The sequence below is a fragment of the Zingiber officinale genome, chromosome 3B (assembly GCF_018446385.1).
Source record: "Zingiber officinale cultivar Zhangliang chromosome 3B, Zo_v1.1, whole genome shotgun sequence".
In the NCBI taxonomy this organism is placed as follows: Eukaryota; Viridiplantae; Streptophyta; class Magnoliopsida; order Zingiberales; family Zingiberaceae; genus Zingiber; species Zingiber officinale.
Genome location: NC_055991.1, coordinates 133,151,790 through 133,223,426, shown reverse-complemented (window position 1 = coordinate 133,223,426; position 71,637 = coordinate 133,151,790). Strand labels below are relative to the sequence as shown.

The 71,637-nt window shown below is 40.5% G+C and overlaps 4 protein-coding genes and 1 long non-coding RNA gene across 7 annotated transcripts; 2 read left to right on the top strand and 3 right to left on the bottom strand.

Annotated features, from left to right (window-relative positions):
* Nucleotides 1-6,981: 6,981 nt before the first annotated feature.
* On the bottom strand, nucleotides 6,982-8,041 carry LOC121968651 (putative germin-like protein 2-1). Its single transcript, XM_042518957.1, has 2 exons — nucleotides 7,609-8,041; nucleotides 6,982-7,536 (listed from the first exon to the last, which is right to left on the bottom strand). Exons 1-2 carry the CDS (start codon nucleotides 7,994-7,996, stop codon nucleotides 7,001-7,003), a joined length of 924 nt encoding a protein of 307 aa, XP_042374891.1. The 5' UTR covers nucleotides 7,997-8,041; the 3' UTR covers nucleotides 6,982-7,000.
* Nucleotides 8,042-30,215: 22,174 nt separating this feature from the next.
* On the top strand, nucleotides 30,216-36,749 carry LOC121967871 (WD repeat-containing protein 26 homolog). 3 transcript variants are annotated; one of them, XM_042518363.1, is made up of 5 exons: nucleotides 30,216-30,592; nucleotides 31,701-32,604; nucleotides 32,880-32,981; nucleotides 34,834-35,463; nucleotides 36,323-36,749. In XM_042518363.1, the coding sequence occupies exons 2-5, from the start codon at nucleotides 31,810-31,812 to the stop codon at nucleotides 36,542-36,544; spliced, it is 1,749 nt and encodes a 582-aa protein (XP_042374297.1). In that variant the 5' UTR covers nucleotides 30,216-30,592; nucleotides 31,701-31,809; the 3' UTR covers nucleotides 36,545-36,749. The 3 variants fall into 3 exon arrangements, with proteins under 3 accessions (XP_042374297.1, XP_042374299.1, XP_042374298.1); XM_042518365.1 differs by having other exon boundaries at nucleotides 30,216-30,659; XM_042518364.1 differs by lacking the exon at nucleotides 30,216-30,592 and adding an exon at nucleotides 30,603-30,737.
* A 571-nt stretch (nucleotides 36,750-37,320) lies between these two features.
* LOC121967870 (3-isopropylmalate dehydrogenase, chloroplastic-like) lies at nucleotides 37,321-41,549 on the top strand. Its single transcript, XM_042518361.1, has 11 exons — nucleotides 37,321-37,561; nucleotides 37,655-37,784; nucleotides 37,888-37,999; nucleotides 39,266-39,341; nucleotides 39,449-39,537; nucleotides 39,848-39,934; nucleotides 40,241-40,357; nucleotides 40,428-40,535; nucleotides 40,621-40,674; nucleotides 40,769-40,921; nucleotides 41,259-41,549. The coding sequence occupies exons 1-11, from the start codon at nucleotides 37,345-37,347 to the stop codon at nucleotides 41,337-41,339; spliced, it is 1,224 nt and encodes a 407-aa protein (XP_042374295.1). The 5' UTR covers nucleotides 37,321-37,344; the 3' UTR covers nucleotides 41,340-41,549.
* A 1,110-nt stretch (nucleotides 41,550-42,659) lies between these two features.
* On the bottom strand, nucleotides 42,660-43,723 carry LOC121968650. Its single transcript, XR_006108254.1, has 2 exons — nucleotides 43,592-43,723; nucleotides 42,660-43,082 (listed from the first exon to the last, which is right to left on the bottom strand). It is a non-coding gene; the product is annotated as an uncharacterized LOC121968650 (long non-coding RNA).
* A 20,253-nt stretch (nucleotides 43,724-63,976) lies between these two features.
* LOC122055268 lies at nucleotides 63,977-65,134 on the bottom strand. Its single transcript, XM_042616635.1, has one exon. The coding sequence runs from the start codon at nucleotides 65,132-65,134 to the stop codon at nucleotides 63,977-63,979; it is 1,158 nt and encodes a 385-aa protein (XP_042472569.1).
* Nucleotides 65,135-71,637: the final 6,503 nt, after the last annotated feature.

Here is a 71,637-nt window from a genome sequence, read left to right as displayed (position 1 = left end):
GCTGTGCTTCGAGGCTTACTCGGGTAGTTTGTTTCCTAGGATACAACGGTTTGACTGTGAACCCCCACCAAGCACTGGTGGTCACGACGAACTGAGTGGCACCCGATCGCTATCACGGGCACTCTGTTGAGCAGGAAAAGGTTAATGTTCGCCCGTCTACTACTGGTGGTCACAGCGAACTGAGTGGCACCCGATCGTTATCACGGGCACTCTGCCGAGCAGGAAAAGGTTAATGTTCGCCCATCTACTGTTTCACTCATTATTACTCGAACGTTTAGAGATCTGCATTAATCTCAAACTTAATGCATCTGTTACACAGTAACAAAAGGTTTACGTGGCAAAACGTTGGTTGTTCCACTTAGGTAAATTTTGTCCCGATCGATCCGGTATTCGGCGAGTCAAGTCGTGCCCGTACACAAGTCAACATGGTTCAGTGTCGAGCAGGAAAAGGTTAATGTTCGCCAGTCTACTACTGGTGGTCACAGCGAACTGAGTGGCACCCGATCGTTATCACGGGCACTCTGCCGAGCAGGAAAAGGTTAATGTTCGCCCATCTACTGTTTCACTCATTATTACTCGAACGTTTAGAGATTCTGCATTAATCTCAAACTTAATGCATCCGTTACACAGTAGCAAAAAGTTTACGTGGAAAAACGTTGGTTGTTCCACTTAGGCAAATTTTGCCCCGATCGGTCCGGTATTCGGCGTGTCAAGTGTTGGTGCAGCGGAGACCGGCAAGAGGGGGGGTGAATTGCTGAAAACAAAAAGTAACTATACCCTCCTCGTACTTTCAACTCAGTTAGTGCAATAGTTAACAAAAATAATAAAACAGTAAAAGAAAGACACAGAAGAATTAACCTGGTTACAACCAAGGAGGTTGTTAATCCAGGGCAATAGAAGCGCACTAAAAGAAACTCTCCTTTGCTGAAGGCGGAGAAGCCTTTTACACTTTCAAAAGCTCAGAACTATTGCTAGGAAACACTACAGATTGAATGCTTGAGTTGTTATCAAATTCCTAGCTCTAGGGGCCTTTATATAGGCCCTGGAAATCCTATCCCGAGGCTCCAAGGCGCCTCCAACGAGGGTCCAAGGTGCCTCCATGGGAGTCAGCGGATAAAACTTTATCCGCGCGCAGACCTGTTGAAGGCGCCTTCAACAGGGTTGAAGGCGCCTTCATGATGGAGGCGCCTCCAAGCTGGCAGCCTACTTTTCAGCCTAGTTTCTTCAGCTTCCGACGCTCCGTTCTTTTGAGTGATTGCGGCCAACCGGAATAGGACTCACCCGAACCCAATTCCCGGCCTTCTCCTCGAGCAGCCTTCCGTCCCGGCTTAACGTCCCTCGAACGCCGCGCACGCTCTTCACGCCCACCGGAGTACTCTTCCGCAGCTCTCTCGTCCTTCGGACGCACCGAGCCCGTCAGCTCCCTTCCCGTACCGTCCTTCTCGCTAGCTGCGTCTTCCGCTCGTCTTCCTGCGCTCCTAAGCTCCTGCACACTTAGACACAGGGATCAAATACAACGCAGGACCTAACCAACTTGGTTGATCACATCAAAACTACCATGGGGTCCAACAATCTTCCCCTTTTTGATGTGCATCAACCCAAGTTCAAGTTAGGGACAACATAGACATAAATAGTAATTTTAAAGGTAAATTACTAAACTGACAAGTTAAACATAATTTTTGCAATTAGTAAAATTGCAACACTTTTTATAAAAATAATAACAGAAATTTTAAATTTTTTTCTAACTCCCCCTAAACTTGTATTTCTGTCTCCCCCTTTGATCATAGCAAAAATGGGGTTTTAAGAATTTTCAAGTAAGATTGAAGTTTTTGAAAATTTTCTAAGTTAAAAATGAATTTTTGAAAAAATTGCTAAGTTAACATAAATTTTCCAAAAAAATTTCTAAGAAAAAAAATCCTAAGTAAATGTTCAAAAAAAAATTTCTAAGTTAAGTGAAATGAACTTTTAGAATTTTAAAAAAAATTCTAACCCAAAAAAAATTAGAAAAAAAATTTCTTAGGAATTTTTGTTTATTTTAACAAATATTTGATAAACTTTCAAAGCATTATTTAATATTTGTTTAATGCTTTTTCAGAAAGTTAATTAAACATTTTCTTTCAATATTTTAGCTTCCAGGTCGTGGCGAGGCACTAGGCCTTCTTGGTTATTGGAGCAACAACCACTTCCTTAGACAAAGCTTCCATAAAGAATTTCAATGTTTAATTTTCTCACTGTAAGCTTTTTAATTTTTGAAAAATTAATTAAGCACATATTTTGGAACCCAATAGAGGTTCCTTCCTACAGGATTATTCAAAAATCTAGGGGGTACATAGTTTCTTGGTATTTTTCTAAGTTGACCTTGATGCTTCCTTATATACCAATTAAATTTACCATAAATTCTTAATTTTGAATTTGGAAATTGATTTAAGCATGCAACATATTTCAGTTTTTCAATTTCTAATTTCAAATTTTCATTTTTTGATTTTAGATGATCATACATTTCTAACGGGCATGCTCTTGCTAGGTTCAACTTTTAGTTCAGCATTCTCTTTTTCTAATTGATCTAACTCTTTAGAAAGAGACTTGATAAATTTAAAAGATTGAGTTGGGGTTAGATTGCGTACCTTACTTACCTGGTCTGGTGACGCTCCCCCTTCACTGCTGCTTTCTTCTTCTGAGGTTTCTCCCCCTTCATCGATGCTCATCTCTGAGCTTGAGTCTTCTTCCGGTTGATGGTTCGCCAATAGCGCTAACCCTGAGAATTCTTCGATGTCCGACTCAGAGGTTGACGAATCTGACCAAGTAGCCTTCAGATTCTTGTGTTTGGAGGGTTCTGGCTTCTTGTATTTTGGCTTTTCCCTTTTTTTCTCCTTTCTCTTTAGCTTTGGGCAGTCATCTTTGATGTGCCCCTCTTCGTTGCAGTTATAGCAGCGAACCGTCCTCTTCTTTCGATGATGCCTCTGCGGTTTAAATTTATTAGTACTTAAAAACTTATTGAAGCGTCTTACCAGTAGTGCCGCTTCGGATTCGTCGACTGAGGCTTCGGAGTCAGAACTGTTCATCTTTGCCTTTAAGGCAATATTCTGACTTGTCTTCTCTGCTCCGTTGGGTTCTGAAACTCGAGACTCGTGAAGTTCGAAAGTGGAAAATAATTGTTCTAACGTACTTACCTCGAGGTCCTTAGAGATGTAATACGCATCTACTAAGGAGGCCCACTCTGGAGTTCTCGGGAAGGCATTGAGCGCGTATCGGATAGAATTCCGGTTGGTTACCTCTTCTCCAAGGTTCGTTAGTTGCGTTATCAGCTCTTTGATTCTCGCTTGGAGTTGCGCTACCTTCTCGCCTTGGTTCATCCGGAGGTTCGTTAACTGGTTCCGGAGGATGTCGCACTTTGCTAGCTTCGCTTCGGAAGTACCTTCGTGAAGCTCCAGGAATTTCTCCCAGAGATCTTTCGCTGAGTCGTAGCTTCTGATCCGATTTACCTCCTGCGGCGGCAGCACACTGAGTAGGTGGAACTCTGCCTTTCCGTTGGCGACGAAATCGGCTTGCTCCTTCTTACTCCATGTGTTTTCTTCTTTGTCTTTCGGCGCTGCAAAACCATATTTCATTGTAATAAGAATATCAAAATTCATTTTAAAAAATACCTCCATTTTGCGCTTCCATGTGGCGAAGTCTTCGTCGAACTTGGGGGGATGGATGTTCGCTCCGGCCATCGTCTTGATTGTAGTGCTTCAGTTGGCGGTTAGTTCTTCTGAGACGATCAGGCTCTGATACCACTTGTTGGTGCAGCGGAGACAGGCAAGAGGGGGTGAATTGCTGAAAATAAAAAGTAACTATACCCTCCTCGTACTTTCAACTCAGTTAGTGCAATAGTTAACAAAAATAATAAAACAGTAAAAGAAAGACACAGAAGAATTAACCTGGTTACAACCAAGGAGGTTGTTAATCCAGGGCAATAGAAGCGCACTAAAAGAAACTCTCCTTTGCTGAAGGCGGAGAAGTCTTTTACACTTTCAAAAACTCAGAACTATTGCTAGGAAACACTACAGATTGAATGCTTGAGTTGTTATCAAATTCCTAGCTCCAGGGGCCTTTATATAGGCCCTGAAAATCCTATCCCGAGGCTCCAAGGCGCATCCAACTAGGGTCCAAGGCGCTTCCATGGGAGTCAGCGGATAAAACTTTATCCGCGCGCAGAACGGTCACTTTGACCGTCACTTTGACCTGTTGAAGGCGCCTTCAACAGGGTTGAAGGCGCCTTCATGATGGAGGCGCCTCCAAGCGGCGCCTCCAAGCTGGCAGCCTACTTTTCAGCCTGGTTTCTTCAGCTTCCGACGCTCCGTTCTTTTGGGTGATTGCGGCCAACCGGAATAGGACTCACCCGAACCCAATTCCCGGCCTTCTCCTCGAGCAGCCTTCCGTCCCGGCTTAACGTCCCTCGAACGCCGCGCACGCTCTTCACGCCCACCGGAGTACTCTTCCGCAACTCTCTCATCCTTCGGATGCACTGAGCCCGTCAGCTCCTTTCCCGTGCCGTCCTTCTCGCTAGCTGCGTCTTCCGCTCGACTTCCTGCGCTCTTAAGCTCCTGCACACTTAGACACAGGGATCAAATACAACGCAGGACCTAACCAACTTGGTTGATCACATCAAAACTACCATGAGGTCCAACAGTCGTGCTCGTACACAAGTCAACATAGTTCAGTGTAATCCAGACCCTGAATTTGCACCCCCCTTGCGCACCCACGCATGATAGAGAGCCTCTACCCATGCATTTATTTACATCCTCAATGTATGTGAATCAATATAAATCAACCATCATGCCATGAAATTCCCAATGTGGGACTAAAGTCTCATTCACAATGAAATCTCTTTTCTCTTCCATCTCTTCTCTATTCACTTATATTCAACAATAGGCGGGGGTGCTGGGGGCGAGCGTATTCACCTTTTGCAATAACTTATATTCAACAATAGGATATGGCTAGAGTATGCTCATTCTTTCAACTTCACGTTTTAAGGCTTTTTACTCTATTTTTACGTTGAAAACATGTCCTGTCAATGATGATATAAAATAGGGCGTGATGACATAAATTATGATCATAAAGTACAAGCAAATATACATCAAACAATATATAAAAATATATATAATCTATGCACATTACTGACACTCTTGCACAGTCATCTCAATTATACCGATTCGATGCCATTTCACTACACATCAACCTCTCTGTCACAGCTAAACGTAGACTGACATACCATGTGAGATAATACGTGAAATAACTTGATCGACATAGCAAACCCACATAGTTGATATGACCCTGAGACACGAAGACGTAACATCTTTACCGAATATCCCATCAATCAAATCTAAAAAAAAAAGGTACCATTTCACTATTTCAGCAGCAATAATATAAAAAAAGCCCGCCACTCAGGTAAAAATACACGCATTCATAATTATATACATTTACCCTTTTATACTGTTCATCTTCTTATTTTCTCCCTCGCATAGATTAATTTAAACGTTGGAGTGATTGATCAGTGAGGATACCCTTAGCCTCCATTTTAATCCTATCCCTCTCGTTGTCTCTCTTTCCAGTTCTGCCAAGTCTCGGTGCTCGACAACTATGTTAACATCAAAGACAACTCATGGCTTGTCCTCTGGTGAACTCAAGCCAAAACAATTGGTATGAAAATTTAAAATTTTTAACTTGTAGATTATATAACATAATTCTGATTTGGTGGCAGTGAACATGGACCCTGCGCATCCCTTATTTTTTTTTCAAAAATATTTTTAAAATAATAATAATTTTGAATTATCATGGACCGTACGTAATCGAACCGTGAATCGAACCGTGAACCGTGAACCATGAACCGTGAACTCGTGAACCGTAATCGAAGTTGAGTGACGACGTTCCATGATCATCCAACCGGCGACTGCAAACCGTCGAATCCCGAACGGTGATGGTAATAGACCAAGGGCGATGAACTTTCCGGGATTGCTGACTTTGAATATTTACTTCGCCTGCTACATGCAAACCCAAAGACGGTTCATTTTGTTCATTTGTGTCGACTAAAATGAAGGACGCAGACTTTGACCTCTAAACTGATTGCCTTCAGGTTCATTCTAGTTCATCGCCACGGAAACTGACTCAGAAAATCAATAGTTTCTAAAAATTAAAATAAAAAATCTCTTTAACCATCGGATTAACTTCTCCAGCTAGTTCATCTCCAACTTGAACAGACCTCGATGCCCTTGTGGCTTGTAGACTTGCTGCGGTTTACAAAAAGTCTTCCATTGACTCTATCGTTGACTTGGAAATTAGACATATAGTCGTCGGATGAAGTCAACGAAGGAATGAATGTTCGCACTCTCCTCCATAGTCTAAACATCTTACAAATTTCCGAGGTACTAATTAGGTTTCGGCCGACTTGTGCCAATTTCTGTAATTATAAATAGACGCACCGAAAGAAGGTAATTCCACAATGTTTTGGTGGAGAAAGGAGATGGCAGCAGTGTACTGTGAGCTGTGCATGGAGGAGGAGACTCTCAGTAATAACAGTAGTGGTAGTAGCAGTAGTCGAAGGAAGAAGACGAGGAAAGGGTACGTACCGGTTCTTGTGGGAGAGGACGTGGATAAAGGATCAGAATGGCTGCAGAGGTTTGAAGTGCAGGTGAAGGCGTTCAGAGAGCCGTCCATGGTTGCTCTGCTTGCCATGGCGGAGGGGAAACTGGGGCATCGCCATCAGGGGGTGATCAGGATCCCATGCAACGCCGAACACTTCCGACAGACCATGTCTATGTTCGTCTTTAAATCTAGATGAGTAAATTAAAGCGTTGTACTTTGTTTGTCTTCCATTGCAATGAATGGTGAATTGTTGAATTTTTTTTAGACGCAAGGAATTTTTTTCTTGCTCTGTTTCCATACGCCCAAACCCACACAACAGTACATCGTTTCTGAATCAAACTAAGAGAAACAATGGACAAACTCTTCGATGCGTTTCTCAGAACTTGGCCCGGATTGCGTCGACTGTCTCCTTGCTCACATGGAAGGCCTTCGCGAGCACATCGTCGGAGATGGGCGGCGTCGATCCAAAGATAGCATTGCCGACAGTGATAACGCCAGGGTTCTGGCTGCTGAGGCCGGCAATGGCTACAGAGTTGGCGGTCCAGTTGTTGTATTGGTAGTGGATCAGACCTTGAGGGAACACAAACACGTCGCCCTTGTTAAGAACCTTGGTGTGGTGGTTGTTCTCAGGGTTGGAGGTCACAAAGCCAACGAGAAGGGCGCCTTTCAGCACGACGAGGACCTCGGTGGCGCGCGGGTGGGTGTGTGGTGGGTTAAGGCCAAAGGGAGCGTAGTCGATGCGAACCAAGGAGATGCCCAGTGTGTTCAGCCCAGGAATCTGAGCCACACTGACAGGGGTCACCTTGGAGCCGACGGCATTCGAAGTGTTACCAGGCTTGTCGAGGCAACTGAAGAAGAAGTCGTCGACGGTGACCATCTGTGCGTCCTTACAGGCCAGGCCATTGACCAAAGCTGCAAGGGTAGAGATACATCAGTGGCACAACAAGGAATTAAGGGTTTGAATTCAACAAACGCAATGATGACCTGCTGAGTTCTCATCGGCGACACAGAAATCTTGGAGCTGGTTGGGATCAGAAGCCATGGCAGGACTGGTGGAAGCTAAGGCGACGAGGGCGAGGAAGATGATACGACTTGCCATCTCCATGCTCTTCGTTTGAACCAAATGCTGCTTGATGGAATAAATTGGATTGGAGGAGTTCGAGTATTTATAGAACATTTTGAGATCACGAAGCGTGTTCATTTGGACTGCACAAGGTGTTGAATCAGTCCATGGAAGCAGCAAATATATTAAAGAGAGAACAAGTGGATAAGCCATTAGCTTCCATTTGTATATAACAGATCCTGATTGGATTATTGTTACATAGGAAAGGGGAAAAAAACATCTTTGTTGAAAGACCTGTTCCTTCGACATAATTCCATCTACTAAGTGAAACAGGGAAGCAAACAAGCCACTTTCAGCCACTAAGTTGACCTCACAAGAAGAACCCTTCAAAGGAAACAATTAGAAAGCTAAATCTTAATAATCATCAAATAGAAATCGATGTGGAGGATTATACATGTAAGAAAGGAATGGAAAACTGAGACATAGACAAGTGAATGTGAACCACAGAGGTATTGTTGGGCGCGAGAGATGTTGAGTTTATTGTCTGCCTTTATTTTTTCTCTGTCAAAAAGTAAAATAATAAACCATTTCATTTCTTATCGTGAGGGTGACGTTTTTCAAAAGCTAGTAGTCATCCGTAATTTACCTCTTCCGTGTTGACCTTAAGATGAATTGACGGGAGCGCTAAGGGCGAGTGTAGATCACCTTTTACCACCGTGAGGGTGACATTTTTTTTTAATCACTTTTGTGATGAAGACGGGAATAACTTAGGTAACCCTTAATCTATTTGTTGGACAATCTCTAATCGGTAATAGAAGAGAAGTTTAACTGGATTAAAATTATATAAAATCAATTCCAACTTATCTGTCGAGATGAACTGAGAAGATAATCTCATGTTGGTGGCCTTGAAATTCAGGCTGAGCTATTAGGTTGTTTGGAAAATTGTTGTCTACTACCTAGTCTGAGTGCAGAGTGGAGACTCTCGATTGTAGGTTGTCGAATGCAGACTCTTAAGTGGACGTTGAGTCGGGAGATACCGAGCGGAGTTGGGAAGCCGAGTCACTGAGTTGGGAGATGCCGAGAGGAGTCGGGAAGCCGAGTCCCCGAGTCAGAAGATGGAGTTGCTGATCGGAAGATGTCGAGGTATGCTTTCAAGTAGCTTCCTTAAAACAAATTCGTCCCACCTCTGGCTGTGTTTCGAGGTTCTCTTGGGTCGTCTGTTTCCCGGGATACAATGGCAGAACCACATATACAACCAAGCACTAGTTGTTCATGGCGAATTGAGAATGCACCCGAGTGCTATCAGGAGTAGTTCAGCTAAGCGAATACACGACTAAGAGGAAAGAATCGAAGAACGAAAGTGGAAGAATTCTTTTACTATTGCTTCTTTGTTTGCTTAAGATATAACCTCCTTATATAGGAGGGCTCACCCTTGGCTGCAATGAATGGCAAGGTTATGACCATTCAATGCTGAGTTCGTTTAATGTCAGTCATTATTGCCGAGATGTTATGGAATCACCATTAATAAATTTAATGTCAACGGTTATTGTTGAGACATTACAAAATCACCATTAATAGATTTATTATCAGCCATTATTGTTGAGATGTTACAGTGGGTTTAATGTTTCCGTTATACTATTGAGAAGGTAGCAAAAAGAGATTCAAGTGAAAAAACGTTAGTTCATTCACTTGGGCAAAATTTACCTTAACTAGTCCAACATTCGATGCATACAGGTCGTGCTTACACACAAGTCAACTTGATTCAATGCAAATTCATGCCCTAGATTTGCACCCCTTGCACACCCATGCGTGAGAGAGAGTCTCTCCCCATTCATATATTTACAGCATCAATGTATGTACTATAATCTAAACCAACAATAAAGCTAAGAGACTCCTAATGTGGGACTATAAATCCATGTATTGTCCACCTCTTTATTTCATTCACATTTCCAACAATCCCTCACATGAATGAAAAATAGGGTATGTGATAGTATTCAACTGAGTCCAGTATAGAACATGTAGGTTTTACCTTTTGAACCTTTTCTTGTAAAGATCTATTTGTTTATTGGTTGACAGTAAACACAATATCCTTGAACTGTTCTGTCGTTTGTGTAAGCATTGACATATCTCACTCAGGACTCACCTTGATACAACTCAATTCTCATGAGTGTGTTCGTTCTTGGCTATAAACACGCATGATTCTGTGAGAAGCTCTAAGAATTGTGTCTCCAATTCTCTTCAAAGCGATCCCACTTCATTCTCACATAAGCGATCTCTTAAAATATTCCACTTACTCTACTAGATTATTAAAAGTCGTGTGCTTAACCTTCATCCTTCATTGAACTATTGGGTTGTTCCCCCCACGATAATCAACTTTGTCGATGCAGTTAGGTTGTCCCTTTAAACCTAGTTCTTGGAATCTCTAGTCTGCATATGTTGGGTTTCCTTTGCACCAACATTTCTCATAGGCATCAAACTCATCCCTCACGATAAACTTGCAACTAATTCTCTATTTAACCTTTGGTTAATAGATCTGCTAGGTTATCCTTGTAGGATCGATGCACACGTGAGGGGGGAGGGTGAATCACATGTTTTAAAAACTTTCTTTTTCGAAAATAGTACGCAATAGAAAAGATAAATAAAAAGAAAGAAGCAAACCCGAACATGAGTGGTTTACTTAGTTTGGAGCCTTCTATGACTCCTATTTTAAGATTCATAATCCCTCAGGTCGTATCGATGGACAATCCATTATAAACCTCTTTTGAAATTTTTGAAATAGAGAATCGAATACAAGTATGTAAAATGTGAAAGTGTAACAGTCTACACTTTCCTTTTAGACAATAAAGTAAATGACTTTAATTAAAATTACTAACATAAAAGATGTAGAGATGAGAGTGCTCGTGTGTTAGTGATGGTCGGCTTACAGTGGTCGGATGTCGCAGCATGGTCGGAGCAGCAGAAGGATCGTTAAAGCTTTAGAAAATGAGTTGACACTTGTTGTTGGTTGAACATTGCTTTTATTGAGCATTGAGGGGGCTTCCAATCTCATCTAAGGCACCTCCAAGTGCAAAAGTTATCCCTTGATCTTCGAACTCGATAAGCCCCACAACTTGCGGTCTTTATCCGTGTGAGGACGCCTTCTAAGCGCTCCCAAGCACCTCCGACCCATGCTCCAGGGTGCCTCCAACCACATGGGAGGCGCCTTTATTCCTTTCTGCTTGGGTCTTCAGCCAAGATAGCCGAGGTGCCTCCAACAGCATAGGAAGCGCCTCGAGCACTGTTCACCCGAGCTTATCTTGTGCATCTTAGCTTATGCAAAGCTTGCTAGTCTAACAAAAAAAATATCTAACTTGAAAAATAGAGTTACACAAATTAGAAATAGCATTATTAATTAGATTCTATCTTTTTAAAACCAGGATCTAGTCATGGTCTCAGTTTAGGTTTTCAAAATTTACCTAAATTGGATTAGCGCCTACAGTCCCATCGGGACTCATCCTCACTGAATCACTTTCTGCCAGTGACTTACCTCACATACCATTTGACGTCCTTGACTTACCTTTTGATCCACAAAGGTCTTTCCTGTTGGGATATGTCTAATACGGTGTGTGTTAAAACACGTTTAGTAAACATGCACAACAGAAAATAAAACAATAATAATTCTTAAATTATTACATTACACATACCACACACATACAAGGATACAACATGTCAAACATGATCACATAATTAAATTTTCATGGAAAGTAAATTTACGCTAGGTGTACCTTACAGATGACCTATATCAAGAAGGGCATCAACCGTAGCAACGTTGTCGAACCTCGCCTCTATTCATATCCACGTCGAGCTCCTCAATACAACTTCTTGAGTATAAGTCTTTCCTTCGGAAGTTACTAACCACGAGTGAAGAAGAGGGATCAAGAGGAAGATAAAAAGGAACAAAAGCACACAGGGAGAGTTTTCTCCCTTGTGGTGGTCACGACAACAAGAGGGAGCCCCACTTGTTGGCGGCGGGAAAGAGAGAGGGAAGAGGGAGAGTGAGAGGAGAAGAGAAATTGGGTTAAGGTTTTCTAAAAATCTTACAAGCCAATTAATGATCTTATGTGTATAATCTTCTCAACTATATCAATATATAATCCTCATTAATAAGTTGGATTAGAAAGCTAAAATCCAACCCATTATCCCTGAACCAAAAATTTGCTCATTAACCTCTTAGTTTGGTTCACAACTAAATCAAGTTGGTTCATGACTAATTCATGATTAACCAAATATGGTCCAACTCTTTCATAAGAGATGTGACCCATCCACGCTTCCATTGTGACAAATATTTTCATATTTGTCTAGGTATGGCCCAACCAAACATTTATCTTTTGATCTAAGAATCCTATTCTTTAACTTGTTTTACGTCTTTTAGAGACTCGTTAGTACATGTGGCCCAATAGGTTCCCGGTTTATCTTGGCTATCCATAATTAACTACTTAATTATAGAACGATCATGAGTGACACCTAGTAGTATATCATGATCCCCAATTAGTCAGAAAATCATAGTTGATCTTAGAATTAATTCTAAACTCTTCAGCAGTTACAGTGAGTTGTGCCTCGTTCATTTCACTCGTCTTATATCCACTTGGTTTAGGACATGGTCTATGTATCTTGTCCCCACTAGGCTGACTACGTCACACCTAGCCCAAGTAAGACTTCCTCGTTCTATGGATTGAAATTACTCGTATATGTGTACAAGAGTCTCTCACTCTTAACATGTGATGCTTTGGCCAAAGACTTTTGAGTAATAATTTTAACGAGTGGCCAAGGGTATACGCCTCCTCGCAAGGAGCAGTGAATCCTCTATCGGCTATCCAAGCACTTTCAAATACTTTAACTTATACTCAATCATCCCGGGTCCGCACATCAATGAGATGCTTGCTTAGATGTTAAAGTATAAGTCTCCATAACCAAGATGACTTGTATACCTCAAATCGAAGGAAACTTGCACTCGTGCTGTAGTAAGAACTTCACAGACATATCTATATATATGTAGAGAACCATATGAAGTTTTACAGTGAGTCACTCCAATGAACTAGTTACCATAACCAACATCCATGTTTAACTCTCGATATCCCAATATCTCCATCTAGTGAGAAAACAACTGCTTGGCCGAACCAAGGAGTATAACATGTGCTAGTCTTACAAAATTGATGGTGTTCGAATACATCAATTCGAAGACTAGGAAAATTCCAATATATTCATAATTGTACTTGGAGATAATCACTAGTTGTGATCCAATCACAAATTCTCTCATGCTATGAATTATATTGCAGACATTCAATAAATGAGTTTAAAACAATCAAACATATAATATACACTCAAATAGTGAATCTATATGTACAGTACGAAGCGCCTTCACTGCTTGAAGGCGCCTTCAGACACTGTTCATCCGAAGACAAATATGCTCCTTTTGTCCTGCAAAATAACGTTAGTCCAAATAACCTACAAAACAAATAGTAGGATAATAATAATTAATAATAAAGAGTAGTAACTAGTTCTTGTCCTCCTAGGACCAGAAACTAGTCAAGGTCTCAGTTTAGGATAGGGGTTTAAATGAATGGAATCGAGTCGAATATGCTGAAAAATTTAAGGCTCAAATTCGGCTCAAAATAGGTATATTCGAGTTTGAGCTCGATTCGAAGCTCGAAAAATTTAAAATTTTATGTTCGAGTTCGATTCGAGTTAGGGCTCGAGTTCGAGTTCAGCTCAAAAGATTTGAACATGTTCGCGAACTATTTAAATTATTGCTTGAAAATAGGTACTCAAAAGGCTCAAAATTTATTTATTTAATATATATTTAACTTATATTAATAAAATATTAAGGCTCGCGAGTGGCTCGCGAACTATCGAACAATATAATTTGGGTTCGAGTTTGGCTCGAAAAAAAATTTGAATATGTTCGAGTTTGGCTCGAATTCAATAAATTCGAATACGAATCGAATATTTTTTGAGTCGGCTCGAAAAGCTCACGAGCTAGCTCAATTCATTTGCAACCCTAGTTTAGGGATCTTAAATGGACCCAAACTGGACTGATGCCTACTGTCCCTCAGCCGGGATGTGCCCTCACAAGGTCACTCTCCTTTAGTGACTTACTTTAACTTACCAATTTACTAGACATTCGATCAGTCCGTCGACATGTCTGAACTTCACACCAGCTATCTGGTCAGCCTGTTGACCTAGCTGAATTTTTTGCCAGATATCTGGTCAGCCCGTCAACTTATCTGGACTTCTTCTGCATACTTAATCAAGTGGTTAGATCTCAACAAAATATAACTTAACTTACTTATTATTTATCAAAACCTGAGTTAGACCATCAGTGTAAATTGTACTAACAATCTCCCTATTTTTGATATAATGATAACCTGGGTTAAGTTAGGAAAAAAATGTAAGCATAAATAGACAAATGATATTTAAGTTATTCAAATTTCGGTGTTTGCTAACTTAATCCTAATCCACAACCCTTCCCCTTTGTCATTCATCAAAAACATGAATAGACAACTTAAGAAAAAATATGCTAAGTAAAAAAAAAAATTGATAACAGGATAAGTTCTAGGATTACTTGGGGGAGTTAAAAAAAACTTGTATAACCATAAAAGCTTTTCAAAGTATTTTCAAAAAGTATTGGTCAACATATTGTAGAATACACTCAAAATAGTTTCGAAAACTATTATTGTTACAAACAGTTTTAGAAAAGAATTTAGGTATAGAAACGATTTTTAAGAAACTTTGAAAATAATGAGGTTTTTACAAGACATCTTTCAAAGCAATTTTCAAAAACTTGAGATAGGTGTCAAATTGATTTTGGTTTTAAAAGACATCTTAAAACAAATGTTAAAACTAACCTCAAAAAAAACTTTAAAAGTTTCGAGCATGAAAAATCTTTTAAAATAGCCTGAAAATAAGTTTTCCAAAAGTAAAATTATGAAAATGGTAGGTCTTGCAACAATGAAACTTTTCCAAGAATAAAAGGCATTTTCCAAGAATTTAAGTAACACTTTTCAAAAATATTTTTTAAAAAAAATGGTTTAAAGTAGTTTACAAAAAAATTGAAATACTTGTCAAATTTATTTTTCAAAATTTATGAATTGAGAAATAACAGAATTTTCCAAAACATATTTTCAAAGGTGGATTTATGAAAAGTATAAGTGTGAATTTAAAATATATATATTTTTTAAAAAAAATCTAGAAATCAATTCTTCCCCTGAACCTGAGATTATTTTAAAATCATCTAATCAACTATAAATTGCCCTTAACTGTCTAACCGTTAGTTACTAATTAATTATTAGAAGATAGCAGCATTCAATTGGTTAGTTAGGTTAAGTCTTTTTATCCAGTTAATGTTTGACTAAACTGGATTACTTAACTTGATCACTATAAGTTTGGTTTTTAACGTCCAGACTTATGTTAATACACTGATATAAGCATATTAAGTTCAGACAATCTGCCTATGCATCTCACTCCTTTCTAAGTTTGGTAGTACACAAACAAGGTAACCCTAATGTGTTGGTGAGATGCTCAAATCTTAAATCTATAGGAATATGCTTTCTATGGATTTGATCTAGGCTAAGGCTAAAATTAATTTTTAAAATTCTAAAAATAAGGGAATTTTGAGAAAAATGTAAGAAAAATTTTACCTAGAATTTGCAAATTATTTGAAAAATAATTTTGAAAATAATGGTTCTAGTCTATGAAACACACTCCTAATTTAACAAACAGATTGAAAGAGAGAAAACTAACTGAACATAGTAAGTCAAAATATACAATGCATAATAGTGTATGTAACATTATCAGGTCTGATCATCGTCAGTAGGTGGTGGTGGTAGTAAGGGTCGCTCAGATGATCGTAGAGCCTGAAGAATCTGCTCAAATCTGGTGGTCATGTCATCTCGAAGAGAAGTATATCCAGTGGTCATCTCCCTCCGGAGTGTGCTCAATCCATCCAAGACTGACTGTCGAAGTTGTGCGAAGGACTCCTCAAGTTGAGCGAGTCGATCCTCGACGAATAGAGAAGTCGAGGGTTGGGTCGAGGGTTAGGTCAGAGTCGAAGGATGTCCAAATAGCTCCTCAGCTATAAACTCTGGTCACTCCTCTCCCTTGGCTAAAAAAAATGGATGGAAAATCATCCTCGGCCTCGACTGGCATGGCTGGCTGCGACCCACCTCTCCCGGCTAGAACCCCTTGAGCAGTAATGTCTATATGCACTAAAACTAGCTAACACTGACAAATTTGTCATATGCACTAAGGGAACTAAACGTACCCTTGGTCATATCTACTCCTATGGTCGAAAATATATATGTTAAGATGTGACAATAGGGCATATAAACCTGACGCCTAGTGATGAGACTGGATGCATGTATGACATTATGAAACATATGTAATGCAATGTCAATGTCAAGACGCTGACAAAGAGCATACAAAAAGAAAGAGTGGGAGGGTCACATCATCACAACGTCGTGAGATGTGATCGGAAAAATGCATATGGTTAAGACTCGATATAGGATAAAGTCCTGTACCCTAAGGGAGAATGACCTAAAGTCAGTCACTGTATGTAGTCTCTCCTCCCCAAAAAATACATATAGAAAGCATCTAATGTAATATGAGAGTAGGGCTCACCAAATGGTAGATCTCTACCAGGGTAGCATAAAATGTGCATGTAGATCTCCTAAGTCCTAAACTATCATATAATAAGGTGGGAAAAAGTGAAAATCCTTTCCACCAACTCTAGTGGAGTAGGTCAGGTCATATATCTTTTCTAAGTTGTTATAGAACTGAGCACACAAATCGAGATTTACTGCATGACTGCAGTAAACCAATTTATCTAACTGATAGTGCTCAATAATCTGTGTGATATGAGCACAATACTGAGCAAAAAAGGTTCTACTTAAATACCTAGATTTCAGGGCAACATATGTATGCTGTAAAAAAGACAACCTAAGTTACTTAGTAGAGAATCTGACATCAGTAGATGGAGTATTGCTAGGCCTAGGGGTAACATGTCATATTTTCCTAATTTTATAAAAGCATATAAGCACAAATAGACAAGAAAAGTACATATAAACTAAGTATTGAAGAGGTATATTGAGGTAAAGTATACCTGGGAGGCATTTTTGAGGTTTTGGGGATGAAAATGTTGAGAAATTGTGGTTGGAAGGCGCCTTGTCACGTTTGAGATCGCGAACAAAAAACCCTCTTTTCGCTAGAAAAATACTGCTTGAAGGCGCCTTCAAACTTAGTGGAAGGCGCCTTCCATAGGTTATGGAGGGCGCCTTCAAACGGATGAAGACGCCTTCCGCCGCTTGGGCAGAATTTTTCCCACCTCTCCTTAGGGTGCTTCCGATGGTGTTGGAGGCGCCTTCGGGAGTATTTTTTTTTCAATTTGAGATTTTAAATTTTAAATTTAATTTTAAATTTTAAGTTTGATTTGAAATTTTAAATTTCAAGTTTAATTTTAAATTTTAAGTTTAATTTTATTTTTATTTTTAAGTCCTTAGTCGTCTCACTCGATCTACGTTTTCAATCAGGGAATCCTATAATTTTATGAAATGAATTAAGTTTAATTTCAGGGTTTAGTTTTACTTTGTGTTAGATTCAGGTTTAGCTTTGGATTCAACAAATAGGCATTCTTTGGATAAACTTCTAGCTATGGCGAACCACCTGGACATCATTAAAGTAACCATGCCTTCGAGGTTTTCTAAATAATCTCATCTACTGAACTTAGTACAAAACTTTGGTCTAACTAGTTAGGATTCGTAAGGGGTAGCTTTAGTTAGTTTCACTAAGTCAACTGCACCAGGTCGAAGTCATATCTTCCTAGACATGCATAGACAGAGTTTCCCTAACTTACTATCATCCAAACTTCACCAGTACATTTGTCAAGTTAAACTATTGTCCTTATTTTGGCTAGTCCTAATTACCTAGCCGGGTAAGTTATTATTTTGGATGTGCCAACTAATTTGGAGCCTCCCCTTGAATTGCTGAGTTTGATTTTTAAGTTTTGGGTTTATGTCGATTACTTTTATAATTATAGTGGACTTGATGGTAATTTGATTTGTTTGATTTTATTTCATTTTTAAGTTTAGAATTTAGTTTTGAAGATTTGTTTTGGTTTGAATTTAAGGTTTTAGTTGGATTTGATTTTATATAATGGATCTCATTTTTAGGTACATAATATTGGTTGATTCCTGCTTACGTGGTTAGGCACGCTTTTGGAACCCAAGCTTTAGTTTGGGTCTTATTTTGATTAAACAAGGATATAAAAGATTTGTTAGTTAAGCTGAACTTGTATCTGAGTCCAGACTTGTTGTACATAGCTCTTTGTGACCTAAGTATCATGTCGAGATACTTGGATCTAGTTGTGAATTTTTGTAGTAATTCTTTTAGTTCAATTATTTTATTTTTCAATCTAAAATTATCCTTCTCAAGTTTTGCAACTTGAGTTGGGGTTTCAACTTGAATTGGTTCAGTTGTTGAACTTGATTTTAATTGTTCATCAAGTTTGTCATTTTCTTTTCTTAGTTCATTTATGCAATTTTCAAAGTTAGTTAATTACTTATTTAAACATGCAATAATTTTGAAAAATCTTTTGCTTAAAGTAAGGTACACCTCATCGAAACCTTCGGAAACAAGTGCAGACTCGTGGTTCAATTCAGGTTCAGTCCCGTCTTCTGATTCATTCTCCGATACTAATTCGTAAGCCATCAGTGTTGGTGCAACCTTAGGTCAAGGTTGACCTGGTTGACCTGACTCGAGTTGACCTGACTCGAGTTCTGTTTTGATGTTTGATGATGTTTGACGAGAAGAGAAGCTCTATTCTTGATGTTTGACAAGAATAGATGTTTGGGAGATTGTTGGTGCAACCGTAGGTTAAGGTTGACCTGGTTGACCTGATTCGGTGAAAAGTCCAAGTATGGAGACTTGGCACTGGAAAAGTCCAAGTATGGAGACTTAGCACGGGAAAAGTCCAAACAGGGAGTTTGGCGCAGGGAAAAGTCCTGGTGAGTGAAGTCAGGCAGTCGGGAAATCCTGGTGAGTGAAGCCAGGTGAAAATCCTAGTGAGTGAAGCTAGGTGAAGGTGAAAGTCCTGGTGAGTGAAGCCAGGCATTCGGGAAAGTCCTGGTGAGTGAAGCCAGGCATTCGGGAAAGTCCTGGTAAGTGAAGCCAGGCAAGGGAAAGTCCTGGTGAGTGAAGTCAGGCAGATTGAAAATCCTGGTGAGTGAAGCCAGGTGAAAACCCTAGTGAGTGAAGCTAGGTGAAAGTCCTGGTGAGTTAAGCCGGGCAAGGGAAAATCCAGATGGATCAAGGGTGATCGGACATCTGGTGTTGGGAAGTCCAAGTAGATCAAGGGAGTGATCGGATACTTGGCACGAAGAGGAAAGTCCAAGTGGGTCAAAGGGATTGACCGGACACTTGGTGGGGAGTCCTTGCAGGTCAAGGGAGTGACCGGATGCTAAGCATGATGTACCAATAGGTCAAGGTTGACCGGATATTGGTTTGGAAGGTTTGGGACTTGGTTTGGGTAAAAACCAAGCTCTAGATCGGTCTGCAGACCGATCCAGCGATACGTTTGTGTATCTGATCGGTCTGGTGACCGATCAGATGACAAACAAATCATGTGGGCTTACTGACCGATCAGGAGGTTCCCTGATCGGTCCATGGACCGATCAGAGACGGAACAGAAGCGAAGGCTAGGGAATGGATCGGTCGGTGGACCGATCCACATGGAGCCTGATCGGTCCACAGACTGATCCAGGCACTAGCCGTTGCGACGCAACGGCTAGATTTCTTCTGTGTTTCTTCGCTTTCTTCGCAGGTTATAAAAGGAGGGCTGCTGCTGCGAGCCTCTTCCTCCTTTTTCCTTCTTCCTGTCCCTAAGTGCTGCTGTGCTTGAGCTTTGTTGAGCTCCTCCAAAGCTTCGCGTGAGCTTCCGGCTGGATATCTGCTGTTGTAGGCGCTTGGAGCTGTTGCTTCTTTCAGTCGACGAGAAGGCAAGATTGTTTTTACACTTGTATTGTCTTCTGCTTTCTTGTATTTCTTGTACATTCATCTTGCTGTTGCAAGAGTATTGTGGCGAGGTTTCTCCACCCATAAGGAGTTATTTTTAGCCGGTTTTCCGGGGACTCATCCACCGACGGATTGACTGAACTCGTCCACCTTACGGACACGCCGAGGAGTAGGAGCCCTAATCTCCGAACCTCGTTACATCAGTTTGTTTGAGGTTTGTCTTCTTTTCCTTAGTTTCTACGTGTTATTTTCCGCTGCGCTAACCTAGTTTATAGAAACGCGACGATTTGGTGTCGGCTATTCACACCCCCCTCTCTAGCCTCCGTACGAAGGATCCTAACAATCAGCACAAGGTAGTTGGTATGCTGTGGTTCTCCACCATCTAATTCATCTCCGGATGATTCGTCTCACATCGCTTTGAGGGTCTTCTTTTTCTTCAGATTCAGACAGTCGGTCTTGTAGTGCCCCTTCTTGTTGCATCCAAAGTAGGTCACATTCTTGCTGTTAGAATTGGAGATGGAGTTGATCTTTTGCAGGTCCCTTTTACTAAAATTCTTCTTTCTCCTGGTGAACATCTTTCTTACCAGGTTCACCAGGTATTCTTCATCCTCTAAGTCTTGGTCAGACGCAATTTCAGGTTCAGATTTGGTTATGGACTTTTCTTTTGATGTCCCTGCAATAAGAACAATACTTTTCTTGGTTTTGGCGTTAGTTTGTTCATGCAGCTTTAATTCACAAAATAACTCATCTAATTTTAATTTAGACAAGCTCCTAGAAATCTTATAGGCATCCACGATGGATGCCCACAATGCATTTCGAGGAAACACGTTTAGAGCATACCTTATTAAATCTTAGTTTTCCATTTGATGGCCAATTGTATGAAGTCCGTTGAGGATATCTTTTATCCTTGCGTGCAGTTGACTCGCAGTCTCACCTTCCTATATTTTTATATTAAATATTTTATTTAAATAAAGATATCTTTTTGTTACCTTCGCATCGTCAGTTCCTTCGTGTAATTTGATGAGTTAATCCTATAGCTCATTCATATTTTCATATGGGCCAACGCAGTTCAATTCTTCCTTTGTTAGCCCGCACTGAATTGTATTGAGAGCCTTGAAGTCGATCTGAGCCTTTTTCTTCATTTCCGAATTTCAATGTTCCGGGTCTATTGGAATTTCGAAGTTATCGACGGGAGCCTTATAGCCTCTAGTAATGTTGAACCACTGGTCAAAGTTGGTCTTCAGGTATACGTCCATCCGCTTTTTTCAGTATGGGAAATCGCCACCATTGAAGAGGGAGGACGGGCGGTGCTATATCCTTCATTTTAGGTCATTTCGTAGTTGTAGATAGAAAAACTAAAAGGAGGTGCCAAGACTTGGTTTTGGATAAGTAGAGTTTGAGATATACAAAAAAAAAAAAATAGAAGAACTCGAGAGGTGTTGCACCAACTTCGAGTTAAATCGAACGAGCGGAAAAAGTTTGAATAGGTAAAGTTTTACCAATTCAAATAAAAAAACTAAAACTGTTTCTCTCTGCTTGATTGGCGATTGCACCAATTCAGAGCAGAACTTGCTCTGATACTACTTATTGGATCGATACGCACGTGAGAGGGGGGGGGGGGGAGGGGGGGTGAATTACGTGGTTTTAAAAAACCTTGTTTTCTCTTTTTAAAATCAAAGTGCATGTAGCAGAAAGTAAATAAGAAAGTAAACAAAACACCAGAAAACACGAGCGATTTTTACTTGGTTGGGAGTCTTCGGTGACTCCTATTCTAAGACCCAGGTCTCGCGGATATATCGATGGATACATCCACTAAAAACCTCTTCCGGTACCTTCGAAAGAGAGAATCGAGTACAAGAAAGATTAGGTCAAGTGCAACATGCTGCACTTGTCCTTTTGTAGTAATTAAATACAAAAAAACGTTACCAACACTTAAGGATTGAAATAAGAGCACTTGTGTTGACGTCGGTCTGCCGAGTGTGATCGGAACTCGTCGGAGCAGTCGTCGGGCACAACATCTTTGCCGTAGAGTTGTAGCAGAAACCAGGAGCAGTCGGAAGCTTAAATAGATGCGTAGTAACTCGTATATCGGTGTTTTTTTTGAATATCTTCTCGAGACTGTCTTATATAAGGCATGGAAGATGCCTTCCATAACCGCCAAAGGCGCCTCCAATGTGTTGAACTTGATCCCGAACAACCCGACACTTATCCGCGGTGAGGTCAAAATTTCATCCTACGGAAGGTGCCTTCCATAGCCATGGAAAACGCCTTCTATGAATAATACGAAGGCGCCTTCACTGCTTGAAGGTGCCTTCGGATACTATTCATCTGAAGGCAAATATGCTCCTTTTGTCCTGCAAAACAACGTTAGTCCAAATAACCTGCAAAACAAATATTAGGGCAATAATAATTAATAATAAAAAGTAGTAACTAGTTCATGTTCTCCTAGACCAGGAACTAGTCAAGGTCTCAAATTAGAGATCCTAAATGGACCTAAACTGGACCGACGTCTACTGTCCCTCAACTGGGATACACCCTCACAAGGTCACTCTCCTCTAGTGACTTACCTTAACTTACCAATTTGCCAGACATTCGGTCAGCCTGTTGACCTGTCTGAATTTCACACCAGCTATCTGGTCGGCCCGTTGACCTAGCTAGATTTCTTGCTGGATATCCGGTCAGCCCTTCGACCCATCTGGACTTCGTACCTGCTATCCGGTCGGCCCATTGACCTAGTTAGATTTCTTGCCAGATATCCGGTCAGCCCGTCGACCTATTTGAACTTTTTCTGCACACTTAAACAAGTGGTTAGATCACAACAAAATCTAACATAACTTATTTGTCATTCATCAAAACCTAAGTTAGACCGTTAGTGGAAACTGCACCCACAAGCCACTCTCCTCCAATGACTTAACTTATCAACTTGCCAGTTTTCCGGTCCGCAGACCCAACTGAACTTCCTGCCATATATCCAATCAACTCGTCGACCTATTTGGACTTTGCACCAGCTATCCGGTCGGCCCGTCGACCTAGTTAAATTTCGCCCCAGCTATCCGGTCGGCTCATCGACCTAGCTGGACTTCTTACTAGATATCTGATCGGTCCGTCGACCTATTTGGTTAACTCCTGCACACTTGGTAAAGTAGTTAAATCACAACAATATTTAACTTAACTCACTTGTCATTCATCAAAACCTGAGTTAGTCTGTTAGTGCAAACTGCACCAACACTCCTTAGCCGTTCTTTTTGTGCTATACACAATGTATAGTAAGTCGACAAGGCTGTTGAGGATATAGTTTTAGCATTCAGAATAACTCTATGCCTCCACTGCATTGATGGTCTGAACATCAACATCCTCAGCATGCTTGGGTGTGTTCTTGGTCAAGCACTGAGTCAAATTTAGTATAGTTAAGTAGAAGAGTATATTCTGCTGCCACATTTTGAAGTTCAATCCAGTAAATTGTTGGTGCATTTGGTGCCAATAATCAAACCTAAGTTTTGATGAATGACAAATGGATTAAAGTTAGATGTGTTGTTGATCTAAACTTGTTACCGAGTGTGCATAGTTGATTAACTTGACCGGTCAAGGGGACCTGACACCAGGCAGGAAGTTCAGTCGAGATGTTTGATTCCCGATTGGCGAAGTCCAAATATGGAATTTTGACAGAAGGTCAGGATGTTTGATTCCTAATGGGAGGAAGTCCGGATGCATAATTCCTACAGGAAGACCTGGTGGATCAGAATGGACATCGAGGAGTAACTCGACACTTGGTAAGTAAAGGTAAGTCACAGAAGAAGAGTGACTAAGTGAGGGCGCGTCCCAATCGAAGGGACAGTAGGCGTCGGTCCAATTTAGGTCAATTTTAAAAATCTAAATTGAGACTCTGACTAGATCCTAGTCTAGAGAACATAGTTTAAGTCATAAATTAATCATATTATTATTGTGCTAACCTTATTTTACAGGTTAAATATTTTTATATTGAACTAACACATTTTGCAGGGAAAAGGGAGCACATAAAGTCTCAGGTGAATAGTACCCAAAGCGCTTTCCAGACGACCGAAGGTGCCTTGAGTACTATTCATGGAAGGCGTCTTCCAACGGATAAAATCAGACTTTATCGACGATAAGGAGCAGGATTTTCAAGATAGATTTTTACTTATGGAAGGTGCCTTCAGAGCTATGGAAGGCGCCTTCCATACTCTATAAAAGACCATCATGACCAAGACTTTCACATCATCTCTCATATAAGATTCTATGCGTCTGATTGACATTTTGATCACTCTGGCTTCCTGCTGCTTCTCTACTACGACGCTACTGCACCCTACTACTGTTGAGGAGCCACCCAACACCAACCAATACGTTGTTGCGCCCTACTACTGCTGAGGAACTGCCTAACACCAAGCAAACCGATCATCTTCAAAAGTATTGGATAATAAAGTTAAATTCTGTACTTACATTTTACAAAAAAGGAAAAGTGTAGCATGTTACACTTGTTCCTATTCTCTTTGTATTCGATCACCTCTTCTGGTGGTTCTGGAAGAGGTATTTAGTGGATTACCTGTCGATAGGTTCGCATGACCTGGGTCTTGAAGTAGGAGTCACCGAAGGCTCCTAACCAAGTAAAACCAACTGAGTTGTGGTTTCTTGTTTTATGTTTTTGTGTTTAAATTTTTTGCTGCGCATGCTTTGTTTTCAAAACGGAAAAAAAATCAGATTTTAAAAACCATGTGATTCACCCCCCCTCTCACATGTATCTCAATCTAACATGAACTTCTCTGGCCTTTTCTCGTGGTTGATTGGAACATTTCCAATCGGGGTGGGGGGCCTTCATGCGTTAGGCCTATTACATCTCAATCATTTTCGTGGCCATCTCAACATAATAGAATTTGTTTCAAGATATTTGAACAATCTGTTATCGGAGATAGAGAGAAAGATTAGCTGAATTAAAATTACATAAAATTAATTTCAACTTATTTGTCAAGATGACTTGAGCAGATAATCTCAGGCTGTCGATTTAGCTGAGTTGCTAGGTTGTCTATAAGATGGTTGTCTACTGCCCAATTCGAGTGCGGAGTGGAGACTCTTGAGTGCAGACTCCCAAGTGGGCGCCGAGTCAGGAGATGTCAAGAGGAGTCGGGAAATGTCGAGAGGAGTTGGGAAGCCGAGCCACTATTGGGAGATGTCGAGAGGAGTTGGTAAGCCGAGTCACTGAGTCGGAAGATGGAGTTGTCGATCAAAAGATGTTAAGGTTTGCTTTCAAGTAGTTTCTTTGAAATAGACTCACCCCACCTCCGACTGTACTTCGAGGTTCTCTTGGGTCATCTATTTCTAGGATACAACAGTAGAACCACATATACAACCAAGCACTAGTTGTTCATAGTGAATTGAGAATGCACCCGAGTGCTATCACGAGTAGTTCAGCCAAGCAGATGCATGACCGAGAGGAAAGAATCGAGATCTAGCCTCCTTTTGCTATTGTTTTCACTTCTTTGTTTACTCAAGATCTAGCCTCCTTACTCCTTATCTAGGGGGCTTATCCTTGGTCGCAATGAATGACCGAGTTATGACCATTCAATACTAGGTTTAATGTCGATCATTATTACCGAGATGTTATGGAATCATCATTAATAGATTTAATGTTAACCATTATTACTGAGACATTATAGAATCGCCATTAATGGATTTAACGTGAGTCATTATTACCGATATGTTACAGAAATGTCATTAATGTGTTTAATGTTTCCGTTATATTCTTGAGAGATAGCAAAATGATATTCAGCTGGCAAAACATTGGTTCATTCACTTGAGCAAATTTTACCTTTATCGATCAACATTCGACGCGTGCAAGTCGTGCTTGCACACAAGTCAACTTGATTCAGTATAAATCTGAATTCTAGATTTGCACCCCCTGCGTACCCACGTGTGAGAGACAACCTCTCCCCTTCCATATATTCACAATATCAATGTATGTATCATAATCTAAACCAACAATAAAATCATGAAACTTCTTATATGAGATTAAAAAATCATATACAATAGAGTTTCTTCTTCTCCACCTCCTTATTTCATTCACATTTCAACACTCATCCTTTTACCATCTACAATAATTAACTCATATCCAGAGTTGTGAGGATCTCTAAAAGTGTGCACCGAATAGATATGTAGGGTAACAAATCTTTTATATATATATATATATATATATATATATATATAGATATATATATATATATATATATATATATATATATATATATATATATATATATATATATATATATATGCATGAATATTTATTTCAATAGATCTTACGATCAATTTCTTACGCTAGGGTAAAATGTTCCTCCACGATTTACTTGTCTGCATTTAACCAATGATATTGACTGCTTGGAATGAGTAATATCATCTTTTCTGTCAATTTACCAAAAGACACATTCAGATTTGTGAATTGACCAAAAGACGCACTATACTTTGATATTTACTAAATGGCGTACTCAATTTTTCATTCTTCCCGTTCTACCCCTCAATCATCTGTCTCTTCTCTTTCCTCTTTCTCATGTATGCAATTTCTTTAATCTTTCCTCTCTATAATGTATGCATCCTCTCTTCTCTTTCCTGTCTCTTTAGGATACATGCATGTATGCAAGTATAATATGGGTTTGATACATATCAGACCCAATGTAGGCCTGATATAGAATCATATCATATCCATAGGGTTAGAGTTTAACATATTTCTTTCGATAATATTTTAACACCTCTAGAGTAGCCAAAATATACAATGGAGACCTCAGATTGGACTCATTTCAGGTCCTGTGGATTTCTGAGGCTGCAAGGAGTCCAACAGTATCGTCTATTATAAATTTTGACTTCTCCGAAAGTGTTAAAATATTATCATAAGAATCCGCTAAAATAGCCCAATGTAGGCCTGATATGAACCATAGACCTGATATGGTTCATATCAAGCCCACGTTGGGCCTGATATAGTTTCATAGCATGCCCACGTTGGGCCTGATTTATCTCATGATAGAGGTTGTCTTTTAGATAATTCTTGGTTTCTTTTGAGTTTAGTTAAGATTATTATACCATATTTTATCAACTTTAGTAGATGTGATATAATAGAGGTTTAATGGAGAGCAACAAAACAAGAGAGAGAGTCAGAAGGACAAGAAACAAGATCAAAGCACGCTCACTATGCCCTTCTATAAATTGTTCTCCTTCGCAGACTCCACAAATTACGTCTTGATGTTGTTGGGTTTTCTTGGTGCCGCAGGGAATGAAGTTTCTCTACCACTTATGATGGTGCTCTTCGAAAATTTGATCCAGTCCTTTAGAGGAGCTTCAAACGGATATGATATGCTTCATCAAGTCTCCAAGGTATGTGCATTATGATCACCTTTTTAGCATTCTACTCTATGATTGGTTCCTCAAAATACTTAACAGTTAAAGAATAAAATTTATTGGAAAAAGAATGTCTGATATCATGTATCTAATTGCATACAGGTAGCAATGGATTTTTTTTCTACCTAGCAATTGGACCAGACATTACATCTTTTCTTGGTACGAATATTTACTTGACTCCCTATTAAACTTTTGTTACATCATATCCACTAAAGTTGACAAAATATGGTTAACAATCTCAACCAATCTCAAAAGAAAACAAGAATTATTAAACGACAATCTCCACAATGAGATAAATCAAACCTAATGTAGGCTTGATATAGAACCATATCAGGCTCAACGTAGGCCTGATATGAATCATATCAGGCCCACGGTTCATATTAGGATTATGTTGGATTATTTTTATTTATTTTTTCTATAACATTTTAACACATTAGGACAAGTCAAAATATGCAATGGACGATACCGTTGGGCTCTTTGCAGCCTTAGAAATCTATAGGATTTGAAATGAGTTCAATCTGAGGTCTATAGGTCCATCAGTAGATTTTAATCAAAATCCACTGATAGACCTAGAGACCTCAGATTGTATCCATTTCAGTTCATGTGGATTTGTGAAGTTACAAGAAGTTCAAATATGTTATTTGTTATTTATTTTGACTTCTCAAAGGTATTAAAATATAATAAGGAAGAATTGATAAAAATCTCGATATTAGAATTCTCCTAGCACGATCCTTTGTATAGAGGGGTCAGAGACTCCATTTTACACCTATTAAAAATTGACATCAACACCTATTAAACTTATTAAAGTAATCATCCATTTAATTATTAACTGTATCAATATGTATACACTATATTATACCAATTATGAATTCGGTTACGATACATTATTATTATTATTATTATTATTATTATTATTATTATTATTATTATTATTATTATTATTAGAGTTGAAATTTACATATATTGTAATCCATGACTACGATACTGCACTAAAAGTAAGGATAATTTTGAAAATAAAACTGTATTAATGTCGAAATTTTGGCATTAAAATAAAAAGGGGAACTTTTTAAATTTTTATCTAAAATTATTTTACCATTTTAACTGCAACCATAGCCCATTTAGTGTATAATAAATGTGATATAGTACAATGATTAAATCCCATTATCAGTTTGCCTAATTTTAAACAGCTATTCTATAAAAGAACCCACAAAATAAAAAAGCAAAACACTAATCAACTTTCTGAACCGTCTCAGCCATGTCCATTTAATGAGTACTCGACAGTTGGGTCTAATACCTTAAAGATTTTTATCCATTTTTTCTTATTAAATTTTAATATTTCTGAAAAAATTTAAATAAATAATGAATAGTATATTTGAATGCCTTACAATCTTACAAATTCACAGGAACTGAAATAGGTGTAATATGAAATCTTTAGGTCCATCAGTGAGTTTCGGTCAAAACCCACTAATGGTTCTAGAAATTTTAAATTAGACTCATTTCAAGTTCTATGGATTTCTAAGACTGTAAAGAGTCTAACGATGTCGTCCATTGTATATTTTGGTTTGTCCGGAGGTGTTAAAATGTTATAGAAAAAATCATCTAAAATAACTCAATCCACTAATGGACCTAGAGATCTCAGATTGGACTCATTTCAAGTTTTATGGATTTATGAGGCTGCAAAGAGTCCAATGGTGTTGTTTATTACATATTTTGGCTTATCCGAAGGTGTTAAAATGTGATAGAAAAAATCAACTAAGACAACCTAACATTTCCCTAATATGAACCGTGAGCCTAATATAGTTCCATATCAGGCCTATATTAGGTTTAATTTATCTCATTGTGAAAATTGTCTTTTAATAATTCTTGTTTTCTTTTGAGTTTGGTTGAGATTGTTATACCATATTTTGTCAACTTTAGAAGATATGATATACCAAAGGTTTAATAGGGAGTCAAGTAAATATTCGTACTAAGAAAAGATGTAATGTCTACTCCAATTACTAGGTAGAAAAAAATCTAGTGCTGCCAATATGCAATCAGATACATGGATATCAAACATTCTTTTCCAATAAACTTCATTCTTTAATTGGTAAGTATTTTTAGGACCCAATTGTAGAATAGAATGCTAAAAAGGTGATTGCAATGCATATACCTTGGAGACTTGATAAAGCACATCGTGTCCATTTGAAGCTCCTTCAAAAGATAGGATCAAATTTTCGAATAGCACTATCATAAATGGTAGAGAAAGTGAGCGTGCTCTGCTCTTATTTCTTGTCCTTCCAACTTTCTCGCTTGTTTTGTTGCTCCCCATTAAACTTCTATTACATCATATCCACTAAAGTTGATAAAATATGGTATAACAATATCAACTAAACTTAAAAGAAAACAAAAATTATCTTGAAGACAACCTCCACCATGAGATAAATTAGGCCCAACGTGGGCCTGATATGAACCATATAAGGTCGATGGTTCATATCAGGCTCACGTTAGGCTATTTTAGTTAATTTTTACGATAATATTCTAACACCTTCGGAGAAGTCAAAATTTATAATGGACGACACTGTTGGACTCCTTGCAGCCTTAGAAATTCACAAGATTTGAAATGAGTCAAATATAAGGTCTCTAGATCCATCAGTGTGTTTTGGTCAAAACTTCACTGATGGACTTAGAGATATCATATTGGACTTATTTTAAGTTCTGTAGATTTCTGAGGGTGTAAGGAGTCCAATGGTACTGTCTACTGTATATTTTAGATAAGTACATTATAGAGAGAAAAAATTAAAGAAATTACATGCGTGTGAAAGAAAAAAAAGAACAGACAAATGATTGATGAATAGAAAAGAAGAATAGAAAAATAAATATACTATTTGATCAATTCATCTGATCAAAATATAATACATCTGATCAATTCATAGATCCGAATGTTCCATCTGATAAATTATCGCATCTTTTCCTTCTAATAGAATATTTGTTTTTCCTAAAGAAACAGAAAATGTTTTGTAGAGGGTGAATATGTGAAAGTAATAAAATAATTATTCGGAGTTATTTGATTTTGGTTTGTAATCCACCAAGATTAGATCGTGGAGAGGAAGAAGAAAACAAGTTAACGAAAGAAGCCACTCGTCGCCCATTGCCCTCAATTTCATGCCCTTCCCTTCCCTACCCTATAAATACCATTCTTTTCTTCTCATCCTCAGCTCTCTTCCCCCATTCCATTCTGCTTGCTTCCATGGTTGGTTTAACCGCCGACCACTTTAGGCCCAATTCTGTGCCAATATCGCCGCACGCGCACGAAGAAGCCACCTCCTTTTGATCTTCCCGAGGTTTTTTGTTCGGTATTCGAGGAATTTAGGGCGGCAATCGAGCCTGACAGTCCGATCCCAGTCTGGATTGAGGGTTTCCGCCTCTTTCGACCGCTGAGTTGATGTTTGATTGGGGCTGTGCTTGGCAGATTACGCCCCTCTCCCTTAGGTTCAGGATCCTTCAAAATCTTTGTTTTTTAGTTGGTTCGGAGGCTTTGTTTATGCTGCTGATCTAGGTTTTTCGTCTTCTGTCACTCTGCGCTGCTTTGTTAATTTACCGATGATTCTTGATCCGCCAATCGTACTAGTTCATGGTAATGGTCCGTTGATTGCAGGAATTTTGACAGAGGAAAGAAATTTGATGACTTTGGGGAGATATTTAGTTGTGTCTGTTGAAATTCCCTAGGGGTTATGGGTTGTCTTTTTCTTCGATGTTTAGGTGATGTGTTCTAAAGGATATGCGTGCTAATTGCCGCTTTCTTTGAGCTACTCCCCTATTGTTTCAGATAAGATTAAGGAAAATGGTTTTTTAGTTGGAGGTTCTGATTAGACTGCTTATCCTCTAATAGCATTCGATAGATAATGTGTTCCTTCGGAGCATTGCATGTTCCTTGGTCTGATGTAATTGTTGGCTTAAGATAACTACTAGACAATCTTTTTGGCAGGAAATTACTTTCTCACAAAGCTGCAATCAGGTCAATGTGTGTGGCTGCATGAACTTTTTAACATGTCTATTCTTCTATTGTGTGTTTGGGTCATCATGTTGATCAAGCTAATAAGTATTGAACTGACATTGTATATTACCTTATGTCCATACCTAGCCAACACTAAAGAAGGAAAAAATCAACACTGGAAGATCTGTTCAACTCCAGTTCTAGTCATCTATTGTGCTTCAGCTGTCAAAATGACTTCCTATCACATTCCTGTCTATGCCGAAGGATGACCTAAGAGACGTCATAGATTATAAGTTGTAAATGCTCACTAGTAGGAGATATAAGTGTTTAATTGCCTATGGAAAACTATCACCTTAACAAGATAATTCACATTTCTAAGCTTGATAATCAACTCTATTATTCTCATGCTGTCTAACTCATGTTGGGACATCCCTTGAAGTTATTTTCATGTGCTAACCGTGTGAGACAATTTTTATCAATTATCATAAAATTTCTGTTGTTAGCTGAGGTTTGTGCTCCTACTGTTAGCTTGTAGGCATGAGTGTGATTTGGTCAAACTTGTAGGTTTTAAGAATTGAAATTATTCTTCCTTTTTGTATGCAGGAATTCATTTACATATACTGGACCCTAAACCATCATGACAATTGAATGAATCTTGTCTTCTGTTTATAACTCATTCAATTATATCTTTATGGGCTGATTCTGGCATTTCATGGGAGGTGTAGAAGATAATGAACCACCATCAAAACGTGTTAAAGCATCCTCAATAGATTTAGAAAGCCTTTCAAATACTTCATCAGTTTTAGGGTATATCAATCCTTTGGGAGGCCAAATGGCGAGGCCTTTACCATCCCAAGGGAGAGAAGACGTGATTGGTTCTAAAGGAGTCATTAAGAAAGTTGAATTTGTCAGAATTATTACCAAGGCCCTCTATTCCCTTGGGTATGAGAGAAGTGGAGCAGTTCTGGAGGAAGAGTCAGGAATACCATTGCACTCATCTGCTGTGAGCCTCTTCCAGAATCAAGTTCTTTATGGAAACTGGGATGGAAGCATGATCACATTGCATAAAATAGGGCTTGAAGATGAAAATATTTTGAAGTCTGCATCCTTTTTAATTTTGGAGCAGAAGTTCTTTGAACTTTTGGAGAACAATAAGGTAATGGAAGCATTACAATCATTAAGAAATGAGATCTCTCCACTTGGCATTAACAAAAAGCGGGTGCACAAGCTTTCCAGTTGCATTATATCTCCTTCGCAATGTATCTCACTTGGGTTTGCTGGTGCGGGAACGGAGATTTCAAATTCACGAATGAGGCTTCTAGATGAGCTGCAGAAATTGCTTCCTCCATCAATAATGATACCTGAGAGGAGGCTGGAGCACTTGATTGAACAGGCTCTTAATGTTCAAAGAGAAGCTTGTTATTTCCACAACTCTGTTGAAGGTTGTCTCTCATTGTACACAGATCATCAGTGCGGAAAGGACCAATTACCTTCTCAAACAACACAGGTAGGAAGTGTTCGTTAGTGTGCTATTTATATATTTGATTCTCTTGTATTTAAGTACACTAATTTCTGAAGTCTACTAGTCTATACCTTCATTCATATATTATTTTTTTGAAGCTATTTTGCATTGTTCAGAGTTAACATTTACATGCAAATATTTTCTTTGGGTGTGTGCAAATAGTTGGAGCATTAGCAATATGTTTATTGATATATTATTTAATTATTTAAGTCAGTTCTACTATTTGCCTTTCTGAACCATTTTTTCCTCGATTGTGACAGATATTGCAAGAACACCATGATGAAGTATGGTACATACAGTTCTCCAACCAAGGAAAATATTTAGCGTCATCATCAAATGATAAATCTGCAATTATATGGGAGGTACATCCTTTTAGAATTTGATATGACTAGTTTCTCTCTCAGTACAGTTTGTAGCAAATCACTATAATTGGTATTTACTTCTTCTAGAGTCTCCGTGTGCTTAGAAGTGAAACATACTTCATTTTCTAGAGTCTCCGTGTGCTTAGAAGTGAAACATACTTCATTTTCTAGTCTCCGCGTGCTTAGAAGTGAAACATACCTCATTTTCTAGAGTCTCCGTGTTAACTAATTGAATTTCATGATTTGTTTCTCAAACAATTTGGTTATTTGCATTGCCTAAGCACAGTAGTGTTTGAGGAGTAGGTAATATCCCTTGGTTTGAAGCTACAGATGTCGAGCATTTTTATGTTATGATAAAAAAAAAGTCAACTTCCTCATGCATGGAGCTTTTTCAAGATATTGAAGGATTCCTAGAAGTCGAATGATTTGCATAGAAAGTTTGTTAAAGATGATATTGTAATTTTCTGTGTGATATGTGTGGTGAGGTCAGTGTTGTTGATTAATCTCATCATTTTTGTTCTCATTTAAAAATTACTAGTTTTTTCCTTTAAATAGTTGGTTATAGTTGCTATTGTGTAGAAATGCAAAGGACCAACTTCGCAATGATGCATTACTCTCTTTCTTATGGTCAAATGGATGATTTTAGTGATTATGGTGATAGAAAGAATAATAAAATAAAGGAAATGGAGAGAAAACAAGGTGGGTTTTAATAGAATCCATAATCTATAGCATATAAATATTAATTTTGTTTCCAACAAAATTGTAAATGAAAATTTTAACTATTATTGGACACCACTTTTTTTTCTGTCTTACTACCTCTTCAAGAACAGTCACTCAAGACTCACCTCTTTAATCTCTAAACTTGTGGAAGAGTTGGTTTGGGCTCCTTACAGGGCAAGGTTGGTTTTTTGTGCTCTGTTACCAGCTGATGATGTGTGTTCTAAGGAATTGAGTAGTAGAATAGATGAGAAAGAGAAGAGAAAGTAAATAAGAGAAGAGGGAGGAAATGAAGGTGTAGGAGAAGAGTAACTTAATTCTAACTGATGGCTCAACCAGGTACAGGGCTCATCCTTTTATATAGCTAAGCAATATCTATAAAGTTGCTAAATTTTTGAACAATTTAGATATAAATGCAATACAAATTCTTTATATTTCAACTACATTCAAAGGCTTGAAAATTGATACACTTTTTGAGTACTCACAATAAACTTGATAATTTGAACAATTCTCCAGAATTTCCATGCTAATCTTTGTGTGTCCATCTACCCTTTGGATATTCTAGGTCTTTGTGTGCTTATTATCTGCGCTTAGGATAATTCATTCTGAAGTTCTTCTGAGTTAGATGGTTCTTTATCATTTCGTATAATTGTAACCTAGTGGATGAGACTTGGTTGTTGTTTTTCTGTTGTAATTGCATTACTATTTGTGCTATTTCACATCACACTTGTTGCAATATTTACTAAGCTAGTAAATTAAGCCTTGAGTTTTTTTTCTTCTCTTCCAAATGCTTATTTTTGACCTTTTCCTCCAGCTGTTGAGGAGCACTTTAGAACATGAATAGATAAGTTGGTTCATCTAAAAAATTTTAAAGTAATTGTACTTGAGCAGTACTGCATTTCTATCCTGCTTTGATTTAAAGAGAATTCCATTCTTGTGATCCTCTGGAAAATTCACTTTCGTCATTTGTAGATGGCATCTAATTTGACAATGTTCTCTGATTGATCTTATGAAAATTCATTCAATTTGATAAGGTTGGTTCTTGTTGGCTAATAGGTTTAGGTTAATCTTTGTATTCTCATAGTTGATATTTTCTTTGTTGTTTAGTAATTACAGTATGTCATTGCTACATTAGGTTCAAGAAAATGGAGAATTCACTCTGAAGCACAGATTAATGGGTCATCAGAAGCCTGTCCTAATGGTTGCTTGGAGCCCTGATGACAGGCGACTTCTAACTTGTGGACTGGAAGAGGTTGTGAGGTGTTGGGATGTTCACTCTGGTGAATGCCTCCATGTCTATGAAAAGCCTGGTCTTGGTCTGATATCCTGTGGTTGGTTCCCAGATGGAAAACAACTTTTTTGCGGTGTTACCGATAAGACTATTTGCTTCTATGATTTGGCTGGAAAACAACTGGATTCTTGGAAAGGACAACGAATTAGCAAAACCTCTGATGTTGTGGTCACAAAGGATGGTGGACGTTTTATAACTTTATGCAGAGAAACAGCAATCTTGGTGCTGGATAGGGGAACAAAAAATGAGAAACTGATAGAAGAAGATCAAACGATCACTTCATTCTCTCTGTCAAAGGATGATAATTTCTTACTCGTGAATCTTATAAACCAGGAGATCCACATGTGGAGCATAAAGGATGAGCCAAAGCTCGTCACGAGATACAAAGGTCACAAACGCTGTCGTTTCCTGATAAGGTCTTGCTTTGGTGGGTTTGAGCAAGCTTTTATCGCTAGTGGAAGTGAAGATTCACAGGTATGCATCCGCCACTAAAAGAACCCTGAATGCTAATAAAAATGGTTTGAACTTGTAGGATCTAAACTCCATAGGTGCTTAGAGTTAAATTTTTCAAACTCCCTGCCATTGATGTGTACGCAATTGCGTGGTTCAATCAACTATTCTTAAATCTTTAACATTTACTTTTCCTTTAACCAGGTTACCCTTGTAGGATAAATTATGAAATAATTTGTATAGAAGAACTAGATTTTTATTCTTTTATCAGAGTGCACACAAATTTGAGAAATTAAAAGCGCTTGTTAGATTAGGCTGCTATTCCCAATTGGACAATTAGAGGCCTTCACCACTAGGATCTGTAATAAGATTGTTCTGATGTTTCAATCACTTAAATGTCTAATGCCAGTACTCTATGTTTTGTATCCTAAGAATAATATTATGTTATGATAAAAAAAAAGTCTGACCAAACAATTAAGAAATATGAAATAGAAGTTAATTTTGATAAGGGCTGTTTAGGTCATATACACAACCATGTGTTTTTTTTCATGAGCATGGAACAATGTCAATTGCTTCTTATATCTTTTCCAGGGACCTATACCTATGTAACTTCTGTCTGCATTAAATCGCATATAAGTGTGCTCCAACGCCCATTGCACTTGTATATTAATATTATCTCAATTTACTTACTTTTCAGTAAAATTTTATATATATCATCCTCATTAATAACCACATAGCCTTTGATCTTTAAATTGAATTGTTTCTACTCTTGATCTTTTCTGCTGTGTTTTGGCAACTTTTGGATGATTCCTCGTTGTCATGTATATAGTTGACTTGAGGTGGTTTATTTGTTGCTGTTGCTATTTTGCTATTTTGCTATTAGGTATATATATGGCATCGAGGCACCGGTGATCTCGTAGAAGCTCTTGCTGGGCATTCAGGCACTGTCAACTGTGTCAGCTGGAACCCGACAAATCCACACACGCTAGCATCCGCCAGTGATGACCACACAATTCGCATCTGGGGACTAAGAAAGGTCGATCTGAAGCACAAGCAGTCCCACAGCAATGGAATTTTTCGCCACTGCAACGGAAACAGCAAATGAGCAAAGATGAAACCAGTCAAGTGCTCGTCCTTGACTAAAATGCATTTGCATTGTTTGTAAATCCTCAACTCTTTGGCACCGGTAGGCACTTGCCCTTGTAACGGTACGGTTGCCATTTGCTGACACTGTGATTTCTTCAATTGAAACTAGATGAAGTTCCAGACATAAATATATATACATAAATGGTTCTTTTACCTCTCGTGAAGATGCCGTTTTCTCGGAAATTATTTTTCTGAAGTGTTTCTTTGCCCTGAGAATAACTCTAATGTTTGGTTGGTGAGGTCATGAACTTTAATTGTCTGTTTGGGGAGGGGGTGAGTGAAGGATAAGTAACTTTAACTCTTGTTTGGGAATAAGGTGACGTGAGGGGAGGGAAGGGAAATTTTCTTACCCACTGATTAAGGGGGTAAAAAAATTACTCGTTTTTCATTAATGAATCTTTCATCATCCCATTCAAACAAATTATAGTCCACAAGGTTATGGTATAATGATAAGGCATTCAGATTATCATCCATATTATGATCCTTAACTATAATATATTTGTAAAAATTATTCTTCTAAAAACGACACGCGATTAAAAAAAATTAATCCCTTAGTAATAAAACTATCCTCCTCCCCTTATCCATCCTCCTCTAACGTGTATCAAAATACGAGTGCGATAAGACAAGCTATTTTAAGGGGCTATTTTAAAAAAGTAAAAAAATCGGGGGTTTTAAAAAATTCTAATTAGAATGTGATTTTGACTATAAGGGTTCTTTTTGCCTAATATTGTTTCAAGACTCGTTTCGGAGTTGCAGGAGATGGCGGCTTTGCAAACTGATCCACGGGCCTCCAACACCCTAATCCTCGAGTCCGCGACACGGGCTTCCCCGAGGCGGCCGCCGGCCCGGATCCGCTGCTCCGCCGCCCCCTCTCCGCCCCGGAGCTACCGCATCACGCTCCTCCCCGGCGACGGCATCGGTCGAGAGGTCGTCTCCGTCGCCAAGGACGTGCTCTCCCTCGCCGGATCTTTCGAAGGCGTGAAATCTAACGAGAAAATTCACAGTTTTTCTTTAGCGTCTATGATTTCCTCGAATAAATGTATTTCCTTTGTGTTGCTATCGTATGCAGGCATCGAATTCCGTTTCCGGGAGGTGCCTATTGGCGGCTCTGCTCTGGATTCCGTTGGCGTTCCGCTTCCGGAGGAAACCCTGACGGCTGCCAAGGAATCCGACGCTGTCCTTCTGGGAGCTATAGGAGGGTTAGTATCGCGTTTTTTTTTTTCCTGTGCGGATTGCAGAAGGATGAAAGCTGGAGACATTGATTTAATTTCAGGAGTTAATGTGCGCACATTTTGATTTTAGGTACAAGTGGGATGCTAATGAGAAGCATCTGAAGCCTGAGACTGGGTTACTTCAGCTTCGAGCAGGACTAGGTGTTTTTGCAAACCTGAGGCCAGCTACCGTTTTGTCGCAGGTAATGCAAAAGCAATTTTGGCACATCTATGTCTCTTATGGTATCTTAGGCTATTGGATTTTAAAGGGCTACATACTTGTTTTCAATGTTGCAAAAGGCGGGTCCCGCCGCCCAGCGGCCCCCTCACCCCTGCCCCACGAGTATGAGAGGGAGTAAATCACGGTGAATACGGGCCCGGCGATGACATGGCGGTCGAAGGTGTTTAGCACGGACAGATATTGATGTTATCGCAATTGCTGCCGCAGACCTTCGACCTCCCGACCCATGTTGCAAGAATACCATGTCATAACCGGTTGATCCCGCCCGTGGGGGCTACATACTTGTTTTCAATGATCATACGGTGTGTTGTAGCTAATGAAGTGAACAAAAAAAAAGGTGATTTTTTTTGTGAAAATGGTCATCATTTTAGGCTTGAGATAATAACTGCAGAGGTTAATATGGGATAAGGACTATGGTTCCTAGCCTATTTTGACCCGATAGTAAGATTTTACTGCATAAGAGGGTGATTCAATTGTCTATTTTGATTAGTTTTTGATGATTGGCTAAATGATGCACATATTGAGTTCTGTATTTATTGTTAAAATGTAAAGTTATGGTACTTAAAAGTGATATTTTGATTAAGCTTGGTATGCAGCTTGAGATATTGTAGTATCGTCCCGTTTATCATGCTATCACATATTATCATATGGTGGTTTAAATTACTTTTTGTTTTAACCAAAGAGCTTGCTTTCTAAACCGTGTATATTATCTCAGGTCTGCTTCTAAATCGTGTATATCATTAAGTGTTATTTTAGTGTGCTACTGTTTATGTTTGTTTTTATTTATATTTTAAAATCTTTTCCTTGTGGGTGGGAGATTTTGTGGGCAAGTCGGTCCATGGCTTCTGTTCTGTGAAACAAATAAAGGGGATCATGAAGATATATCATCTTAATTTGCAAATAACTTGTTTGAAAGTGATATGCAATGAAGAAAGATTACTTTTTAATCGAACCTATATTACAAGTACATAGATATAAATTTTTTACCTCCATCTTTCATGAATTTTACATTGATTAACTTGTAGATAGATTGGTTAGATTAAAAATTACTTCCCTTTTTCGGGTATTTGACTGATTATTCCATGCTACCAATTTTTGCATTCATCTTTACTAAATTAGAGACGATTCTTTGCTTAGCTGGTCTTCCAATAAGAAACCCTTATGATGTCTTGACATGTGATATTTACCTGTCCCGATTATACCTCGTTGGTTGTGTTCTTTCTATTAGCTAGTTGACTCATCAACTTTGAAGAAAGAGGTGGCTGAAGGAGTTGACATAATGGTTGTTAGAGAACTTACCGGAGGTATGATGCTTTACTGACTTAATCCAGAATCCTAATTGTAAAAATGATTAAGGGTTAGTATCAAAGAGTAACTAGATACTTAACCATCAGAAATTTGTTTTTTGCAGGAATTTATTTTGGAAATCCTAGAGGCTTTGGATACAATGAGAGAGGTGAAGATATTGGTTTCAACACTGAAATTTATTCTGTCCCTGAGGTACTCACTTCAAGAATAATTTGTTCTAATTTACTCCCCGCTTGTTTCCCGAAGTACACAAAACCTAAATTTCATGTTATAGTTTGAAGCCAGAACCCCTTACCCTCATATAAGATACATGATATTTGACTTCAGTGACATTGTGGATGAGTCAATAATTACTAGGTGACAACATTTGTATTGAAAATTTAGTTGGGATGGGAATTTCATGATCGTTCGTCAAATATTGCATCATGTATGTTCCTTGGTAATTTTCATGCATTGTGTTTCTCGCACATTTGTTTAACCATTTCTGACAATTTCTAAACAGATTGACAGAATTGCACGAGTAGCATTTGAAGTTGCTCGAAAACGACGTGGAAAATTATGTTCTGTGGACAAAGCAAATGTTTTGGAGGTATTACTAGACCAGTGACTACTGTTACTGCTTTGTACATTCACTTGGTTAAGAAAGCCTACAAAAGTTAAGCCGAGATAGACATAGTTGTTCCCCTTCCATGGTTCAGCTTTACGGATTCCTTTCTTCAACTTTTTACCTAAAAGGCTATATGAGGCGTTTAAAAAATTTCATTCTCTTTGTTTTGTAGTTTTGTATAGTTTATACCTCAAATGCAAATTTATCACATGGTTAAGGCAGATTATTATATTCACACACAGTTTTATAGCAGTTTATTTGACCGGATGCTTTTTTTTTCTAACCTAGGCTTCGATGCTGTGGAGGAAGAGGGTTACTGCTTTGGCTTCTGAATTCCCAGATATCGAAATCTTCCACATGTATGTGGACAATGCTGCAATGCAACTTATTAGGAACCCAAAGCAGGTGTTTTTGTTTACTTCTGTGCTTCGTGATTTTTTCCTATTTAGGTAATAATCCTTAACATGATTTGCAGTTCGATACGATTGTGACAAACAATATATTTGGAGATATTTTGTCAGATGAAGCATCCATGCTTACTGGAAGCATTGGTATGCTTCCATCTGCGAGTATTTCTGAATCGGTATGCAAATCTACAGCCTAGTTAGTTTGTTAAAGTGATTGGGCATAGGGATTTTCGCCAAGTAACAGATTCCTGATATCTGTAGGGTCCTGGGCTATTTGAACCGATCCATGGCTCCGCTCCTGATATTGCTGGTCAGGTAGATCTACAAAACTTTTCAACTTTACTGCATCTTTTCTCATCTATATGCAGTGTTGTTTTTCATCAGACATCTTACGTTGCCTTAATTTTAGGATAAAGCAAATCCATTAGCCACAGTTCTCAGTGCTGCCATGCTCTTGCGATACGGACTTGGTGAAGAGCAAGCCGCAAAGCGGATCGAAGCTGCAGTTGCTAGTACTCTGAACAAAGGATTCCGAACTGGTGATATTTTCTCAGATGGAACGGTAAATAATTCTAGTACACCAGAAGTACTAATCTTATGTTACATTCGACAACTTCTTTGTGTTATATTTCAGATGCTTTAACCAACACTGTTTGCCCCTTGGGCTTCCCTCAGAGCAATCTTTTGGATTGCTCTGTAGTTGTGTTATCAGAAGGCCTGTAGGATCTTCTATAGTTGGTTAAATGGATTCTCACAAATATTGACTGATCACCCTTGACAAATTCAAGGGCACGTATTTAGGAATGAACTCTGAAATCTATTTTCAGGCAAAGTATCTTGTGTTACCAAACTTGGCCAGAGATATCACTTTTTGTCTAATATTTTGTATTTTTCTTCAGACATTGGTTGGTTGCAAGAGAATGGGTGAAGAAGTGCTCAACTCAGTCGACTCCCATGCAACTGCTATGCCTCTCCGCTGATGATGCATGCTTATGTTACCGTAGTAAAAGGCAGAAACATTCTAAAAACCTAGAGAAGAGTTAAATTTAAGCTTTTTTTTCCTCTTATTAGATTTCAATACTCGTCGTTTCATCAAAGGAGCAAATTCTATTATTGTTTCACATTTGTCGACATTGACCGCGTTTGAACCAACTGGATGTTATGCTAGAACATACTGACCCATTTTAATATTATACGACCGCGAAGTTTGTTAGAAGTAGGAATGTAAATGAACCAAACGATTCGTGAGCTATTTAAAGTTCGATTCGGTAAAAAGATCGTTCGTATTCGTTCGTTTATCTTATCGAACTGAGCTTGAACTCGATTTCAAGCTCAATAGTTTTATCGAGCCGAGCTCGAGCTTAAGGACATTTGGCTCGTGAGTTTGCAAACATATTCGTTTATAGGTTCACAGGCTCAGACTCGAGCTCAGCTTGTTTAAAGGGCTCGAGCTTCGCTCATTTAAAGGGTTTGAGAATAGGCTCATTTATAGGTTCGTGAACTCGAGTTCGGCTCGATTAAAGAGCTCGTAAATATGTTCAATGATGTGTAGAGTTTGAAAGTTTAATATAATAATTTGAGATGTTTAATAATGTGTTGAGTTTATATTATTTTAGTTATTAGATTTGTTGAATATTTATTTAAATGAATTTTCAAGCTCACTTAACAAGCCTATAAAACGAGCTTTAAAACGAATCTTAAAACGAGCAAAAAAAACATGAGTTTTAAAATCAACACAAACTCGCTTAACGATTTAAGCTCATTAACTATGATAATCAAGCTAATAACGAATTGAGCTTGAACTATTCGTGAGCTTGATAATTTCATCACGAGCCAAGCTCGAGCCTTATGATAAAAGTTTGATTCAAGCTCAAACTTAAACGAACCAAACTCAAGCTTAATACTGTTTGGCTCGATTCGGCTAGTTTACATCCCTAGTTAGAAGACATGCTAAACAAGGAGAGTTATTCTAGCATTAGAATGCTCAATTCAGTCCTCGACCATACATCGTCATCAATAGTCTTTATTAAGAGACATACATAACATCAAACGAGAATTTAAATGATACAAAGTATGATCTTGGTAATTGACTCCACACGAATTTCCAACTAAGCACAAGCATTACCCACTCAAACTAGTTTCGCTTCAATATAATCTAGATCAACCTCAATACAACTTCAATCCACTCACACGACATATCTAACCCAGTTCTCAACTTGACTAGAACAACTATCACTTTCAGACTCAAAAACAGAAGAGGATGTAGTTCCATGGAAGGAGCACTAATTGGAAAAGCTTGATTAGCTTCAAAGAAAACTAGATAAGATAAAATGTGTAGAACTGACAGTTGATACATGTTATAAACCAAAAGAAATAACCAAAGTTTGATAATAAACTGAAACCAAATATTAAAATGACACCATCATCAAACTGCTCGAAACAGTTGAATTAATGCCTAAATGACGAAGTTAAGCAACAAGCAACACTATGCAAAGCTCTAGCTCACCAATAATCCCAAAATGTGGAGAATGGAATCAGAACCACCACTACAGCGAGGAATGTATTGTTGAAGACAGAGCATATCCATAGCGGCCTACTTAGTCTCACCACCACAGCCAGGAATGTTTTGTTGAAGAAATGAGCACGTCCATAGTGGCCTACTTAGATCTCTGCCTCATCTTTCGGCGCTTCCTCTTGAGCCTCCTCATACGCTTCTTCTTCCACTGTAGCAAATAAAGCATAAGCTCAGCAACAAGAACAATATGGTGGCATGAAGGAATATCAGATCTATGAAAGGAATATTCATAATTCCCACGACGAGACCTATGATGAATCAAAAGGTGAGATATTTCAGCGAGAATCGCTTCTTTCCCTTTTAAAAAGAATAATAGCAATGATCGTAAGTCACTCCAGCGAATGGTACAGTACAGAACAACCAATAGAACAAAAATAAAACCTAACTGGCCATATGAAAGAAGAGGTTTTACTTGTAACTTTTGGGTAGTAAAATTGCCATTTTTTACGAAGAAAATCTCTCCAAAAGACAGTCAACTAGAAAGATTACTTCCAAGAGCGAATTTTGCCTCTTTTCAATGTATTCGACAACAAAAGGGCATCAACAAAAACTGGCGTCATGTTCAACCATAAACCCAATCGAGGGAAACGAAACGGGAACAGAAGAAGGAACCAAACACTCGAAGAGATCATCATCAGAGCAGAGCAAACTTATTACCTTGGCCCGCATCTCGCCTCAGCAGCAGAATTCGCAACGATCTCCCTACTCTCACACGTCCTTGAGCCGCAGGGGAGGTCGTAACATCCCGAACAGGATAGGCTTCGAGGGAATACATAGAACAAAAACCCTAAGGGCGTTTTTGTCAGTTCGCTTAAAGGAAGAACGAGTCGACTAATGGATCCGCCGAAATGGTCTAATGGGCCGCTTCAACACTAACGGAAAAGCCCAACCCATGAACAGTATGGAATATCATAGTAAAGAATTAAAATATGAAAAGAAAATTTATATATATATATAATTATTTTATCTATTAAAATATCATGGTTAAATGCAGGAGCAACATGAGTCTGGCCTTATCGCCTTCTCCATGAATAAATTGTCTGTTCTGCTGCACAGCATCCAGTCCTGCACTCCTGTGCTCAGTGTCAGAATTCAAGTGGCAGGATGAGTGGACTCCAACAAGGAGAGTTAAGACAAGCACACAGTGAAGTCAAAGATTGCCCTTGCATTATGGTAAAGTTCATTTACCATGGTGATTCCTTCAGTGATGGCAAGCATTGGAATAGAAAGGTGCAGCAAAACTCGTTGGGCGGAACGCCTGCAAACATCATTTCTTTGAGGTCTCGAGGTGTTATCATATTGCATTTTCATGGCTCCCCGTGAATCCTTCCTGAACAGCTAGCTCTCAGTTCCCCCTCACATGAGAGCTTATAGTTGTTCAACAGTTCGAGTATACTAACGCCAACTGGAGTAGGGCACGCATGCAGCCCCTGCTCATACCACAAGGTCTGTCTCCAGATTTGTATCGACGTAGATCATCACAGTACAACTAAGAATCTCATGATTTTCAGCTTCACAATCTCCAACTCTCATTCATTTTTTTAATTAATTAATTAATTAATTAATTATTATTATTATTATTATTATTATTATTACGGCGAATAGGGTAGAAGTCAATAAGCTCGGATGATGTGACGGTCAAAATCAAGAGAGTGTCAACACTCAGGGCTAGCACAATAGCATGACCTGACTAAGTGGTATAGCCGATCGGATTACGAATCCCCCCAATTCCATGGAACCCTAAACTGTATTAGTGGGATTCAGAGTCGAGTTCTCTCGATCTAACCGAGCAGAGGTTGAGTCCTCAAGGTGATCAACATTTCTTAGCTGACCTAACCCCGTTGGAGAATGAGGCCCAACCGGACTCCCTGGTCGAGAGGAGGCTAAGTCCTCAAAGTGGTCGACATTCCTTAGCTGACCCGACTCTATCAAAGATGAGGTCCGACCGGACGTTAAAGGGGGCTCGGTCAACCTACCATCAAAATGTATTTCGGGCCATCAATCCAACGACCCAATATTTCTGTTTAGCATTTTGTATAACGGTTGTCAGAAAATCAGGAGAATATTCCCTGTGCAATCCACACAAAGAAAACTTCTACCCTATAAATCACAGAAATAATGGGTTTATTTTAGGAAAGTTGTCAGAATGCCAAAATATTCTGTCCTTTTTTAGAAATGCATCAATATTTGTGCATAGAGGAAAACTAGCACTATATAAGGGGTCTCCTCTTAAAGATGTAGGTATGCGAGATTACACATTCGGATCTCGCTGCTCATTTTCATTGTATGTCGCATTCCATTTTTCTCTCTCGACCAATTGTCTAACTTGAGCGTCAATGTCTGCATTGGAATCCCCTCCCTGTCTGCATCGGAGCCCCCTCCCTGTCTGCATCAGACCCCCTCCCTGGCTCAGTTGCTGACGTTCTTTTCCCTCTACGTTCTTTTTTGACACATAGGACCACTCGGCGCTACCTTCTTCCAGTTCAAAGTCTTTTCACGGTCAAAGTCGAAGCCACCTAGCTAGTGTCCGTCTTTCTTGATTTCAAAAAAGATCAAATTTGACGTCGTCTGTGAAACTTCATCTGAATCTGAAAGGCGAAGATGGAAGAAGTTGAATGATTCACAATAGTTACTTTGACGCAAGAGGACCTGGAGTTACTCATAGTTGATAGAGTGTAAAAGTTGGTGTAACAAAAGCAAGTAACAGCCGGGTATCCTTTGTCGAACGACCCAACTGTATTAATGATAGGCCCGCATACTGAGCGAGGGACCCAAGTGGAAGGGCCACCTAGGTTTCCACCGGCTCCTCCTCCGATCAGCTTTTTGCAGGCGCCTACACGACCGATCAGCCTTCTAACCATGCCTCATCCCTGCTTGCATATCATCGAGCACTGTTTTGCATGCCCTTAGATGATATGGGCAGGGCGAAGAGGCCCTAAGGGTCATTTTCTAGAGATGCACCCGCTTGAGATAATCTGAAGGGAAAAGCTCCAATGGCAGTAGGCTCCCCTGAGCGGATAAGTATGTTATTCTCCCTGAAAATATTGGAAGATAAATTGTCGAGCTATTTTCGACCCTCAGTGATTGAGGAGTACGGAGGAGAGACTGGCCCAGAGGACCACCTGCTCATGTTCAAAAATGCAGCTATACTCCACCAATACAGGGATGATGTAAAGTGTCGAGTGTTCCTGACTACTCTTTCCAACTCGACATAGAAATGGTTTAACCGGCTTCCAGCCGACTCCATTTGCTCCTTTAAGAATTTCTGTAAGGCATTCCTTCACCACTTCGCCGACAACCGAAGGTACAACAAGACAACACTGAGTTTATTTTCCCTCGCGGAAGAGTCCAAGGATGTGTTGAGGGCGTACATTAAATGGTTCAACTAAGTGGTTATAGGCATCCCTTGGCCTACTCCAGAAATTTTGATGAGTTTTTTTTTCCCAAGGGCTTACGGATGGGAACCTCTTCCGGTCATTGATCAAGAATTCCCCTAGCGATTTCAACCATCTGTTTGAAAGAGCGACCAAGTACATCAACTTATAAGAGGCTCGGTCTGCTCAAAAGAAGGAGATAGCTACACTCGCTCTGGTCACTGCCTTAGAATGCTGAGCTCCTCTTCCTCCTCTTCCACACGTAGGACCCCGATCAGGCCTCCAACCGCATCATCCTCATGAGCCAAGACCAAACGCGGTCTAGCATGTGGAGGTCAATCGAGTCAATGCATCCAACCTTTTTGTCCTTACCATAGGACCAAAATCCGCAATCAATCAAGAGTTCTGGATGCAATCGTGGTCTCCAAACAACAGGCGTTATCCATGACTTGATGGACCACCAAAAGAGACATTTGAGACATCTAAGATGTTGATTGGCCCCAACAAGCACCCCAACAGTGAGAAAATAGAACCCTGACTCTCGCCCGAGTAGAGCTTGAGCGTCACCTAACTTGGCAAGAAGAAAATTATTGTAATGCCACGCGGGCGGGGGGGTCATATGTATGATAACGAGCGTCTCAATCGATGGATATTCCAACCAAATCAAAAAGTCACACTCTCGCCGACTGTAAATTTACGCAGTCAGGTGTAGATGAGAGCAGGCGTATGGACCAAAAATCAGCTTTGGTCCCAAGAACTTAGAAGGGGCAGAAGTACCACACGATGATACCTTGATCATCAAAGCTGTTATAGATAACTATAATATATATCGTACCTTTATAGATACAGGAAACTCTGTCAACATCATATTCAAGACATTTGATCAATTGTAGATAGAGAATAGTGAACTTCAACCCATGATAATGCCCCTATATGAATTCACAGGAAACGAAGTGCAATGGATCAGACAAATCTGATTGACTATATCTCTAATCAACTTTCATTGTGGTTGATACACCCTCGGCCTACAACATGATTAGTTTCGAGCGATTGTATCCACCGTCTACCAAAAGATTAAATTCTCGATCGACGACTCAGTGGGAGAGGTGAAGGGGGACCAACTGGTTGAACGCAGGTGCTATGTGGATATAATCAAGATCAAGTCTTACGCAGCTCTAAAGATTCGGCAAGTGGAGGTCAATGTCATTCATAAAGTGACCCCAACGCTAATTTATAAAGAGAAGGAAAAGGTACAGATCCATCCAAGCCAATCGGAGGCCACCACTCAAATAGTAGCGGACTTGAGCCTAGAATTCAAGACTGATATAGTCATGTGTCTGACACGAAATAATGACATGTTCACCTGGATGCCTCAAGAGATCACTACGTCTCGCCCAGTATTATGGAACATGTGCTCCATGTCCTCCCACACGCTCGACCTGTGAAGAAAAGGAAGAGAGATTTTGGAGCAAAGTAGAACAAAATCATCCTAGCAAAGGTTGATAAATTGCTCGAGGATGGGCACATTCAGGAGGTAAATTTTCCGACCTGGTTGGCCAATGTATTCCTGGTATCCAAATTCGGGAATAAATGGTGTGTTTGCATGGACTTAAGGATCTGAACAAAACATATCCAAAAGATTATTATCTCTCACCTTGCATGGACCAAGTGGTGAACTCGACCTCCGGATGCGAACTGATATACATGTTGGATGTGTTAGGACCCCTGGCAGCGGACTAGAGGAGGGTGAATATCCCCTACACAAATCAATACCAAAAAGAACCTTTCTCGGACTTATAACTTAAAATAACACTTGCAGAAATATAGAATGAATAAAAGATAGAGGCACAGCAAGTTTACTTGGTTACAACCGGGGAGGTTGTTAATCCAAGGCAGATAAAGTTGCACTAATTTCTCCTTCAGGCGGAGAAACCTCTTTACAGCAATGAAAGCTCAAAATGACAAAGTTAAATAAAAAAGGAAGTGTGTACAAGTGTTGCTTAGATCTTTCTTGTTGTCCTTAGCTTCTAGGAGCAAGGCTGCTTATATAGCCTTGCTCGAGGCGCCTAGAATGGGATAATATTTTATCCCCGATGCAACGGTATGAGCCATGACAAATTTGGCTAAGTTTTGGGTTTCGGGCGCCCAGAAGGGTTCCGAGCGTTCCGGACTGCTACGAGCGCCCGGAATGGTTCCGAGCGCCCTGGACTACTCCAGACGCTCGGAATGGTTCCGAGCTCCCCGAAGGTAAAAGTCAACCTTTTATTGACTTTCTCTCTAGACCTCCAGCTTCGGCGCCGCTTGCTTCGGTCCGGGTCTTCCGCTCCGGCTCCGCTCGCTTGGGTGATTTCGGCCATCCAGAATATGGCTCATCCAAACCCAACTTCCGGCCTTCTCGAGCAAGCTTCCGCTCCGGCTTCTCGTCCCTCAGAAACACCGCACACCTCCTTCTCGTCTAGCCGCGTACTCTTCCGCAGCACCTCGTCTCTCAAACGCACCGAGCCCGTCGACTCTCTCCCGTGTCGTCATTCTAGCTAGCTGTGTCTTTTGCTCGACGCCCTATGCTCCTAAGTTTTTACACACTTAGACACAAGGTTGAACATAACATGACTTAACTTAACTTATTTGATCACATCAAAACTACCTTGGGGTACCAACAGGACGTATATCAGGAATAACATATGATGGATCGAAATGAAACAATAGAGAGGGTGAATATCGCTCGTTAAAAAAAAATCTTTTGTATTTTTAAAAGACTATCAAAATGCAGCGGAAACTAATTCTCAACAAGATGGACTCGTTCAGTTACTTAGTTCAGAGCCTATGTCAACTCCTATTCCAAAATTCGTGATCCTTGACTGCGCCGATAGACAATTAACTATGATTCTTCTTTCTGAAATCTTTGAAAAAAAGCAATGCGTACAAATACAAATAGAAGATGGTAACAAACTACTATCTTCTTTGAAATTAAGTACAATGCAAGCTTTTAATTAAACTCTACCGACGGAAGAATAAGGATGCAGCTCGTCAACACTTCTTGGAGCAGTAGTTTGCTTATGAAGATGAGTAGTGGCATGAACAGAGATTTTGTATAGAGATGAACCGAAAATTGATGCCTTGCCTCAGACATCAAGCTCCCCTTATATAATCCTTGTTCGGTCGACCAAAAAGTCATTCGGTCGACCGATCCTTTCAGTCGACTGATTCTCCTATCGGTCGACTAAACCCCTTGTTTTTCTTCTACACTAAGATCCAATCTTCGAGCATTTATGATCATTTATTGTTCGATCGACTGATCCCCTTGATTGATCGACCGATCTGAGCAATTTCCCTCTTCGTCGAAATTCGTTATTAATTCATCGTTAATGCATTAATTGTTCGATCGACCGATCCATGGGTTTGGTCAATCGATCAACCTGGCTTCCATGTTTACTTCTATGCAATCTCATCTCTACCAGATCATCTTGGTTGAGTCAACCGATTCATAGGTTCGGTCGACCGATCACATCAATTCCTACAAAACAGAGTTAAACAAATACTCCTGCAAAATAAAGTTAGCACAGTAATTTATGATACATGAGCAGTAAAGTAAGATGCATGGGCAATAATGTATAGTAAATTTGTCTTGATCCCAACTTGAAAACCTACTGATTTCTTCAGTTGGATCATAGATATAAGGTTGTTCCTTAATTTCCAGAATACAACCTCACCGTCACTCCACTTCAGTTGCTTACCTCAACCTACCTACCAAATAATGATCCTCCAGACTTGTTTGGGCTTTACCGCTTAGCATCGGATCGACTCACCAAAGTTTCTTCTTGATACCAGGTCCTACAAATCTATCAAGCTTTCTTGCCAAATGTCAGATCCTCTCAATCCACTTGAACTTCCTTCCTGGCTTCCAGGTGTTGGGGTTGCAAGATTGCAAATATAGTCCCACATTGAAAACACATGGGAAAGATCATGGGTTTATAAGAGAAAAGATATCTCCATTGGCAAGAGGCCTTTTGGGTAGAGCCCAAGAGCAAAATCATGAGGGCTTATGTCCAAAGAGGACAATATCATGTCATCATGGAGATATCTAAATTCTTTTCGATCCTACACCAGGATCTGCTAAGACTTTTCTAGTTGAGTAAATATCCTGCACACTTAGTTAACTTGTCAGATCACAAAAAGACTTAACTTAAACCAACTCAGGTTTGATTCTGGTGCATCATGCACCAACACCATGAAGTCCCATTGGCTAAGGAGGAGCAGGAGAAGATTAGTTTTATAACTGTCAAAAGAACCTATTGTTATATTGTTATGTCGTTCGGACTAAAGAATACAGGAGCGACATACCAACATCTTTTGAACAAAGTATTCCGAAAACAGATCAGACGAAATATAGAGGTCTACGTTGATGACATCCTGATCAAGTCTCTTAGCGTGGATGATCTATTTGAAGGCGTCGACGAAACTTGTCGAACATTGAGGGAGTATGGATTCAAGCTCAACCCTAACAAATATTTGTTCGAAGCCAAGTGCGGGTGTTTCCTTGGCTACATAATGATAGAACAAGGGATCGAGGCAAACCCAAGCAAGGTATAAGCTCTCCGGGACATAGCTACCCTATGGAATTCGAAGGAGACGCAATGGTTGACCGGACAAATCATGACATTGTACCATTTCATCTCGAGATCATCTGATCGGAGCCTACCCTTCTTCAAAATACTTTGTTGGGCTACCAAGTTTCTGATAGTCGGTAGGCCGACTAGAGGGGACTGAATAGTCGGCAAGTTACAATTAAAAACACTTGCTATCAATCTTCGCAAGGTCACACAGCTAATTATAACAAATAAAATAAATACATAAAAGAAATAAGAGGCCGATGAATTTACTTGGTTTGTAATTAGGAAAATTACTAATCCAAGATGATGAGCGCTCCACTAAAAGAACTCTTTGAATGAATGTAAAATACCATATATATATATATATATATATATATATATATATTTATTTATATTCATGATAAAAAGGAATTCAAACTATTAAAATTGGAACTACATAAATTTAATTAGGAAAATATTAATAAAAAATAGATAATTAATTGAGAAATATGTTTATGTGAATTTATAAAATTTTCTAGAATTTTTGAGAATTTAAATGAATTATTTTAAACTTTTAGTAGATAAACGGGATAAAATGTTGAATTTCCTAAAATCATTTAAATGATTAAATCCTATGTTTTGTTATTAAACTCAAGGTTTCGTCCGCATCGTTGTGCGCCCGACTGCCGCCGCCTTCTCGCCGGCCAACAACAACCTCCACTGCCCTCTGGTCTAGCTGTAAAGCTCCACTCTCACCCTTCTTGCTCTCGTTGGCCCAACAGTCGGGTTCTCTCGGCAACCAAGAGTGGCACATGACTCACTAATGTTGTCGTTGTTGGACCGGGTAGGCCAGTTGGAGAGGGTTGAGTTGCCTGAAACAGAAAAACAAAACACATTTATCGTCTTTCAACTTAGATTAGCAGTAATAACATAAAAATAAACAATACGAAACTAAAAGAAGAGACTCATAATTTATTTAGTTACAACCGAGGTGGTTGTTAATCCAAGGGAGATGAAAGCTCACTAAGAATCTCCTTCGGTGAAAGCGGAGAAGCCTTTTACACACACTAACAGCTCAGACTATTGCTAGGAAATGAATACTCAAGTTGTTACATTTTTTCTAAGTCCAGGGGTCTTTTTATAGCCCTTGGAAAAACTTATCCACAGGCTGAAGGCACCTTCCATAGGACTGGAAGGCGCCTCCAGCGAGGCACCGGTGGATAAAGTTTTATCCACTGCAACAACTCAAACCAGCATGGTCGAAGGCACCTTCCATAACCATGGAAGGTGCCTTCCATGATGAGTTGAAGGAGTCTTCCATGCGTAAGGAAGGCGCCTTCCATGAAGGCTTGAAGGCGTTTTCCATGCACAGTGAAGGCATGGAAGGAGCCTTCCAGAAGGCTTCAGCTTCTTTTCTCTTCCTCTCGCTCTTCCTCTTGGGTGATTTCGGCTAACCGAAATAAGGTTCATCCGAACCCAATTTCGGCCTTCTCCTCGAGCAACCTTCCTCCCTGACTTCTCGTCCCTCGGATTGCCGTGCGCGTCCTTCTCATCCATCGGTGTACTCTTCCATAGCACCTTGTCCCTCAGGCGCACCGAGTCCGTCGGCTCTCTCCTGTATCGTCCTTCTCGCTAGCTGCGTCTTCTGCTCAACTTTCTGTGCTTCTAAGCTCCTGCACACTTAGACACAGGAATCAAAACATAGCAGGGTCTAACCTAACTTGGTTAATCACACCAAAAATAACCTTGTGGTTCCAACAATCTTTCCCTTTTTTGATGTGAGCAACCCAAGTTAAGTTAGGGTAAACTAACCATAAAGTAAAGATAATAAAATTGTAATACCAAGTAAAGATAAAATTATAATTATGTAATTAAGTGCAAAAAAATTTTCAAATTTAAATTTAATTTAAAATTTGAATTGAACTACTACCTCCCCCTAAACTTAATCTTCCCTTCTTCCCCTTTGATCGCATAAAAAAATTGGGGTACCAAAAAGAATCTAATGGTAACTTTTTTTTCAGAAAAAATTCAGATTTTTCAAAAAATTCAAAAATACTTATTAAGTTTTTGACAAAATTTTGAAAATAATTTTGAAGGTTTTTGACAAACTTTGAAAAAAAATGCAATGTCAATATTTTTAGAAACTTTAATTTTTTAAAAAAAAAATCTAAGTAATGAAATTTTCAAACAATTGACAAAAATTGAAACCATTATCTTAATTTTACAAGCTTATCAATTTATCAATTAAATATTTAATTTAGTAATTGACTTCCAAGTTGTGGCAAGGCACTAGGCCTTCTTGGTTATTGGCTCATCAACCACTTCTAGACAAAGCCTCTTAAAGAATTTAAACATTTAACTTTTTTGAAAGCCTTAGATTAAAAAAAATGTTAATCTAAGTATGATTTTGGAACTCAATATAGGTTCATTCCTACTGGATTAATCAAGAATTTTGGGGGCACGTAACTTTTGAGAATTTTCTAATTTGACCCCTGTGAAATCTAAGATACCAACTTAGTCTTTTAAAATTTCGAGCTTGAACAGTTAAACATGTATGGTTTTCTAAGTTTTCTACTTGTGTCCTCAATTTATCATTTTCAATTTTTCAAAATCTTCTAACAGATAAGATTTGGCTAAAATTATTTTTAATTCTTTGTTTTCTTTTTCAAGTTTGCAACTGTCTTTAATTAATAATTTAACAAATTTAAACAACTTATAAGGTGGAAGAGATTGTACTTGACTTACCTTGTCGATCTCGTTGTCCGTAGCTCTCCCTGAACTACTGATTCCTTCTGTTGATGCTCCCCCTTCATCGATGCTCTCGATGTTCATTTCGGATGAGCTTGCTTCGTGTTTTTCTTCTTGATGACTTGCCAATAACGCAAGTTCGAAGAAAGCTTCGACCTCTGATTCGGACGATGTTTCGTCCCATGTCGTCTTTTGGGTCTTGTATTTGCTCTTTTGGACGGGCTTCTTGTTCTTGTCTTTGTCCTTCTCGTTGATCTTTAACTTAGGGCAATTGTCTTTAACGTGCACTTCTTCATTGCAATAGTAACATCTGATTGTTCTTCTCTTTCTATCCTGTGGATGGTTAGATATTCTAGATTTAAGTAATTTTTTAAAATGTCTTAACATCATTATCGTTTCATCGTCGTCGAGAGAGGACTCTAAATCTTGTTTGTCCATCTTTGCCTCAAGGGCAATGTCGTGCTTCAGCTCTTTCTTTGTATCTACACATCTCAATTCATGGACTTTAAAAGTTGAAAATAACTCTTCTAAGGTAATAGATTCTAAATCCTTAGAGATATGTAGACATCTACTAATGATGCTCATTTCGTATTTCTATGGAATGCATTAAGAGCGTACCTTAGCGAATCTCGGTTGCTTACCTTTTCTTCGAGATTTGAAAGTCCGGTGATGATCTCCTTAATCCTCGAGTGAAGGTGTGCAATGGTTTCGTCTTCTTAAAACCGAAGGTTGGTGAGTTGGTTGCGAAGTAGGTCCCGTCTCGCAAGTTTCACCTCCGAGGTTCCTACGTGTAGTTCCAGGAATTTCTCCCAAAGTTCTTTTGTGGACTCGTAGACTCAAATCTGGTTGACTTCTTGTGACGGTAAAACACTCAGCAGATAAAACTCTGTTTTGTCATTTGCCACGAAGTCGGCTTGTTCCTTCTTCGTCCATTGAAACTTTTCCTTGCCCTTGGGTGCTTCAAAACCAAATTCCATTATTAATAATAAATCGAAGCCTTTCTTGAAAAATACCTCCATTCTCTTTTTTCAACTTGCAAACTCCCCCTTGAACGTTGGTGAATAGATGCTTAGTCCGGCCATCTCGTGTGCTTCGTTAGGCGGTTAGTTCTCCTGAAGCGTCCTGGCTCTAATACCACTTGTTGGACCGGGTAGGCCGGCTAGAGAGGGTTGAGTTGCCTGAAATAGAAAAACAAAACACCTTTCTCATCTTTCAACTTAGATTAGCAGCAATAGCATAAAAAAAATAATACGAAACTAAAAGAAGAGGCTCAGAATTTACTTGGTTACAACCGGGGTGGTTGTTAATCCAGGGCAGATGAAAGCTCACTAAGAATCTCCTTCGGTGAAAGTGGAGAAGTCTTTTACACACACTAACAGCTCAGACTATTGCTAGGAAATGAATAATCAAGTTATTACATTTTCTTAGGTCTAGGGGTCTTTTTATAGCGCCTGAAAAAACTTATCCGCAGGTTGAAGGTGCCTTCCATAGGCCTGAAAGGCACCTCCAGTAAGGCGTTAGTGGATAAAGTTTTATCCACCGCAATGGCTCGAACCAACCTGGTCAAAGAGGCACCTTCCATAGACATGGAAGGCGCCTTCCATGATGAGTTGAAGGCGCCTTCCATGCGTAAGGAAGGTGCCTTCCATGAAGGCTTAAAGGTGTCTTCCATGCACAGTGAAGGCGCCTTCTAGCAGAAGGCTTCAGCTTCTTTTCTCTTCCTCTCACTCTTCCGATTGGGCGATTTCGACCAATCAAAATAAGGCTCACTCGAACTCAATTTCGACCTTCTCCTTGAGCAGCCTTCCTCTCCGGCTTCTCGTCCCTCGGACCATCGCACGCGTCCTTCTTGTCCACCGGTGTACTCTTCCACAGCATCTCGTCCCTCAGACGCACCAAGTCCGTCGGTTCTCTCCCGTGCCGTCTTTCTCACTAGTTGCGTCTTCCACTCGACTTCTTGTGCTCCTAAGCTACTGCACACTTAGACACAGGGATCAAAACATAACAGGACCTAACCTAACTTAGTTGATCACACCAAAAATAACTTTGGGGTTCCAACAGTCGCCGACGACCGAGGCTTGTCCTCGCTGTCCACGTCGCGCCTACAACAAGATGACCACTTCCCAGTGCGGCAGTGCCTCCCCTCTCCTCCTCCTTGCACGCGCGACAGCCGCATGTTGCGACTGTCGCCACAGCTACACCACCTAGGCGCCTATGCACCAACCTCCACTTCCAAATTTATAATTAAGTAATTTTAATTAAGTAATTTTAATTTAGTTGATTAATTAAGATTAACAAATAACTTAATTGGCTTTGGTAAGAGTTTATTAGAGTTTAATAATTGATTAATTGGGGTTACTTGATTTAATTAATAGAGGAATGCTTAATGATTAAGCAATAAATTGATGAATTAATTAATTAATGGATTGATTAATTAATTAATAGATGATAATTAATAAATAGGTTGATTAATAGGTTAATTTTTGGTATACCTTACATGTAGATGCGAGCTAGAAACATACGGTGTGATTTGAGGACATCAAGAGACATTCTACAATGAGAGGTGGGTAGTTTCTGCTTTGATCTCTTTAGTTTTTTTTTATCTTAGTACATGATTATTTATTATCATTTATTAGGTTCATGCTTGGAAGGTCGACAATAGAAGATATACATCTTCTTAGACAATTAATTGAAAAATATCGGGAGCAAAAACAAGATCTACACATGATATTCATTGACTTAGAAAAAGCTTATGATAGAATCTCAAGAGAAATTATATGGAGAATTTTAGAAAAGAGAGGTGTTAGCATAACATATATTGAACTAATTAATGATATGTATGAAGATGTAACAACCAGAGTAAAGACTTCAGGCGGAGTAACTGAAGCATTTCCAAAAAAGGTAGGGTTACATCAAGGATCAGCTCTAAGTCTCTATCTTTTTACACTAATTATAGGCGAACTCACTACACACATTTAAGACACAGTATCATGGTGCATGTTATTTGTAGATAATATTATTTTGATAGATGAGACACGTGAAGGAGTAAATGCTAAACTAGAATCTTGGAGGGAAACACTAGAAGGGAAAGGTTTTAAGCTTAGTAGATTAAAGACAGAATATATGGAATTTAAGTTTAGCAATATTAGAAGTAATGAAACAATTGTTAAGATAGGAGAGGACGAGTTGCCCGAAACCGAGAGATTTAAATATTTAGGATCATTTTTATAAAATGATGGAGGGATTGAGAGAGATAGCTTACATAGAATACAAGCAGGATTGGTGAAATAGAGGGGAGCGTCGAATGTTTTATGTGATCGTAAAGTACCTCTTAAATTTAAAGGTAAATTCTATAAAACTGCAGTTAGACCTGCTATGTTATATGGAGCTGAATGTTGGGCTATAACTCGAGCAGATGAGGAGAAGATGAGAGTTGCAGAGATGAGAATGTTAAGGTGGATGTGTGGACATACGAGGATGGACAAAATAAGAAATGAGAGCATTAGAGAGAAAGTCGGAGTTGCATCTATTGAGGAAAAACTCCGAGAGACACGTTTAAGATGATACAGATATGTACTTAGACGACTAATAAATGCTCCAGTTAGGCGATGTGAAACTATGATAAACATACATATCAAACGAGAAAGAGGAAGACCAAAAAAGACTTGGTTAATAATAATAAAATAAGATAAATTTATTTAAATATAGATGATGATATAATAGGAGATATAGCTCAATGGCGTAAAAGAATTCATACACTCGACCCCACCTAGTGGGAAAAGGCTTGGTTGTTGTTGTTGTTGTTGTTGTTGTTGATTAGACAACAGTTACAGCTTACCATGACTCCGCTCTATTTGTTTCTTGCATTGATATTTAGTTGCTTGTACTTCATTTAATCAATTTGCTATCCATGTAGTCTTGTTGTTATCCATGATATTTGATCCTGTCCGAAAGCTGAGAAGATGGTTAGTTGAGAACGTCGTTCTGGTATTGACCAGATGAAGACTCTGTGTTGTCCTGCAATACAGGGAGCATTAATGTCGGGCCAGGGAAGAGATCCTCAACATTGAGCCTCCAACGCTCAAGTCAGTGCTCAGTTTAGAAGGAGAGAATAGTAGAAGTGAACAGTAGCTAAGAGAATGTAGAATAATGAAGTGTCGCATACCTCCGTCTGTAGTTGTAGCATCTATGCATACATCCCAAAGCATATATACATTTTCTGAAGCTTCCTAAGAAAAAACAATTCGAAAAGTGTCTTTGACACCTCTCCAGAAGCGAACATGCAAATCTCTGTGATGTGATAGGCTAGAAGTTTTTAAAGTATGATTTACCTACTGGACATTCTCTATTGTCGGCGGCACAAACTTTCAAAAGAATACGGTAATACATGTATGTGGGTCCCGTTGTAGGCCGATCAAAGATCACTCGGCTGAGATGTCACCAGCTCGGCCATACAGAGTGAAGTTGCCTGCCGACTTGTTCTTCACTAGGCTTTACTGTTGTCGGAGAGGTGCTTTGTGTCCGATCAGACCAAAGGTCCGATCGGTAAGGGAGATGGCCCGAGTAACTTAGTATTTGGCTCTTAACTTCAGCTACAAGTTACGAATGATGGTTGCTTAGATGGTTTGGTCGGGTTTTCACGTCCGACCGACTCTCATGGCCTACTCGGCCAACCTTGCCTGATTCTCAGTCTACGGTTTAGTAGTCCACTTGACTCTACGACTTTGACCGTTTGACTTTAACCTTCATGTCAGCCGGTCTTCACTACTTTGATCCACTTTTTGGGGGGTCCATCTTTATCACCATCTCAATATTTATTAGTATTTATACATGTGATTTTATGTAGCAATACCATAGTGTAGGATATCTAGTATGTACTAGACCCTTGTTTGTTATTTAGGCTCATGTCTATACGTTAGTTAGGTTAAACCGAGTGATGATTAAAGATTGTTATATTGGATGTAACTATTTATTTTCTATTTATCGTTACGTTGGTATATCCTGACGACCACTATCTCCCATTCGTGGTTGAGAGAGTCGTTAATGACCGTTGGCATATCTTGTCAACCATTGTCTCCCATTTGTGGTTGAGAGAGTCGTCAATGATCATGATACATCTGACTACCTACTAGACCCAGATAGTGGTAGTGTGATTTTGCCCGCAGCCAGTAGTTGAGAAGCTAGATAGCTATCTCACTCTGGCTGCCCACTAGACTAGATAGTGGTAGCATGAGTTTGTGTGTAGTTAAGATTTGATATATATTTGTTATATGCTTATTTTGTGCTGAGTTTATGCAGGTGATTTTTGGATGTAGTATATGTACTCCCAATTTATTGGTTATATCTGGTGGAGTAAATTAGTGAAGAATTGTGTTATTGGTTATGGTTTGTTTAGTAGATGATTTTTGTGTCGATACTCTTACTTTTATAGTAAGTATTATTATTTAAGACTATATGCTTTGATCTCCTTTATATATATATATATATATAGTATCATGTACTATTTTTTTATACCCACTGAGTTTTTGTACTCACTACCCTTTGCTTTTCCTTTGACTTTCAGATTAGTAGATAGATGATATGTGTTGTCGCTCAAAGGTCCTGACTGTCGGTTCCACTCGAGTTTGGATTTATGTTCGAGTTGTTTTATTTTTCTGTTCCACTGTCACTGTTTATTATTTTCTTTCCTTCATAGAATCGATGAGGTTTTGTTATAATAGTATAATATTTATCTTATGTAGATTAGTATGTTCACATGTTTATGCATATATACACGTATTATTATTTAAAAAGTTAACACATTTTTATATTGCATCGATGTTTAATTTGCTTGATCTGAGTTCTATATCATATTTCTCGTATTGTTACTAGGGGTACTATCCGGTTTGGCGGACAAGTATACCCTCGAAGCGTGATAATTTTATTAGTATCAGAGCATGATTCGAGTTTGAATGTTGGGTTTTATGTTTTGGGGATTTCTATTTTATTTCAATTTACGATTTTTCGAGTTTGGGACACAAGGCAAGCTGAAGGACATCTACGAAATATAGAAAAGTATACTTCTAGTAATCACTATTTGGTGTAGGTTATTATTAGACCAGTTGAATGTTATAGAAATTAAAGTATGGTTGGTTAGACTCTCTTCCATTTGATTGAATGGTATAACTATTTCTATACCTGTCTATTAAGTACCCACTGATTTGGTTTAGCATGATGACACTTAGCAAATCAACTTTATTTGTAGTCATGGTCAGAGTCGACCATGGGCATGACCAGTTGACACTTAGGACCCGAATCTGACGCAGAGTATGTAGTTTCTTAGGTGATATCAACTTAGACCAAGTTGGAAAGTAGGGGGTGGGTCTGTCAACAACCTATTGAAGATCAAGGAAGCACTAGTTGATGATGAACATCTCAAATTTTGAAATACGAATGAGATCCATGACTAAAGATAGATTGTAAAACACGAGGATGAGACTTCCCAATTTCAAGGAAGACTGTGTGTTCCAGAGATACACCCAATTAAAGAAGACCTACATCAAGAAACACGTCGATCATAATACATGGGTCATGTGGAAGATACTTATATGTGTCAAGATCTAAAGTGCTCCTACTAATGGAACGATATAATGGGCCTTGCGGATTTTACAACTCGTTAACAAGTGAAGGTAGAACATCAGAGTGATGCAGTAGAAGCGTTGTGGGTCATGACCCATAAAGAACATCAGTGACTAGCAGGTTTACTTTGGAAGATTTTTTATACCTAAGTGGAAAGGGAGACATAGTACGATGGATTTTAGATAGTACATGATTCGAATTAGGTGATCGTAGATTGATTATCTAAGTTTTACCTCTCGAATTAGGTGATTTTGGATAGTATATGCTCGCTGTGTCTTCTGCTCAAGTTCATGTATTCCTAAGTACCTTATACTTGACACAAGGCATTAAACTATAGAACATAACTTAACTCAGTTAATCACAGATAAACTTATTTGGGGTACTTACTATTCGAATAGAATGTCTAGTGTGGTAGAGTGTTGGAGGAATTAAAGGTTTATTTGTCCGCTCTGACTGTCCTTGCTAAACCAATAGTAGGCGAGCCATTGTGGATACACTTGTCCGCCACTGAATGTGTCCTCAGGTCCGTATTAGTATGTCAAGAGGGTAAAGAACAACAGCTTGTGTATTTCTTAAACCATTTTATTGAATGATGTTGAATGTCACTACACCGCTCTTAAGAAGTTAGCATATGGACTGATCTTAGCTGCTTGGATGTTACTAGGCATATTCAACCAGTAGGTTAACCGGTTTATTAGTTATTGGCTCCGATTAATTCTAGGTTACCACATTTTAGATAAAATCAGTTAATCGATTGATATTCTTATCGATTCTATCGGTTCCTGTTGAACCAACTCCAATTGGTTAACCAATTCCAACCGAGAAGCCGTAATAGAATAGGGCCTAGGTAAGTATACTTAGTGGAGTGGGTTATTAGGTGTTTTTTTGACAAACTAAAATTCTCCAAAGAAAAGATTGAAAAGTAAACAGAAATGGGAAAACTCCCCCGTCGACCGTCTCTCTCTGAGTCTCTCCTCCCAAATTACCAGATTCTAAAATTCCCAAATTCATTCACTCCATGCACGCCCTAAGTTTAGCTAGTCAGTTCTTGATTTTACCAGTTTATCGGTTAACCCAGTAAAAAAGAACTTAAATCGGGAACCAATTAACCAGAATTGGCTAAAATTGGTAACCGTTAAACCAAAATCGATAAGCTACCGATTCTGCTCCGATTTCTGATTTCCCGATTTTTTTACATAGCACTAGAGGTTACGTCCCTATTTTTTCTCTCACCCAATCATATTTTTAACCAATAGCACCCTGGGTCAAGTACTCATCAACCCAGAAGCTTCGAGAAGATTGATCAAGTGGACCACAGAACTTAGCGAATATGACATACAGTATCAATCTCGAACCACCATCAAAGGTCAGACCTTAACCGATTTTATGATTGAGATACAAAACTTGGAGCCAGAAGAAACTTGTAAAATCTAAGTGGATGGATCGCCCACTCAGTAAGGCAGCGGATTTGAAACTCTTATGATCATATCACCCCGTGAAGATAGCCTGCAATGTCCATTCGGTTGGATTATCGAACAACTAATAATAAAGTGGAGTATGAAGCATTGATAATTGACCTACAAGCTGCGAAGCATATTGGAGCTATTTGAGTTCTAATCTTCTTAGATTTCTAGTTGGTGGCTCAATAGTTGTTAGACAACTTTTAGATTAACAGTGAACGACTAAAGTTGTACGCGGAGACCTTTGAGAAATTGAAAGTCATATTTCAAGAGGTGACCTTGTAGAAAATCCCCTAGTGGAATATCAAAAGGCTAATGAGTTGGCCAAGTTGGCTGGCTCCTTAATCCCTTGGACTCTGGACAAACTTGTGGAGCGAACATTTTTGATAACTCATATTGAACGACAGGACGAGCTAGAATTACAGAGGGACTTGAGAGCACCGCTAATTTCATTCCTCTAACAAGGAAGTTTTCCTGCCGACTTGAAACAAGTGGGGGTGATCAAGAAAATGGTCGATCAGTTCACATTGGATGGAGATAGCTTGTACAAGAGGACATTCTCTTGCCCTATGTTCAAATGTATCAAGTCACATGATATACAGTACATTTTACAAGAGGTTCGGCAGGTCGCTCGCTCAGAAGATTTTACTAGTTGAATATTTTTGACACACTTTGCAAACCAACTTAGCTTGGCTTGTAACCATTTATTTATCATGTCAACAACAACATAACAACCCGAACCACCCCATAGAACTACTGAAGACCTCAATTGTTTAATGCTCATTCGATTAATAGGGTGGATATTGTGAGACATTTCCTGACGGCACCTGCTCAGAAAAAATTTCTTTTGGTGGTCGTTGATTATTTTTCTAAGTTAGTGGAAGCTAAGACACTAGTAAAAATAATCGAGCAAATAGTCAGCAAGTTCCTATGGTAGAACATCGTATGCTAATTTAGAATTCCCTACGAGCTCATCTCAGATAATGGTATGTAGTTTCAGGGTCAGAAAATCTAAAAATCGTGCTCAAGTTAAGGCATTTTGTAAGCTTTCACCTTCGTGACATATCCTCAAAGTAATAGTTAAGTGGAAATCACCAATAAAGAAATTATCAATGAACTTAAAACTAAGCTAGATCATGTTAGAAGAAATTAGGTGGATGAACTGTCCAGTGTGTTATGTATTTATCATATCACTCCTCAAAGTCACATGTGATATGATAAATCACAACATCCTGAGCAAGCATGTAACAGGTGGGGTGAGTTGCACAGGGATCGGGGATTTACACCCCGACTACCTTGAATTTCGACCCCGCGACCTCATGTGACAAACATCCCACCACATACCAATTCGGATGACCTGTGGGGTTAGGATAATTTCAATCAATGATTTATGATCAGAGGGTCATCTTCATAGGGTCATCCTAAGATTCTTCCTATTTAAAATTTTGTCAAACCATCAGGTCAAATTTCCGTCTTCCCTGATGCAAGAAAGAAAGGATCAATGATATAAGGCACTTAGGACAGCACAGGAATTGGCTGTTTCTTGGCAGTGATCTTCGGTCGCTGGATGCCAAACAAACACAGGGGTTTAAAAAAGAGATAGGAGCGTCGACTCATCAGAGTGGCAATGGAGAACGGGAAGCAGGCATGTTACTGTCGCAGAGATTAGAATCTTTGCCTGCTGATCCAGCGGCAGACGCTGACGGAGGAATCGGCCTTGGTCGACCGAGGGAATAAGGCCGTCGGATCATATCAGGGTTCGCCGTCGTCGGCATCTGAACTGACGACCCGCCTGCGGCGGTGGCACAGGCGCACCGCGGCGTCCGTTCTCTGTTGCAGCTACTGCTCAACTTTGTTTTTCCTGTAAATTCTTCGTTTGACTGCTGTAATTTTAGAAATATTAGAATTTTCCATCAATAAATGATTGATAATCCATCACTGGAGAGTACTGGTGCTTGGCGGAGACATCGCAAGGGTACAATCCGAATAGAGATGGGAATAATGTCCGCGCGAAACGAGAGACCGACGGCGAATATTCGGCTCGTCGCTTCCTCGCGTTCTATCGTACGCCGAGCGGACGCGCAGCTCCGGCGGCGGAAGGCTAGCGTGCGCAGAGGAGGAATGAAAGTCTGATATGAATCATGTGCATTTGCGATCAGATTTCTTCAATTGCTTAAATGCACGACTATTGACAGGCACTACGTACTTCTGGATTGAAAGCAAATTTGAATTGCTTTTTTGGATTGCGATTTCCTAATTTGATTTGGAGCAAATGTTGCGATCTTGATCCTGACGCCGATGGCGCAGGGACGGACGGGACGCCTGCGCCCGGTTCGTGACGGAGCCCTGGCGTTCCTTCTTTGGCTGCGGCGAGAACAACTGTGCGAGGCCGAAGACGGAGACGGGCTTCCCGGAGCCGCGGAGGGGGCCTACGGGAACGACGTTGAGGACTGGCGCCACTTGGACGTTGGAAGAGTAGGACCTCTCCACCCGGCGCATCCGCGGCCTCGGGCCGCCGGTGAAGCTCCCCGGACTGCTCGAGCTCCGCTCCAGGCCGTGGAACACAATCTTGCCCGATGAGCTCATGCGCGGGCTGTCCACCGACACACCTCGCGGCGGCTGCGCTGCAGGATCGGTGGTCCGCTTGCTGGGGCTGAACCCCATCCTCGATGCCGCCGGCAAGGCGGGACGTGGGCAGGATAGGCGGACCCGGGACGCAACGTAGCCGATCTTATCGGAATCGATGGATAGCCCGGCGATATCCTCGTGATCGGGGCCGGAGGAGGAGGACGAGGAGTGAGATAGACAGGAGGCGATGTGCGAAGATTCTTGATCCGAGTCGCGAAGGAGGGGGAGACTAAACGACGAGTCGACAGAGGCAGCCTTGGGGTGCCAGTGGAGCAGATGCTTCGGAGTCGACCTTGGGACCGCATTCTTCTTCGAGGCGGCGGAGGCCACCGCTGACGGCACGTCGCCGACTGCCACTTCGACGCGGAACTTCGAGGCGGATGCGCGCTTCAGGCAGAGTAACTCACGCCAGCGACCGATGCACCTTGGCGCGCGGGGGGATAACCCGTAAGGATCTGCGCCGGAGATCTCCGCCTTCCGCCGTATCTCCGGAGGATCCGGAAAGACCATAGACTCAGCCTCCGGAGGCTTGGTGACAGCTAGATGGAGCGGAACGAGTTTTCCCTCGGAGAAGAGCTCGTCGGCGGGTAGCATGGCGACGGGACGGTCATGGAGGAGGAACTCGAAGTCCTCGTGGAATGCTTCGGGGCTGCCCTCCGCTGCGGGAGACGGAAGGTCAACGGAGGCAGCATCGTGGCTGAAGGAGATCCGAGGTCCGAACCAGGCGAACGCCTCCTTCGTCGTCGGCGTGATTGCCACGCTGTTCACCAGGGCGGACGGCATCAATGGAACCAGAGAAACAAAAAGGGCGCCGAAGAAGAAGACGATGTAAGTGGTTTATAAAGAATCTAATCCAATTTATTTATTTATTTTTTATTTGTTTTAAAATCGTTAACTCGGGTAAGTGATTGGGTAAGGTTAGCGGTAAATAATGGGCAGTAGAGTACGAAGTCTCGTACATAGAAGGGTGCGTACGCTACTGTAGCTTCCTACTTTCTATTGGTCCTCGTAAATATTTAATGCGAAATATCTTCAAGTTAGTTGAGATTATTCTCTTAATTAAAATTGCTCTAAAATTAATTCAGAGTAATTTTAACTAATTAAAAAGAATTTTAATTAATATTAAATAAATTTTAATAACTTTATAGTTGGAGTTTTAGGAATATGCAGTGATGTTAGTCAAAAGTATTATACATATAATATTTTATAATAATATTAAAATAAAAAATATCATTTCAATTTTTTAGAGAGATTTTAAAATTCATCTTTGATGATTCACATGTCCAATCTTTGAAAGTCATTTTCACTGAATTAACATCTACGAGGGCTATCATCTAAAGAATTCACTGCTCAATCATTTATAATACTTTTCATTCTAATGAGAAAACAAAAAAAAATCGTGTATTAATAATAATTTTTCTCATAATTTAAAATAATAAGTTTTCTCAAAATTTAAAATAGACTAAGGAACATACATAAAACTTTTTTAAAATAATAAAAAAAGCATGTTTTTTTAATATTCTAGGTAAATAAACAGAATAATATATTCTCTCTCGTCATCATTCTTTTTTTTTTTTTTTTAGTTACGATAAGCATAAAATTGAATTTCATTGTTTCAAAATTAAAAAAAAAAAAAAATTGACTGCGTTAAATCGCACACATCATATGTTACGCACGATCGTATAAAAAACATTAGACATTATATCATCTCTCTCTATATAGTTGTAGAGAGAGATGATATGATGTTTGATGTTTTCTATGCGATCGTAAGTAACATCCAATGTGTGCGATTTAACACGGTCAAAATTTAATTTTTTAATCTCTCTTATATCTATATATAATAACTTTTTTCTCTTTCTTCTTAAAATAAAATTTTATCATCTCTCTCCTATTATTACATGCAACAATCATTGTGATACTTATGCTACAATATTCTAACAGCTATTATGTATTAACTGATATAACAGTGAAGTAACTGCTATAACTGTGCAATAGCTACTACAATTATAAAGTAGTTGTTACAACTGTAGAGTAATTGTTACAACCGTGAAATAGCTGCTACAACTATGCAATAGATGCTACAACGCTGTAGCAACTATTATATAGTATCTGCTACAATATTGAAGTAGCTGCTACAACTATATAATAGCAACTGATCCTGTCCGAACCAGGGGTCAACGGACACTGGGCACGTGGCGCTCCCTACTGGATCCTCGAGTGCTCCGGCGAACCTGCAACAAAACCGAGCCGGGAGGGGTGTCCCGGCGACGGCCCTCCGACGCTCAAGTCAGGCGAGGAATAACAAAAAGGTGGCCTCAAGATGAAGACTTGCATACCTCCGGTGAAGAAATGGAGACCTTATATAGACCTCTCGAAGAAGCCTGGGCGCGCCAATCAAAGCAACCACCTGCTTTTGACCATGCCCAGGTATGGGTCTGTCAGAAGGACCATGCCCATATATGGGTCTGTCAGAAAGACGTCCATGAGGCCATACTGCTACTGTATCAACCTTTCCATGATGTAACGGCAAGATCCTCCATCGTGCACTCTTGTGTATGGCGTAATCATCAGACATGCCGTTATTGACATCCCATATCCTGAGCCAAACGAATAGGCCGCTCGGCTAACCTTCGTACCCTCGCCCTTATCCTGGCCGAACGGACCACCCGCTCGACCCTTCGGTCCCAGCCGGGCAGACGCCCCGCTCGGCCATTCGGTTCTCCCGCCTTGGCGTCGGAATCCCCACCCCATGACTGGCTTATCTTTGGTTCCGCTCGGTCATACTCAGCTGCTCGGCGCGGCCATTAACCGCTTAGTCAGCCCTCCATCTGTCCTCAAGCTGAGACCCTTCAGGAAGTGGATCCCCCATTCTTACCGCCGGATCACTTGCCTTCCCTTCAAGTATAGTCGAAGGAGGCAGTGAGTCCGACTGACTAGACTATGTGTCCGAGCGGGCGGTCGTCGCCTTTCCGTAGCTTATAATATCCCTGGGGCCGTTCGGCCCTTCTGCCAAATTCAGCCGCTCGGCTCTTCATTTTGGTTATCTTGTCGCTCAACGTGGATGTTTGCTTGTCTAAATCTTCTCGAAAATCACGCAAATCCTCTCCATTAAGCCGAAGCATGCGCGGTATGGGCGCCTTAATTGCACCTGGTGACAGAGCGCCACGTGGCTTCTCTTGCGTGGCGGTGATGATCCGTACGATGGGACGCCGATTGCTTTGAAATGGACGGTTAGATGATGACCTTGTCTCCCGTGACCTGCATCCGACGGCGGAGGCCGACCGACCTCAGCCGTATAAAGCCTCCGTCTCCTTCCTTCGCCGCATATTCGCTTGCGCGTTGTCCTTCTGCCTCTTCCTCTGCCGTGACCTCCGACGATCCAGTTCCTGTTTTTCGGCGACTACCATCTCACCGGTGATCCTTTCCGTCCGTTTCCTTCTCAGTGAGTCTTCTCCCTTCGTTTACAAGGTCTTCCCAACTTGTTTTGCCTCTTTTCTTCCCATTCCTTCGATTTCTTGCTATCTTTTTGCTTCTTCGAGATGGCAAGCTCCTCCGAACCCGCTGTTGGTGTTCATGGCCCTTGGTACCTGACCATGGAGAGTCGATTTGATGAGGAGGGTGCTCGGCGCCTTGTTCGGACGTATGAGCTTCCTGATAACCATGAAATAGTTATAGCCGACCCGACTGACCGACCCCATGACCCCCCGATCGGCACCATTTGTTTTTTTCTAGACCAATTCCAGGGCAACCTTAGATTTCCTACCCATCCCTTTATTTTAGAGGTTTGTAATTATTTTCGCATCCCGCTCGGCCAACTTGTGCCGAATTCCTTTAGGCTGCTGAGCGGGGTGGTCGTCCTCTTTAAGCTGCACAGTTATCCCACTCGACCCCAAGATATTCCACTATTTCTTCTATCCCAAACAATCCGAGTTGGGCACTTTTATTTTCCAAAGTAGAATAGGCTTCAAATTTTTTGATAATATGCCGACCTCCAACAAACACTGGAAGGAGTTCTTCTTCTACATACGACTTCCCGAGCGGCCAGCGTTTAGAACCAAATGGCAGACCGCTGTGCCGACCCAGCCAGAGCTCGGCAAATTCAGAAGCAGTCCAGCCTACCTTCATGCGGCAAACTGGTTGTCCGGTCAACGGTACAAAATCGACCAGTTGCTTCTCAAGGGGGTGTTGTATATTTTTGGATTATCTCCCGTTCGGGCCAACCTCCCCTACCGCATGGGTAAGGACTCTTTACTTCTTTCACCTTTTTTGTCTAACTGATTTTAATTTCTTCTGCTGCAGCTGAAGTCATGTGGCGCTCCAAGGCTACCGACCATCTGAAATTGAAGGTCGTGGAAATTGAGGCGGCCACCAAAAAAGAGCTCGCCGAGCGGGGTCTCATACCCAGCCGCCCGGCAGATGCTGGAGAGGGGGGGCGCAGTCTGCCCCTGAAACAGAAACTGAGATCGTGGCGCTGACTGGATTGCTTCGCTCCGCTCGCAAAGACGGGATGCCGCATCAACCGGATGGGATCGCGACAGCCCTATCGGGCCTGCGGCCTCGCCTGCCCGGCGAGGGGCAGGTCGCCCCGCGCCTCAAGTCCCTCGCGGATCGCGCGCTTTGTCACCTTGCCGCTCTGGACTCGCTTACGACGGTTGGGCGAAACTTCCACCATAGGGGAGTCCTCGTGTCAGGCGACCGCGGCTGAAGAAGCGCCGGCCGGCCACCCGACCATCAAGACCACCCTCCGATTCCCATCGGAGGAATATCTATTGTCCGCCGATCGGCCATCGAGCCCCGTTCACGAAGTAACTCTGACGGGTCCGCTTGCCAAGCTCTTCGAGGACGCCCAGATTCAGGTGGCCCTCATGACGCCCAAGCAGCTGGGCGATAACAACATGCAGCAGACCACTCAGGTACGCTCATTTTTCTCCCTGCGCCATGTTACCGTTTGGCTCCTGATTTTATTATTTCCCTTATAGCGTTGGGCTGAGCAAATCGCCACTAGCCATCGGCTAGCCGAGTTGGAGGATCTCCTGGAAAAACTCCAAGTGTCGGGAGGTCCCACGGCCGAGCGGGAGAAACAAGCCCTCGAGGCCGAACAGAAGAAGGCCGCCGACCTGGCTACAGAAGTGGCTCGGCTAGAGGGCCAAGTCAAGAAGCACGAAGCGGATGCTAAACGCGCTACTGCCCGGAAGAAGCGAGCGGTAGCTGATTTGGACAAGATGAAAGTAGATGTCCGTGCGCTAGATCAGTGATCCAAGGATCTGGAGGCCCAGCTGAACGCCGAGCGGGAGGTCCGTTCGGCTGAACGCACAAAGGCTGAGGTGGACTTGAAGGCCCTCCAAGATTCCTTAACCGCCTCCCGGGCGGTGCTTAAAAAATATAAAGAGGGAGAGCCGAGTCGCTTGGCAGCAGCGCGCCAAGAATACCTCCGCTCGGAGAGGTTCGGCGTAAAATTCGGTGGCAACGTCTCTTCTACTTTCGCCGAAGCGGTCAAGGTCACCATGACGTACTTGAAGAAGGGTGGCCACCTTCCTGAGGGAATGCATATTCCCGCCTCCGACCTGGCGGCCATGATTGATGATATCCCGGACGCCTTCTTTAATTTTGAAGACCCGGAGTGAGGCGAGTTCTTTCAAGTGCTTTCTGTATTTCATCCGCTCGGCGGATGCAAAAATTTTTGTACGTCACGTTCGGCCCCCTTATGTTCCTTTGCTTGTATTTGTTTGCCCTTCATTGTCTCCTTTTAGTGTGTTGCTGCTTATTCGTAGAATCAGTTGAGCTCCCCATGTTTCCTACTAAACGACTGATCAAGTTAATCGGTAGACTCGTTTTCCTCGAAATCGTTTAACGCTCGGCTATACTGTTTGCATCCAGTGAATGCGAAGTATTGACGAGATGATGGTCGTTTGGCCGTTCGGCCTTAATCAATTTAGTACTTGCGGCGAATGCTCGTGTTTTGGCGTCCTTAGTTCCGTCCAGTAAGTTCACAGTCGCGGATGTTTATAGCCGATTGGCGCGGCTCTCGATCTTTAACGACGGGGCTCGTCGACGTTCCGCCCGGACATTTATAGACGCCGGCTCGTCTCTCGATCTTTAACGTCGGAGCTCGACGGCGCGGATATTTATAGCCGATCGGCGCGGCTCTCGATCTTTAACGACGGGGCTCGTCGGCGCGGATATTTATAGCCGATCGGCGCGGCTCTCGATCTTTAACGACGGAGCTCGTCGGCGCGGATATTTATAGCCGATCGGCGCGGCTCTCGATCTTTAACGACGGGGCTCGTCGACGTTCCGCCCGGACCTTTATAGACGCCGGCTCGTCTCTCGATCTTTAACGTCGGAGCTCGACGGCGCGGATATTTATAGCCGATCGGCGCGGCTCTCGATCTTTAACGACGGTGCTTGTCGACGAGGATATTTATAGCCGATCGGCGCGGCTCTCGATTTTTAACGACGGGGCTCGTCGGCGCGGATATTTATAGCCGATCGGCGCGACTCTACGGTTTAACGTCTGGGCTAGACGGCTCTGGCTAATTTTGACGCTTCCGTTTGGCGAAGCTTTTTGCCCTCCTTTTTATCACTTTTGGTTCCTTTCACCCAGCTTGGATAACGTACTCTTGGCCGAATGGCTCAGGGTCTGCTTCGTCGAGCATTTTGGCTAGGATAATATACCTCCGTCCGAATGGTACGGGACCTTCAATTTTAGAGCGCTTGGTCCGACCCATTTACCTCCGGCCGAGCGGCTCGGGGCCTTCGTTCTTTTGTTGGCGATGCCTTATTTGTTCTCTTGATTTTTCGTTTCTGCATTTCAAGTATTCAGTCAAAAAAAGTACACAAGATGATTTACATAGACACACCTTTCACCCCGCCCGGTAAGGCTGGAGGTGGTTCGCGCTCCACGGCCTATCTAGCTGCCGACCTTCCTCATCCTCCAAATAATACACTCCCGAGCGGAGCTTCTCGATGATTTTGAAGGGACCTGCCCACGGAGCTTCAAGCTTGCCGACTTCGCCGACCGGCTTGACTTTCTTCCAGACAAGATCGCCAACCTGGAATGACCTGGGAATGACGCGCCGGTTGTAGTTTTGCTTCATCCGCTGACGGTATGCCATCAGCCGAACGGACGCCTTTGCCCTCTCCTCTTCTACCAAATCCAGCTCCATGTTTCTCCGTTCGGCATTGTCATCATCGTAGCTCTGGATCCGGGCGGACTCAACGCCGACTTCAACCGGAATGACGGCCTCGCCGCCATATACCAAATGGAACGGTGTGACTCCTGTCCC

Bases quoted from the DNA above. Each gene is read 5' to 3' on its own strand.
- LOC122055268 (XM_042616635.1), bottom strand. From the start codon at position 65,134: ATGCCGTCCGCCCTGGTGAACAGCGTGGCAATCACGCCGACGACGAAG.
- LOC121967870 (XM_042518361.1), top strand. From the start codon at position 37,345: ATGGCGGCTTTGCAAACTGATCCACGGGCCTCCAACACCCTAATCCTC. The intron at 38,000-39,265 runs GTAATGCAAAAG...TCTTTCTATTAG, and splicing joins CAGCTACCGTTTTGTCGCAG to CTAGTTGACTCATCAACTTT. The intron at 39,342-39,448 runs GTATGATGCTTT...TGTTTTTTGCAG, and splicing joins TGTTAGAGAACTTACCGGAG to GAATTTATTTTGGAAATCCT.
- LOC121968651 (XM_042518957.1), bottom strand. From the start codon at position 7,996: ATGTCGAAGGAACAGGTCTTTCAACAAAGATGTTTTTTTCCCCTTTCC. The intron at 7,537-7,608 runs GTCATCATTGCG...CTACCCTTGCAG, and splicing joins CGCCGATGAGAACTCAGCAG to CTTTGGTCAATGGCCTGGCC.
- LOC121967871 (XM_042518363.1), top strand. From the start codon at position 31,810: ATGGGAGGTGTAGAAGATAATGAACCACCATCAAAACGTGTTAAAGCA. The intron at 32,605-32,879 runs GTAGGAAGTGTT...CGATTGTGACAG, and splicing joins TACCTTCTCAAACAACACAG to ATATTGCAAGAACACCATGA. The intron at 35,464-36,322 runs GTATGCATCCGC...TTTTGCTATTAG, and splicing joins GTGGAAGTGAAGATTCACAG to GTATATATATGGCATCGAGG.